Genomic DNA, 59245 nt, shown 5'->3' on the forward strand with positions numbered 1-59245 from the left:
ATTAATTTTAGGTTTAGGTTGTTACAAGTTGTCGGTATGTTTCCTATCTTTTAATTATTTTTCTTTCAAACTTTATATACTTCTATTACTTAATGTATGTAATTAATTTATTGCAGACGAACTACCACTTAGAGGACCTCAACGAGAGTCGATGGCGTACATCAATGACTCTTCTGATAGGTACAAGCAGTGGAAGAGCGACTTGCACCACCATTTTGAGGCGTTTGATGGTCCGCAAGTCGCTCTTCAAGAGGGTTGCCCGGAGGAGCTTGAGAGGCGGGAGGATAGTTGGCGTGGCTTTGCGCTCATTTTCAGGCGCCCGATTATGTGGTATTTTTTTAATAATATTTTTTTTAAAATTATTACATATTTCTTATTAATGTTTATTTTATTTTTTATAAGTCATTATTATTTAATTTATTTATATTTCAACAAATACGTTTTATTTTTTGTATAACAGAATAAAGCCCAAGTGAATAAGGGCAATAAGAAGAAGAAGACTCTTCTCCACCATTCCGGCTCCAGGCCCTTCTCATATAGGATGGATGCACTGCGTCGGGTAAAAACAATATAATTTATATTTAATTTTTAATACGTCATTATTATTAATTTATTTTGTTCATACTAATATTTTCCTTATCTTGTTCAATTTAGGGGGTTCGAAATTCCCAGAGATCGACGTCTTTGGTGACGTTTATGTTCGACCTAGAAATGAGTTGGCCGAGTCCCTTCATGTAAGTATTTTTTAATTTTTTAATTCTTATGTTACGCTTTCAATTTATATGCATGTTTTAATTTATATTTTATGTAATGTTAAACAGACGACGATGGTGGAGAGGATCCAGTTGGTTCTTCAGGAGTCCGCCTCCCAACTTCCTCCCGAGACTCCGATAAAGTCCTGTGGATCCTCCACAAGATGTTGGATTTCAGATTTTAACGCGACCTTGGATCGGACTCTCGGAGGAGGCGGGAACATATTGTAGGGGATGAGGAATGCCCGACAAAGGAACCTCGACCACGGTCATCGCCGCAGCAAACAATGTGACTATTTTTACATTGCGGGTTGCCGAGCTTGAGGGTCGATGTCGGTGATTCTCAGCCTCGCGTTCGGCATTCCAATCTCGAATTTTGGTGCGCCGACCTCCGAGCCCGCTCCACCCGAGCATCCCGACACGACCTGTAGATGCCGGCACTCCGAGTCACATGTGGTAGATGACCAAGTAGATTTTGGAACATTATTTGATTAGTTTTTTATTTTTATAATTACTTTTAAAATATTTCTCTTGTATATATTTATTTTATTTTATATAATAAATGTTTTCTTCACGATTAATCTTTTTATTGCAATTTCATTTTAATTTTAAAAACCAAATTTACTTTTTTTCAAAATAAAAAAATATATATTTATTTTTATTATATATAATATATATTACTTATGCGATTTAAATGTATATCGTAGCGCAAAATCAATTAAAAACGCTGAAAAATATATTTTTAATACACTTCATTTAATCGTATGCGAAGAGTTTCGTTCGCAAAATGTGTATCGCACGAATGGTTTCGTCGCGCAAAAATGTGCGCGCAACGCGTCGCGCAAATTTCACGTATCTCGGCAATGAAGATCTCCGTCGCGCATTATTGGTGCGATGACCAGCCTTTCGTCGTGCAAATGTTTGTGCCTCGGACATTTGGGTCGTCCCAAAACGTTTTTTGTAACGAAGGTGCTACGTCATACTCTTTTGCACGACGAAGGTCATAAATTCGTCGCTCAAAGTCTTTCTTCACGATCTTTGCGCGACGGATTCTGCGCGACGAAACTTTTGTCACGCACAATTATGTGCGACTAAAATCATGTTTGCGCGACGAACATTCCTTCGTCGCACAAAGCCTAAAATGTAGTAGTGAGTCTCAAGTCATTCGTGTAGAGACACTAAAATAGATGTGTAGGTGCTCTATAGAAGACGGAGTCCACTAAACGCGATCAACTCTAAAATTCTTGTATGGAAGTCTTACTCACAAGTGTCAAACAAAGAATTCTAAGTTGTGATAATGTAAATTAATCCTTAGACTTAAGACATCATAGTTGTCTTGTGTATATGTTGTTACTCTTTGAGTGCACTATATGGTCGTATCAAAATGATGTGACATAAAGGTGTTCCCAAGGATTCTCAGCGTGTACGTAAAGATATGTGAATGTACAACAAGGAATCTATGCTCTTAGTAAGAAGAGAGAATACTCTAAAGATATGATATCTTTGGCCAAAGTATTGGATGAAAATTGAAACAAGAACGCTTGCAATTTCATTCAAATTGAATCATATAATCTAGAGATGTCATATTAGGGATTTTGTCACAAGTTTACCATATCTCGAGAATATGACATAGAGTATTGAATCAGAGCAGGATCGAATTGCATTGTAATCACAAACTGACTAGATTCTCTAAATGAAATCTTTTTATCTTGGGAAGCCATGAAATACTGCTAGGTGTCACTCATGGCTTGTGGAAGCCTTGTAAGGACTAATTATAATTAGCCTTCGCCAATAGGGAGAATTGTATGGAGGGATACAATTCACACTTGATTCAGAGTGACTAATTCATACCCGCTGCCTCAATAATTAGAACTTATAAGATCGCACATCGAAAAGGAATCGATTGGGAAATTATGAAGAGAATGAATGATTTTGTGACTTGGTCAAAGTCAATGTGAAAGTCAAAGGTCAAAAGTCAAACGGTTGACCCGACACTTGACATGGTCAACTTTGGATGAGCAGGACCAACACTCGTTAGACAAGTGAGTGATTGAATTAGTCAAGTCACTAGAGTAATTAAATTGATTAGCTTAATTTAATTATTCAATTAAAGTTATGAAACTTTAATTAAAGGTCCCGTATGACTTGGAAATTCAAAAGGGATTTACCATATGGACTTAGGCACATATGTGACACATTATATGATTAATGTGTTGGACCAAAATAGCAAAAGATGACACACAAAGGGGGAAAGGGGGGGTTGAGTGGGCGGGTAAGGGGGAAGCGTGGCTACACTAGGGTTTGGGGTCATTTTTGTCACTCTAGTGACATTTTTATCCTATAAATGTGTAGCTATGGAATCCTATTATCCTAGGGTTTTCAAATTGGTGAAATTGGAAGAGAGAAAACATCAAGCTCTCTCTCCCTAACCCCTTCAATCTATTACATCAAGTGAGGGTGCTAGCACCATTTTTCACTTGTTGTCTACTTATTCTCTCATCTCATTCAATCCTTGGTGAAGAGCTTTGGGGAGGTGCATACCTTTGTACCTATTTGGAGAGCTACAAGATGAAGAATCAACATCAAATGGAGAGCCAACAACAAAGGGACCACTCCCTCTACTTGAACACCATTCTTGGTTTCAAGGTTCACTCCAAGGGTATGAACATCTTATCTTTCTCTCAAATAGGATATAGAGAGTCTTTGGTGCACACTTTCAAAGACTTATAAAGATTGGGACCAAATGAGACTTGCATGAATCCCTAGTTCATTTAATGCTTCCACTCTTACTTTGATTTCATATTAGATATGGCTTGCTAGGTGATTTATACTCTCTAAGTTTGGTTGTAGAGTTTTTAAAAATCTCTACACAACACCATTCCCACAATATTCCCTTCACCAAATGAGACTTGCATGAATCCCTAGTTTATTTAATGCTTCTACTTTTACTTTGATTTCATATTAGATATGGCTTACTAGGTGATTTATACTCTCAATGTTTGCTTGTAGAGTTTTTAGAAATCTCTACACAACACCATTCCCACAATATTCCCTTCACATTAGGCGCGCGATACATTTAGAATAGTCCTCACTTTCATATTGTCGACATAAATACCACATTTAAGCAATTGTCCAATGTGAGTCATGGCGGTTATGCATCAATAAGCGATATAATCCCTTCCATGTACCACAACATTAGTAAATCACCTAAAACAGTCCATAAGTGAGAAGTATCATAAAAGGTCCAATAATGTCTTTGTCAAAGACTACTCTTGTTATCATTCATCCAATCTCATTCATGTATACATCTAAGGGAAAACAGGATATATCAGAAACATATTCAATTATTGAGCTCAGAGTGTCAAAATAACACTACAAGAAAACAGGCCTTCTATGACGAAATTATATGTGACGCTCAAAATTTTGTCACATTTACCAAAGATAAGTGAGGAAATTTTACAAATCGTCACATAAGGGTCTTCCCAGGATGCAAAAATATTTTTGCAGCTTTTTCGTCACATAATTTTTTTGAATTGTCACATATTGATTTGCGCAAAATGTTGGAGCCAAAATGAAAAGATTAAATATGACGAACATGCGGAATGCATCACACAGCATGAATGGCAAGCCCAAAAGAGACGATGTGCAGTGTCCCTTATGCTAAAAAAAAAAAAATTATCCCCAAGACATCTAAAACATAGTTCATCACTTCACACTTCATCTTCCTCGACAGCATCGACGCTCCCATCTACCTCCAACCACCAAGCACCGACAACGACGACCACTGCTCCTCCACCTCCTCTTCTCCGACGACGACGAACACTTCTTCGTCGTCCTCCTCTCTCTCTCTCTCTCTCTCTCTCTCTCTCTCCCCCTTCGCATGACCTGTTCTCCCTCATTTAAATACCAACAAATTCTCTCTCAATCCTATTAGCCCAACGATAACCAGTGTTAATTAAGTTCACGTTCCATTGGTAAACAACCACAGGTAAACATTGTTGTAGTGCTATTCCTGGTTGTTAATAAGATATGTTCATTGGGGTTTTCTTGAATATTTTAGATAAAATTGAATTGGAAAGCTGATAATTTCTTCTGGGTGTTTTGCTCTGGCTCAATTTGATTGATTTTTCTGTTTCCATCTTGTGCTTGAGGTAAGTTTCTTTTAATTTGTGTTGTGTATTAGTGATATATTAATGCTTTGAGGTTTTCTTTTTCTGTATTTAGTTGTTGAGAAAATTGAGGATATGGAAGGGAAATAAAGCTAAATCTGTCTATTTTTCTTCTTTGGTTTTTCTGTTAGTTTAATTCCCTCATCATAGTGTTTGAAATTTACAATGGCAACAAGTTCTTGCTAGGATCCAGCATAGTCTGTCAAAACAGATCCGGTGAATGGTCAAAGTTATTGAGGTTCTGCTTTCCCTCGTATATGTGTATCTGCAAGTCCTTGCTATGGTGAGAATGATTAACAATGTTGATTATTAATAGGAATTGCCGATTGCGATTAAAATCCAACTCTATTGGTGAAGAAAGTTTCTTATATTTTACTTGTCAACTAGAACATGCAAATTGGGTTTTGTCAATTTCTTGCATTTTTCTCAAGTATAATAGAATCTAAGAACCAAGAAAGATTATAATCCATAGGAATTGCTAGCAAGACCAATTCTGCTGTAGTACAAATACTCATTCTTAGTAAAATTTAAATAAGAAATTATCATAGACAATACTTGTATCTTTGGTTGTTGAGAAGACTTCATAGTAACAAATCTAGGCACATTAGAAGTTCTGGCATTAGTATTTTTAAAATTTTGCTATTTTAGGAATCTGGGAATTTTTTTTTATGTACTTATCTTGTGGCCCTGGGTTTGCATAGTCAATGACAGTGAGGTAATCGATTTTGGTTTATATATGCTAAGTATTCAATTTGATATCTCATAATGTTGTTGTATATTCAATGTTTTATCTAGTGTAATCGATCTTAATGTCGTCTTTGAATTTAAATTGGTGGCCTTAGGAACCCCTTGTACTGTGATCAGGGCTTAATTTTTTAAACAATTGTGGAATTGAAAGTTTTAGCTTTGAACAGGTATTATTCAATGCCAAATTGGTATGCTCTTTCTTCTATTTAAATGAGTTAAATTATGTATATAACCTTTCAAATAATGTTGCCCTGAGAAAGTGATAAGTTGGCATAACTGTCTTTTATGTTGGTCTGTCTTTTATATTACAATCGGCAATACTTTAGAAGAAATAAGATAATAATATGTAGAGCTGAAGGATTTCTCGTCATGTCATTGGGATGTGCCATTGTTGATGACAATGAGAGTCAGTGTTCAGTTTCTTGTGTCCAACTCTTTTATTTGTTGTGTCAGATGAGAAATTTCTCCTAATGGTTTATGAGTGGGTTTAGTTAGGGTTATGCTTTAGGATATAGAATTTGAAGCTTAATCTCGTGAATACATGTGTCACCAAAACTAAGGATCCATTTGGATGGTGTGGTTCCAAATCCAGGGCTTTAGATGACATTATAAGGTCAAATTGTTTGTTTAGGCTACTACAATCCATGTAAGCTTTGACAATTTTACAGGCTGCATTCGTTGTTTAAGCAGGTGTTTGTATGGATATTTTTGCTGTTACAAATGAGTATACTGATTTGGCATCTCTGAAGTTTCTTAGTGTAGAAATTTGAGTTCAAACAATGTATAGAAATGAGTATACGGATTGTATATCAAACAATGTAATTATTTTGATGTAATGGAATGAAATTTGAGTTCAATTTACTTGTGAAACTTTGGGATCTTGAATATGTTATTTTGCTATATTATACATGAAGATAATATATATGAGACATACAAGTGATAATTGAGTTGAATTGAATTGAATGCTGGTCGGATTATATGTGAGATATACAGTGTCACAATTTTCATAAATATGTGAGGATACAACTCCTCACGAATGCTTATGAAATGTGACCAATGCGGTTTGTCACGATCGATACAATAAGTGACAAGAGATGCCTCGCGCAAAGGCTCTGTATGTGAGAAACATTCGTCACATATAGAACCAATATGTGACGAGTTGCAAAGTTGTCACATCAAACAATCTGTGACGGGGTATAGGTGATGACCCGTGTGACGCCGAAAATGCATCACATATGGTCAACTATGAGGAATTTACATGTTTCAATGACGACTACTCGTCTTCAAATAAAGCATGTTTTCTGGTAGTGTAAGTAAACTGTCATTGTGCAAAACACAACATGATAAATACTATCATGGTTTACGACCAAGAATAGTCTTCTCAACATAACTATTAATGTCTTTGGCCAGAACCTTTCACTTGGTTTGCAAGCATAAGTTTTGTCTTTATAGACACTCTTTGTTTCTAAACCTCCTTAATGGCAAGGTATTTAATTCCATTATGTTTAGCACTCTTAGAACACTTGTCATTCTTGGAGAAAAGGGCAATTGCGGTATCAACATAAATTCTTAGCGATATGGCAATAAAACATAAACACCAAGTCCTAAGATCAAAACTACCCTCAACTTCAATTCATCAACTATGGCCTCAAAGCAAACCATATATGCATAATGAATTCTCATTGTACTATTAATGTTCCAGTTCACTCTTATGGGCATTACATAATGCTAAACTTGTCCCCTTTCTGAATTGGAGCAACATTAATGAATAAACATTATTCCATATCATGTCTCTTTGGAACACTTACAATATATGCATAATGGGACAAACTTAACAATTCATGTGATCCATTCTGGAATATTTCAATTCCAATCACAAAAATGGTCTCATCCATATATTTCATTCAAGGTTTTTAGAGAAAAGCTTAATGGTTTTCAACAATGAAAACCAAGACCAATATATAGCAAGCAAAATAGCATAAATATCCAAGTGAGTCATTCTTAGAAATAAGTGAGAATGTCACTTTATAATATATGTGTCACTTTATAATATATGCCTTCTTTCTTAGTAAAATCGTTGGCCAATAGTGTGTCTTTATATCCATCTGTATTCCCATTGGAGTTGTATGTAGTCATGAAGACACCCTTACACACAACTCGTCCTTTACAGGCAAATTGACGAAATCACAAACTTCATTTCGGCAAATTGATTTCAACTCATCATTCATGGCATAAATCTATTTAGTAGAATCAATATATGTTTAACGACATGTGAAAATAAAATCAAAATCTTACTCAACACTCACAGTTAGATTCTTGTAGATATATCAAATAATCACTTAGAGTAGCAGATACCAACACGCTTAATGTCTTGACATCATCTCAATGCTATTCTTTGTGGTTCTCTACTACACTTTCACAAGTGAAGCAGTCATAATGGAGTGATTAGTTATTCATTAATTTGTTGTTAAAACTGTTCGCAACTATAGGAACAACAATTTCATTATGAAGTATGCATGCAAAAATTTGCACACTAACTTCTCATAAAACCAATTTTCTTGGTTATCCACTCCCACTAATTTCACCATTTAAAATGAAACTGACATTATTAATTTCAATAATCTCATGCCCTGGTTAAGATAATAAACTATGTACCATTTGGACTTTTCTAGGTAACCAATAAGGTAGCCAGAAAACATTCTAAACGTCCAATTCCTTCTCATGTGAGCAGTAAATTCTTACTTCCATTATAAGCAACCCAAAACATAATGGTGTAATTCCTTACTTTCTGCCTTTTAAATAATTTCTTATTTGAAACTGCTGTAATAGGAACCCAATTAGCATAATAGTTGTAGTAAGAACATGTATCCATAATGGTATAGGTAACAATAAATTACTTCACATACCCCTAACCAAGAGCATTATAAGGTGAACACATGTTTTATAAATAATTTCAATTAGCTACAAATTTCTTATGGCATCTTTCTTGGTGTATTTAAATTATTTTCCTTAATACAATCCACTTACACACCAATAAGAGATCAATTAAATATAGGTTCAAAAGAACCTCCTTCCTTATTGATCCCCCAGTTCTTTCTCTGAACACATTACCAGTCATTTATGCCATAAGAACATTGAATTTTAATTTATCAAATAGTAGTCACTTCTAATTTAATCATGCGAAGTATAAAAAACATTTAAAGAAAATGTCATTATGCTTTAATTTCGTAAATCATTAATAGAATACCACAATTAACAAAATAGGCATTCTTTTAGAGACTGAAACAGTCATCACCAAACTTTAAAGGATAAAACATTATTGCCAAATTCCAAACAAAATTCCAACTAGATTTGAAACGGTAAGAACATAATATGCTTTCAATAAATCTAAATTATGACCATTAAATTGAATATATAATTCCAAAATGTGGAATCAAGAGCAACTTTGCATTGAGCTATTAGAAACATAAATTTTAGCACATAATTTAATTCATCAAGCATTATACGAAAATTCATCTAAAAATTGATTCGAAACACATAAAAGCGGAAGACTTATCTTTCTTTTTGAATCATATTGTGTAAATGCTTCGCCTTCTTCATAGTGAAATTGATTTATCTTCTTCATGAAAAGGACTTCATTTTGCCGCTAAATTAGTCTGCTCAATAATGCACTCATTCATGCTTCGCATACCATCAAATTTCATGATGGGAAGGTCAACCAATGTTGTCCATGTAATGGACTTCTTAGCAATTCTCAAGAATTATTTAGCATTATTCACATTAATGGAGCATAGCCTTAATGTATATTGCAATGTCTATTTATTCGCATAAACATAAAGCTCAATATGTTTGATCTTTTATTACAGGCTTTATGGGAAGTCTTTAATCCTCAATGCTTTACCATAATAGCAATGAGTTTCTCATTTTGAAATGCCTAATCAAGACCGAGAACACTTTGGTGATACCAGACTTGTTCACAACAAAATGAGAAATTAAACAATATGGATAGAATATTTTTTCAGATTTATTTCATTCTCCGAAAGGAGGTATTTATAATACAAGGTTACAAACCCTAGCAGGGTTATACTAGCAAATAAGAAAAGTCATAATTACATAATAACTATACAAAAAGGAAATAAATAAAATCCTAATAGAATAAGAAAGAAATATCCTAATAAGACTAGGATCTCACTAACACTCCCCTCAAGTTGGGGCAAAGATGTCACGCATGCCCAACTTATCAAGCGAGTTGAGAAAGACCGTAGTAGACACAGCTTTCATAAGAACATCTGCCAGTTGGTACTCGGATGATATAAACGAAAAAGAAATAATTTCAGCATCTAACTTCAAATGTCGATCAACCTCTACGTGCTTTGTACGATCATGTTGCACAGGGTTATGCACAATTGCAATTGCAGCTTTATTATCACAATACAGATCCATGGGTTTCTGGGGTCCAAACCCAAGATCTCTCAACAATCTTCTCAACCATAGTAACTCGCACACACCTTGAGCCATCCCATGGTACTCGGCCTCGGCACTAGATCTATACACCACTTTTTGCTTTTTACTCCTCCAAGTAACAAGATTACCACCAACAAATGTGAAATACCCAGAAGTAGAACATCTATCAGTGACCGAACCAGCCCAATCAGCATCTGTATACCTTTCCACATCTATATGACCATAATTGCAAAACATTAACCCCTTTCCAGGAGTTACTTTCAGATACCTCAAGATGCGCATCACAGCACCCAATGATCTGCACTAGGAAAGTGCATAAACTAACTCACTACACTCACTGCATATGCAATATCAGGACGTATATGAGATAAATAAATCAATTTCCCCACAAGTCGTTGATAACGCTCTTTATCTGTAGGGACTTGATCAGGATACAACCCAACTTATGATTCTGTTCACTAGGTGTATCAATTGGTTTACAATATAACATTCCAGTCTCTACAAGTAAATCCAAAATATATTTTCTTTGAGACATAAAAATACCATGTTTAGATCTATCAACTTTAATCCCAAGAAAGTACTTCAAATCACCCAATGACTTCATCTCAAACTCGGAAGCCAGATACTTCTGAAGATTTTGCATTTCTGCCTGATCATCTCCAATTACAATTATATCATCAACATAAATAATTAAAGCTGTTAATTTACCTTTATGACGCTTTAGAAACAAAGTATGGTCTGAGTTACTCTGTACATACCCAAATTTCTTCATAGATGCTGCAAATCTCCCAACCACGCTCTTGGGGACTGCTTCAATCCATATAAAGACTTCCGCAGCTTACACACAACACCCTCCTTAGAGGTCACAGGAATAACAGGAGGCAGATCCATGTAAATCTCCTCTTTGAGGTCACCATGTAGAAATGCATTTTTGACATCGAATTGTAATAAGCGCGGTTAGCAGCTAAGGACAATAGTACACGCACAGTATTGAGCTTTGCCACTGGAGCAAAGGTCTCCAAATAATCCACTCCATAGGTCTGAGTATAACCCTTTACTACCAATCTAGCCTTGTAACGGTCAATGGAACCATCAGATTTATGCTTCAAAGTAAACACCCATCAGCATCCAACAGCTTTCTTCCCTCGTGGCAAAGGAACTAAATCTCATGTTTTATTTTTGTTCAAGGCATCCATTTCAACATTCATGGCATCCATCCATTTTGGGTTAGATAAAGCATCCTGCAGCTTAGTTGGCACACATACACTAGATAATTGACATAAATATGATGCATATGACTTAGACAAACGATGAGTTGGCACAAAATGGCTAATGGGATACTTAGACTTGGCATGTATATCAGGAAAATATTGTACTTTAGGTTTCCCACAAGTGGTTCATAGGGGTAACTGATAAGTTGACACAGGTAGATCATTAGAAATTACCTCACTTGATTCACTATCACGAGTAGATTGGGGCAATGGCAGGGCAGATGGGGTATTACATCGAACTCATCCATACAAGAATCACTGTCATTATTTTCAGATACAGGCAACTGGTCACTTGCTTTGACACCGATAGCACCTGCTTCATCTCCAGATATGGGCGACTGATCGAGTTCCAAAGGGCGATCAGTAGTTTCTTCATAGGGACCACAAGTTTCATCTTCAGATATGAGTGACCGGTCACTTGCTTCAGTGCGACAAGTCGTTTCCTTCCTAAGAGCAGCATCTTCAAACACATCATTCTCCAATCCAAGACTCTCCAATTCACTCCCCCTCTCCCCCTGAATTGGAGAGGAGGGAGATACATAATAGAGCACTTCTTCATGGAAATTCACGTCCAAAGTAACTTGCACCTTCTGGGTAGGTGGATGATAGCACTTATAACCTTTCTGAGTAGACGAGTAGCCAATAAAAACACATCGTAGAGCACAAGGATCAAGTTTACTCTGTTGATGAGAGTAGACATGAACATAGGCAACACACCCAAAGACTTTAAGGGGCAACTTGGAGACTGAGATAGGGGAAACATGGTCACCAAACACATCATGTGGAGTCTTGAAATCAAGAACCCGACTAGGAGTACGATTAATCAAATAGGCAGCAGATAAAACAGCATACCCCCAAAGATGATGGGGAACAGACATGTCCAACATAAGGGAGCGAGCAACTTCAAGTAACGACGATTCTTGCGCTCAGACACACCATTCTGCTGAGGAGTAAATGGGGTTGTCGTTTGGTGAATAATACCTTGAGCACGGAAGAAAGATGCCAAAGTGGTATTCACATATTCGCCTCCGTTATCAGTCCGGAATACTTTGACCTGAGCATTAAACTGAGTAGACACCATAGTACAGAACTCTGGAAGGATGGAAGTAACATCATGTTTATTTTTCAGCAAGAAAACCCAAGTGAGTCGGGTACAATCATCAATAAATGTGACGAACCAACGAAATTCGTTCGAAGTAACGCGAGCCGGACCCCACATATCATAATGCACTAAATCAAAAGGCTTTGTAGCTTTACTGTCACTCAAAGGAAACATAGTGCGATGACTCTTGGCCAAAATACATGTCTCCCACTTAAAACTTGACTCATCACAAGAGCGGAATAAAGATGGAAATAGATGCTTAAGGTAGCCAAATAATGGGTGTCCCAAGCGACGATGCCATAACCAAATTTGTTGTTTGTCTTTGACAGTGCAACTTTGAACAGTATTAACGACACGATCACAAACTGGTGCAGAAGGCAATGTCAAATAATATAACCCCTATCCGTTTACCATGCCCCAATCGTCTCGTGAGTCTTGAGATCCTAAAAGAGCAATGTGTAGGATAGAAAGTAGCAGAAGCATTAAGTGTATCAAGTAATCGACCAACAGATAACAAGTTACAATGGATATTGGGAACTAGTAACGCACGAGACAAGGACAGAGTAGGAGTGAGAGAGATTGTGCCCTCGCCAGTAATTGGAGAGGGCAAGCCATTAGCACTAGTTATGTATGGGTCACAGGTGTTACTAGACAACTCATCAAAAAATTTAGCATCATAAGTTATATGATCAGAAGCACCAGTGTCAATTATCCAAGTATTGGAGCCAGAACCTGAAATAGAATCAGAGACACACAAATTTGTAGAGGCAGTAGCAATAGCACCAACAATGGAGTTATCACCCATGATTGTAGCAGAAATTCAACAGATTACGGCAGAGTATACGGCAGAACACAGCAGAGGCACAAATACGGCAGATGCACGAAGACAGAAATGACACGAACACAGTAGATGCACGAACACTACAACAAGACACGCAAACCCGAGGAGGGCACACACGGCACATGTAGAGAAGAAAAAAAAATATGGGGATAGAACACGGGTGAGCACAACACACAGGTCACCAGAAAAGGAGGCTCTGATGCCAAGTCAAACAATATGGGTAGAATATTTTTTCAGATTTATTTCATTCTCCGAAATGAGGTATTTATAACACAATGTTACAAACCCTAGCAGGGTTATACTAGAAAATAAGAAAAGTCCTAATTACATAATAACTATACAAAAAGGAAATAAATAAAATCCTAATAGAATAAGAAAGAAATATCCTAATAAGACTAGGATCTCGCTAACAAAAGTGACATTGCAACATAATTTGTAATATGCTCAGAATACTAATGCTTCGAGTGATAAACACATACAAACATATATAAGACTTATGTAGTCTGAACATCAATAGACTATCATCATAACTCTTCTTTGGGATAAATTATGACAATACCAATAATTAACAATTATGATGCATTTATTTTACAGTATTGGTAAATATATATTCCTAGTTAAAAACTTTGATATCTTTGGATATTCAAAACAAATCTAAATAAGACATATACAAGTACTTCATTTATATCACCAATCATATGAATAGTGGATCCACCTTTGGGTGATCCATACGTCTTGTGAATGATGAAAATCAATATACTCAAGATGCCCGAACCTTGAAAACATTATAAGGTTCAACCTCATTTATAAGCATCCTTAAATCACAAGTAATTGATTAATTATTATTTAATTTGATATTCAAAGAACGTTCTAACTTGGCCACTTTGGTGACTAACAAACCATTCATAATATGAATATCAAATTAAATTAACAACTCTTTTAGTTAATTAATTATATAAGATTAACTAATACACTTTAATGGTTAATTGATTATTAGATTAATTAATTTGATATTCAAGGAACGTCCTAGCTCGGCCACTTTGGTGACTAACAAACTATTCATAGTATGAATGTCAAATTAAATTAATAGCTGTAATAGTCAATTGATTACATAAGATTAATTGATACACTTTAATAGTTAATCGATCATTAGATTAACCGATAAATATATGATGTTTGTAACACAGCAGTGAGCAATAGAATTTTAGATTGCCTCGACTCATAAGACAAAGTACAGTGACAATGAAATACAATATGCTTATATTTATTTATTTTAAATAACTTTAATTCACTGTACATGTCTACACCAAGATCTCTATAGCAAGTGTTCGTCGATCATACAAAATAGATCATCTAATTACAAATTTCATTGAATATAATCGCAATTCTTAATTCAGTGCAAAAATTATGCAATTTTCCCAAAATTATTATTGCATAAAAGGGAACATAGGTATCCAAATCATATGAAATTTATAACTACTACACTGAAACCATAGCCCAGCCATCCAAATCAATTATGCAAAACTGACTGATATGTAACCAACAGCACTTACACCGAGACATAATATGCTTTAATGACATCGCATATATAAATATATATTGTATCTCTCCGATGCAATTAAAATACATAATTGTTGGCACATCCATATGATTTCACGTAGAACTTCTTCACCAAAACAAATCTCTATTTTTTATTATTCATTCTATGCATAGAGAAGCATGTTCAAATGACCATGGATACAGCACCAGAACCAAAAGGAAATAATATTCATAAGATTGACCATTCATACCGCCAACTACATGAAAGTAATCCTTCTTGGTTTAATGGTACAATATTTCATATGGCACAACGAATACATACACACACACATATATATATATATATATGATTCGAATAAGTATAAATCAAATTGTAAAATTAATAATGGAAAATCACGAAAGCTCTTTATCATGCTCTGATACCACATGTAAACTTAATGTTAGGTAAAATCATAAGAACCCAATTCATGACCCAAGATCTTGAACTTCATGATTTTCACAATAGCATTAGGTGAAAATTCAATTAGACTTAAATTACATACGTACCTTGAAATGATTAGTCTTCTACCATATCAAGATATTTGTTTTGAGCAATTCGTAGGCGAGCCGTCAGTATGGAGGAAATAGATTTCTTTCTCTGGTTTTTTGCTCGTTTAGAAAACCATAATATGTGTTTTCATCAGCGTACACATAAGATGAGTATGTCCACTATTATAGGCAGAGAGAAGACCTCTTTCCTAGTGAAGCCCATAATCAATTATCGCATATCATGGTAATAAAATAAGAAACTACTTCCCTTTATTTGACCAATATAACAATTCTGAATAATATTTATTAAATCAATTAAACAATTTATTTATCACATAAGTCACTTTATGTGGGTCACACAGAATATCACTACTACAAAAATCGAAATAGACGACGGGAAACCACCGCCGTAAAAGGTTTTCGCCCGGTCGTGAAATCGACTGCCGTCTATTTGAGTTTCAAACTACGACGGCTTTTCACCGTTGTTGTTTATCAGTAAAGATGACGGTTTTTAAAGAAAATCGTCGTTGTTTAGAGGTAAAGATCGTTAATTATAGGAGGAAAGACGACTGTTTTTAATAAAACCGTCGTGTATTGTATGTAAAGATGACGATTTTTTTATGAAAACCGTCGTGGATTGTTTATAAAGACGTCATCTTTACATACAATAGACGACCTTTTTTTATAAAAAGCGTCATCTTTACATACAATAGACGACGATTTTTTATAAAAAGCGTCATCTTTACATACAATAGACGACGGTTTTTTTATAAAAAGCGTCATCTTCACACAATAGACGACGGTTTTTATAAAAGCGCCATCTTTACGATAATAGACACGGTTTTTTATAAAAAGCGCCATCTTTATGTACAATAGACGCTTTTATAAAAAGCGTCCTCTTTACATACAATAGACGACGGTTTTTATAAAAAGCGTCATCTTTACGTATAATAGACTACGATTTTTTTATAACAAGCGTCATCTTTACATACAATAGACGACGGTTTTATAAAAACGCCATCTTTACATACAATAGATGACGATTTTTATAAAAGCGTCATCTTTACATACAATAGACGATGGTTTTTATAAAAAAGCGTCATCTTTACGTACAATAATGCTTTTTGATTTCCTATGATGCTATACAACGATTTTAACTAGAAAACCAACCATAATGCTTTATCAAAATAGTTTCTTTCATAAAACTTGAAGATTCAATAGTTATTACATAGTTAACCAATCTTTATTCTACAACAAACATAATTCCTAACAAGACTGCGTACTCTAATCCAAGCATTCTCATCCAAACATACAAATGATGCACAATCAAGTCTCTCCATCATCCCTGTAAATAAATCAAAATGACAAAGAGAGAAAAAAAGAATCTATGATTATAAACATAAAAAATTAGGTGGAAGAGAAATTTTACCATTGGTCCATATTTCCATAGAAAACTTGTAAAATGAGCATAAAAAAGACCATCGAGAACCTGCAAATTTTCAACAACAAAAAAACATACGACTCACATAGAAAACCTGCAAAAGAAAAAGTTATAAATCTGCAAGCTTCCTCCTCATCTCCTGATAACCAAATCAGAAAATCTAAAAAGAAACCAGAAATAAAAAAAAATATGTAAACAAATCAGACAAATCAAGAGAGACAAAATCTGAAATTAAGGATACAAAGAACATACCAAAAACGCAAAGAGACTAATCCAGAATTCACTAGCAAGATATAGAAGGGTATTAAGAGATTAGGTGACTTTCAAATCGAACCTTTCAACAAGCTTTGATTCTCAAATACAGAACATCCATCTACATCTTATTGATTTGCTAAGACCTCAATCTCTCAACTCCTTCATTGATATCGATCTTTTGATGATTTTGTAGAGAGTTTCATGAGGGTGTTTTAGAGAGTATAGGAGGGTTTCAAGGAGGGAGAGATAAGGTTTTCAGAGACGGGGGAAAATCTAAAAATTTGACAAGCGCGAATGCACTTAAGTAGATTTTTTTTAGCGTGTTTTAAAAGACGACGGTTGTTAATGAGAGATAAGATTTTCAAAGACGGGTGAAAATTTAAAAATTTATCGAGTAATTCACTTAAGCGGCTATTTTTTAGCATGTTTTAAAAGACGACGCTTTTTAAAAAAAATTTGTCATCTTTACATATAATATAACGACGGTTTTTTATAAACATCGTCATCTTTACATATAATAGACGACGGTTTTTATAAAAAGCGTCATCTTTACATACAATAGACTGTTTTTTATAAAAGCATCATCTTTACGTACAATAGACGACGGTTTTTATAAAAAGCGTCATCTTTACGTACAATAGACGACGGTTTTTATAAAAACCATCATCTTTACATACAATAGACGTTTTTTTCCACTACACTCCTTGACCCTATATGAATATAATGACTGAATTTGATCTTCAATTTAAAATATTTACACTAGTGGATACCACAAAATCTTATGTTATATTTAACGAAAGTATAAATAAACTCTTAATTGTTAGTGAATATATTATTTTGATGGCATACGCATTCTAAGAAACTAGTTTCAATGATCCAACCGTCAAACGTGTTTGTTTATACTTCGAGATCATATACGCCAAAAATTGGAAAAAATAAACATTCAGAGATCAAGTAACAAGACAAAAAATTTCGACGGTTATAAATGAAAAATCATGATTTAACGGTTATTTTAACTCCGATTTTGATGATTTTTTACCGCTACACTCCTTGACCCAATATGAATACAATGATTGAATTTGATCTTCAATTTAAAATATTTACACTAGTGGATACCACAAAATCTTATGTCATATTTAATGAAAGTATAAATAAACTCTTCATTGTTAGTGAATATATTGTTTTGATGGCATACGCATTCTAAGAAACTAGTTTCAATGATCCAACCATCAAACGTGTTTGTTTATACTTCGAGATCATATACGCCAAAAATCAGAAAAAATAAACATACAGAGATAAAGTAACGGGACAAAAAATTTCGACGATTATAAATGAAAAATCATGATTTAACGGTTATTTTAACTCCGATTTTGATGATTTTTTACCGCTACACTCCTTGACCCTATATGAATATAATGACTGAATTTGATCTTCAATTTAAAATATTTACACTAGTGGATACCACAAAATCTTATGTTATATTTAACGAAAGTATAAATAAACTCTTAATTGTTAGTGAATATATTGTTTTGATGGCATACGCATTCTAAGAAACTAGTTTCAACGATCCAACCATCAAACTTGTTTGTTTATACTTCGAGATCATCTACACCAAAAATCGAAAAAAATAAACATTCAGAGATAAAGTAACGGGACAAAAAATTTCGACGGTTATAAATGAACAATCATGATTTAACGGTTATTATAACAAACCATCATCTTTACATATAATAGACGATCATTTTTTATAAAAAGCGTCATCTTTATATATAATAGACGACCTTTTTTAAAATCGTCATCTTTACATATAATAGACGACGGTTTTTATAAAAAGCGTCATCTTTACATATAATAGACGATTTATTTTTTATAAAAAGCGTCATCTTTACATATAATAGACGACGGTTTTTTGGTTTTTATAAAAAGCGTCATCTTTATATATAATAGACGACGGTTTTTTCGGTTTTATAAAAAGCGTCATCTTTACACATAATAGACGACGGTTTTTAAAAAATCGTCATCTTTACACATAATAGACGACGGTTTTTATAAAAATCGTCATCTTTATATATAATAGACGACGGTTTTTAATTAAAATTCGTCGTCTTTACATATAATAGACGACGGTTTTTTCGGTTTTTATAAAAAGCGTCATCTTTACATATAATAGACGACGGTTTTTAAAAATCGTCATCTTTACACATAATAGACGACGGTTTTATAAAAATCGTCATCTTTACATATAATAGACGACGGTTTTTATAAAAATCATCATCTTTACACATAATAGACGACGGTTTTTATAAAAATCGTCATCTTTACATATAATAGATGACGTTTTTTTTAATAAAAAGCTTCATCTTTACATATAGTATGACGTATGATAACAAAATCAAAGAAATAAATTGATAAAAAAAATTCGTATTAAGACGACGGTTTAAATATAAGGTATGACGTATAAAGGGAATAAATACGACGTTAAATTTTATAATACGTCGTTAAATGAAAAACAAACGTGGTGAGATTTAAAGATACCGTCGTAGAACTATACAAGAAAGACGTCAATATATTTTTATTTTCCGTCGTTGTACATTAATTTAATACGGCGATATTTTGTATTTTACCGCCGTGAATTTATTTGTAATTATATGGCGCCTTATACGAAAACTTGGTCGTGTTATTTTCTGCGTAAAAACGGCGGCTTTTTTGAAAATCGCCGCCTTTACTTTCTACGTCGGTCGATTCATAACTTCTGCCGTTCTTTATTTGCTTTGATTTTACATCGCGGAAATCCTGTTTCAAATAGACGTCGGTTTTTTAATTAGATACGTCGTTGTTTATGAACAACCATTTGAATCTCCATTTTTTAGGTGTCTAAGTGTTATTACACGGCAGTTTTATAGAACCGTCGTCTTTTAAAAAACGACGACGGTTTTCACTTAGACCGTCGGTTTTTTCTGGTCGTCTTTGTCACTTTTTGTAGTAGTGTATTTATAAAAATATTCTTACACACATATATGAATGACCCCAGAAAGAAATCTGGAAAATAAACAGCTTCAATCATTGTATTACTGTTCAGAAATAGAATGTGTCTTTACTGTTTTTGTTTTTGTTTTTTTTTTTTTTTTTGTTTTGTCTTCGCCCGTTATATGATATAATGTGTATAAATTGGCACACCGCGGAAAGAAAAAGTGAGAGAATAGCAACAATGTTTGATACAAGTAGGGGTGGGCACGGTGCGGTACGATACCGAAATTTGAATCGGTATGGTACGGTACGGTATTATGGTTTGCCAAAATTAGTATCAGATCGCATCGTGCCAAATCGGTATCGGTACGGTATCGGTACCATTTCGGTACCAAAATGATACAACTAAAAAATGAACTAATTCAATATTCAACACCAAAATAAGTGATGCCTAAGTTACAAATTCAAAGATTCAACATATTCAATATCCATCAACATTTTCAATATTCAATATCTATTAACATATTCAATATCCAAATCCTAATCAACATATTCAATATCCAAATCAACCAAATCAATATTTATCCATCAACATATTCATCAAATCCAAATGGTTAAAACTCATGCATTATGGCTTACAAACAAAAGAGTTAAACTTATGCCTTATGACTTACAAAAATACAAACACAATCCAAACATAAATGACAAAAGCGTTTGAGAAATTGAAAGGCAAGCGAGAGACAGAGAGCGAGAGAATGAAAAAAAAATTATATTTCAATAGAGTACTATTCGCTACGGTACGGTATTGACCGGTATCAAAATCTTGATACCGCTACCATACCATACTCGATTGAGACGGTACGATCGAATATCTATCGGTACCAAATGAAACGGTATGAAATCGGTACGGTACGGTGTGGTTAGGGTACGGTTTCGGCATTTCGGTTTAAGATGCCCACCCCTAGATACAAGTAGGGGACATCATTATTCCATGATTAAAAACTTTGCATTTGTTGATGGGTCAAATTTAAATAAGTGCCTGAACTACACGAAAATATCATATAAGGTCAAGAAACAAAAAGTTATATCATGGGCTTGAGTGACTCTGAGTCTTAAAGATTTTCTTGGTGTGCTTTTCTGCCATACACGTTTTTAGGTAAACAAAAGGTAACAAGACATAAGAAAACAACAAGGAGGGGTTGCAAAAATAAATAAATAAAAAGTTGGGTGGGTTAGCAGGTGATAGATAAAATGTAGGCGTTAACTTTAAATGATCAAAGACAGAAGATCAATGTCAATTCACACGGCATGCCCACAAGCAAACCCATTTTCTTCATGTCTTCATTGAACATCAGAGCCATATACAGGTGATTAAATTAGGAGTCTAGCACTTTCGAGGAAAAATCTCACACTTTGATGCGTCTCAAAAGAAAAGATCTTTGGCTGATTAAATTAGGCATTAACAATTGATAGTTTGTGCTGGGTGGTTTAAACAAACGTTTGGTATTAAGTAATTTTAATATATATTTGTAGAGACAATTTATGAAAAAAGACTTAGGTCGGATTACTAAAGTACAATAATGAATGTCTCTTAAATAAACTTATTTTATGAATTTATATATATATATATGTGTGTGTATGTGCGCGCGCGCACATGAATGAAGTGACAAATATTCTACATATACTTTTACAAAGCTCTTATGATTTTTAAGCTAATTACATATATAGTTGGTATGAGTTTTGTCGAATTGGCTAGAGTAGATGTGCTCCCGGCTCTGCACCCAAGGCTATAAGTTATATTTAAAAACAAAAAAACAAAAAAAACATATGTCATTAAATCAGGTGACAATGACTTGCTAATAAAATAAACCTTTTTTTTCAGACACAAAATAAACTTCAATTTAAAAATGAAAACTCTAGAGAAAAAGAAGCCGATGGGGCCACTCCTTTTTATCTGCTGTCATCTATAATGAAAAGGAAGCCTCTCGTAACAGATTATTATTACTATTATTTTTTGTGTAATAAAAGTAGGTAAACTTTCCTTCTATAAGTACTCTGAATCCAAGAGAACTGATATCTCTACTCAACCTAGACATTTTCCCTCTAGCTTTACACAATGGAGCTGGAGAGCATACTAGGATATCTTCAAAACAAGACCATCTTAGTAACTGGAGCCACTGGCTTCCTTGGAATGGGTACCATTTCATCTCTCTCTCTCTCTCTCTCTCTCATAGTAACTTAATTTACAAATGCATGCAGTATTTGTGGAGAAAATTCTAAGGGTTCAACCAGATGTGAAAAGGCTTTATCTTCTGTTAAGAGCTTCGGATACCAAGTCAGCCACAGATCGCATGCATGATCAGGTTTATATATAAATACGTATATAACAATGACCAAGTAATTTTATTTTATTCTATAATGACTTTCGTGTATATAAATTCAGATAATTGGGAAGGAGTTGTTCACGGTTCTCAAAGACAAATGGGGCACAAATTTTGATTCTTTCATAGCAGAAAAAGTTGTGGCTGTTCCAGGAGACGTAACTTTTGATGACCTCGGAGTGAAAGAGATTCAAGTTGAGAGAAGAAATGTGCAATGGAATTGAAATCATACTTAATTCTGCAGGAACCACCAACTTTGATGAAAGGTAATTATTATATATGCATATAAGTATATAAACAATAACTAAATAAAAATGCAGTTAGAATTTACATGTATATACTATTTGGTTTACAGATATGATATTGCATTGAGCGTCAATGCATTTGGAGTTCAGCACGTACTGAGCTTTGCAAAGAAATGTCTCAAACTAGAGATGCTGCTCCACGTGTCAACTGGTTAGTGTTTGTTTTTCTTCTCTTGGTTCGAATTAAGAATCTTTTCAGAGGATGTAAAATTGAAAAATGCTAGGCTTACCACATTATCTTTACACGCATTCGATGTCAGGAATGGAGCACACGCATATGTTGTTTTCCCATGGCCTTTTCATATTCTAAACTTTAAGTGTCGAGTTTCATAATAATTTATCATTTCAAATTTTTTTTTTCCCGATCTCCATTTCCTTTTGATTTGCTTCACTGATATGTTGAATGTTTTTCAGCTTATGTATGTGGAGAAAGGGCAGGACTTATACTAGAGGACTCATCTTGCATGGATGAGCTGGAAAAGGAGATCACTAGATTTGATTTCAAAGTGCAAGAGATGAATTTAGTGGAAGAGAAACTGAATGAACTAAAAGCACAGGACGCGACAGAACAAGTTATTACCACCACAATGAAGGATATTGGCATTGAAAGGTTTTTCTGAGCATTGATCTCTGCACAAAGACAATTCTAAGCCACAAATTTTGAATAAAATCAAAAGAAAGAAAGATAATTGTGTTCATAGAAATCTGGAAATTTTATAGCAACAAAAATGTCATTTTTGTCTCACTTATCCTTTAAATGATAGGGCTAAATTGTATGGATGGCCAAACACCTACGTATTTACAAAGGCGGTGGGAGAAATATTTCTAGGCCAATCAAAAGATCATTTTCCCATTGTCATTATACGTCCTAGCGTGATCACCAGCAGTTACAAAGAGCCATTTCCAGGTTGGGTTCAAGGTTTCAGGTATGAAGCTCGCAAACATTTCTTTGGGAAATATAACTCAACTCCAACATTCTGGTCGTGTAAAATTTAATGCCATATGCGTTGAATCTTGGTTGTTACAGAACCATTGACAGCGTAATTGCTGGTTATTGTAAAGGAAAAGTGACATGCCTACTCGTGGACCCTATGTCAGTATTTGATATGGTAAGTTTAGTTAAACTTCTTGGCACCCTAAACATCACAGCGCGACACCCGCCATATGGTATTTACTATAATTTTGAACACAATGATTTTAACTATCCTTTGTTGGGTGTGCCAAAAATGTCTATCTAGAACTAATACAGAGCAATTCAATTTTTTGAAATTATGCAGATTCCTGTTGACATGGTCGTACATTCAATGATTGTAGCAATGGTGGCTAATGCAAATAAATCTTCTAACATCATTTACCATGTGGGAAGCTCTTTGAGAAATCCTATAAATTTCCTTAATATTCACAGTTTTGTCTTCCGATACTGCACCGAAAAACCCTGGATTGGGAAGGATGGAAAGCGTGCCAAGGTTGGCAAGCTTAGATTCTTCAAGACTACGGCTACTTTTCGCATGTATATGCAAATTCGCTTCATGCTACCTTTGGAGGTTTGTAATTTCACCGTTAATAGTAATGTTATACAGTAATTACATATTATATTTATATGCATAATATTACCTTTAATTCTTGTTTGAAGGGTTTAAAGTTCGTGAACAAAGCATTTGGAGGATATTTCCAAGATCTATATGTTAACTATAATCAGAAACTCAAATTGGTGATGCGCTTGGTAGAGCTATACGAACCTTATATGCTATTCAAGGGCATGTACGTATATGCTAGCTCCAGTTTGGTTATTAATTAAACATGTGTTCTTATCACTGAAGTTAATTTGATTTAAATGCAGCTTTGATGACAACAATGCTGAGGAATTGCGAAGGATAACAAGGGAGAGGTTCGTTGATGCGGAAGCTTTCAATTTTGATGCAAGATGCATTGATTGGGAAGACTACATTATGCACACTCACATTCCTGGTCTCCAGAAATATGTTATGATGAAACGATAATCGAGAGGTGCCTGCATTGTCCTATAGAAAATAAATAAATGCAATGATCCATCAATATATTTTGTATCATTGACGGTATATTTACTACTAGAAAAGCTCCAAATAAAGCCACGGATATACCATGGCAAAGATCTTTTTAATGTACCTCTATATATTTGCAATGTACCCATTCCAAGGATATCTAATTTTATTTTGGAAGTACTTAATGTATTCAAAATAATGCATGTCCATCTTAACAATTCACACGCTATAAAATAAAAAAAGATACTGTTAAGATAGACTTCTAGAAAAATCCTGGCAGTAAAGGAAAATTTTTAAAACGGCGATTTGTAACATGCGTGCGATTAAAATATGAAACGGTTGACATGGACATCTATATAAATACAATTGCAAAAAAATATTTACGAAACTTTGTAAGTCGTATGCGTAGCACGCTGATTAAAGTTCTCGACACGCATAAGCGTGTGCAGAGAAGCTAGTCTAATGAGCTTTAGGAGCTAGGGGGATTCTTTGTGTTTTTTTTTTTTTTTTTTGAATTTTCTGTTTGGTGCAATTGAATATTTTCCTCCTTTTTCCCCTTAATTTGAAATACCTTTTATTAGCTTGGGTAAAACACTTTTTCCTATTTTTAATTTTTTGTTTGAATTGTCGTTAAAAGTTCTTTTTTTCAATAATTTGGTAACATATGTTGTATTGTGTTCATTGATAACCTTTACAAAAATAAATCAATTATCATAGATGATAAATGTTTAAACCAACAAGAATGAATGAGAAAAGTTTTTTTTTCCTTTTCTTATTAAGTTTTATTGTATATTGATAAAGGGGCATCATTTAATTTATCGCCTAGGGTCGGCCCTGGCTACAATTTTGTGAAAAGTGATAATTTGATGTATATTGCTTGTGTATTCAGTCATAACCATTACAAAGATATATAGCTGTTAAGGAAAATATCTCCATTAATTAGTCAATATTGTAAATTGATGTTGTACTTATTTGCTTCCTTATTTAGTCTCTGATCAAGCCTTGGTTATAGGTGATAGTTTAGGATACTATTGACTAAATCATTGTATAAAGCTGTAAACCTAGTTGTGGAATGATATATCAAAAATTATAATCCCATTCTATGCTTCTCATCACGGTATCAGAGCAATAGATATCTGGGAAAATAAAAAGCAAACACACAAACACCAAAACAACCTAGCAAAACATAGCCATGGTTGATAGTGCAGACATGAAGTCAACCTCCTCAAGCATGACTTCGCGTTCAAAGTGGGAGAGCCCTAATCATCCACTCTATCTCCATTATTCGGACCAGCCTGGTGCAGTACTTGTGCCACAGCCATTGGTGGAAGACAATTATAGTACATGGGTTCAATCCATGACCATGGCCTTAACGGTCAAAAACAAATTAGGGCTTGTTGATGGGACGGTCAAGAAGCCAAATGAACATGAACATGAAGAATTGCAGCAATGGAATCGATGCAATAACTTGGTTAAGACGTGGCTCTTAGGATTCATGTCAAAAGAAATTGCAGGTAGTGTCATCAACTGCAAGGATGCAAGGCAGATGTGGCTTGATTTGCAAGAAAGGTTTTCTCATGTAAATATCGTTCAATTGTTTCACATGGAAAATGAGATTCATGACTGTGTGCAAGGTAACATGATGGTGAGTTCATATTTCACCAAATTAAAAGGCCTATGGGACGAAAGTGACGTGTAGTGCTCTATCCCTACATGTAGTTGTGATACAAAGAAGGAAATCACTTCTTATGTTGAAACCCATAAAACAATGAAATTTCTCATGGGTTTAAATGACTCATATTCCATTGTTCGTAGTAATACCCTTCTTCTTGAGCCTTTACCCACAATGAATAAGGCCTACTCTCTTGTTCTTTGCCATGAGAGACAGGCAGAAATCTCAAGTGGAAAGCATACTTCCCTTTCTGAAGCAGCAGCTTTTGCTGTGAAGAATGGTGGCCGAGAAACTGAACCAGAGGATGGTGGTCTTCGATGTGGAAAATGTAACGAGACAAATCACAGCACCAAAAACTGCCGTGCTCATCTCAAGTGCACCTTTTGTGGGTGGAAAGGTCATTCCTTAGAATATTGCTGCAAACCCAAAGCGGCTGCTGAAGCTGAACAAAGCCGCTCATCCACTTCCAAGGGTAACCAAGTTGCCGTGCACAACAAAAAGGATGGGATGCCAAACTTTCCTTTTTTTCCAAGAAGATTGCAAGTAGATGCTCGCAATGTTGAGCAAAAACATATCCTCCTTTGCAAATCAAGTTGGTAATTCTTTGAATAATGAAGAACTTTCAGGTAAAGCTTTTTCCTTCATGTCTAATGGCATAAAAAATGTTTGGATCTTGGATAGCGGTGCAATGGACCACATTGTTTGCAGCCCTCATTGTCTCACGTCGTCAAGGTCTATTACAAACCATACCATAGAACTGCCCACTAGTTCCCTTGCCACGGTCACCCACATTGGACAATTTGTCTTCTCTCCCAACCTTGTGCTTGATATGTGTGTACTATTTTTCAAATTAAATTTGATATCCATTAGCAAGCTCGCATATGATTCCTTCTATATTAATATCTTCCTAAAAAAAGTTTGTGTCATACAAGACCTACACTCGGGGAAGATGATTGGGACGGGAATTGAACGGGAAGGACTATACTATCTCGATCCACCAAAGAAAGGAACATGCAATGCCATTCAAACACCCAACCATCACCTTTGGCATCAACGCCTAGGACATCCATCACAAATTGTTTCCATGTTATTTCCTTGTTTTCAACATAAATCTTGTGATTCTAATAAGTGTGTCATCTACCCATTAGCCAAACAAACAAGAGCACCATTTTCATTGAGTTCTATATCCACTAAATCATGTTTTGAATTGATACATGTTGATATCTTGGGGGGAGGGGGGTTGTGGGTATCATGTTCCTTCTGTTTCTGGTGCAAAATACTTTCTTACTATTGTTGATGATTACAGTAGGAGCACATGGATTTATTTGATGAAACACAAATCTGACACACAACAACTCCTTGTCCAATTTATCCATTTGGTCGAAACTCAATTCGACACCAAAGTCAAAATGATTCGAAGCGATAATGGTCCCGAATTTAAACTTAATAGTTTTTATGCCACACAAGGTATCATCCATCAAACTAGCTGCGTTCACACACCACAACAAAATGGCGTTGCTGAACGTAAGCATCGCCATTTACTCAATGTTGCCCGAGCCCTACTCTTTCAAGCCAACATGCCAAAACGTTTTTGGGAGGACGCCATCCTTGCTTCAACCTATCTTATTAATCGCACACCCACACCTCTTCTTCAAGGGAAAATACCTTATGAAAAATTGTTCCACAAAGCACCCAATTACTCACCTTTACGAGTCTTTGGTTGTTTGTGTTTTGCTTCCACTCACACACACAAAGCTTCCAAATTTGATCCCCGTGCCCTTCGTGTTTTTCTTGGCTACCCATATGGTACAAAGGGCTATAGCTTATTTGACCTCCAACTCAACAAAGTGTTTGTCTCATGGGACGTGATTTTTTTTTTTAGACCAATTTAATTATCACTACGACACTTCCGCTGCTCACAACCAATCCTCCAATCCAACCACCTCCCTGTCATACTTTGATCTGGACTCTTTTCCTCCCACATCTCCTATGTCACACGACCCCCTCGCACCTTCCTCTCCACTTTCCCCATCGACTCTCCACTTTCACCTTCCCCCTTCACCTTTTCATCCATCCCCTGTGTCTTCTTCCTCTCCAGACACTACACCCTAAATCTATCAACAGCCAACAGTCCTAGCCAACCCCACCCCGCCATAGAACACGACCTACCAAACCCTCTACTTTTTTGCAAGACTTTCATGTCGAGGTCTCTCTCCCGTCCAGGCCTGCTCCCACATCGTCTATGAACGTGGTTCAGTCTTCGTTAAGTACTTCTCATCCTCTCTCCACTTATTTATCTTATGCTCGTCTCTCACCCCACCATAAAGCCTATATGGCTAATCTCACCCTCTTCAAAGAACCTACTAGTTTTTCGCAGGCTGTCCGGGATCCAAACTGGTGCGCTGCCATGCATCATGAAATTGCTGCCCTTCAAGCCAATCATACATGGACACTCGTGCCTTTGTTGTTGCATAAATGTCCCATTGGATGTAAATGGGTTTACAAAATTAAGCTCAAACCTGATGGCACTCTTGAACGATACAAGACACGCCTCGTTGCCAAAGGTTATAGTCAAGTTGAAGGTGTTGATTACCGCGAAACTTTTGCTCCAATGGCTAAGTTAACCACAGTTTGCGTGCTCCTTAGCATGGCTGCTGTGCAAGGTTGGCACCTCCATCAACTGGATGTGAACAACACTTTTTTAAATGATGATCTCGAAGAGGATGTCTACATGACCTTGCCCCTGGTTTTGGACGAAAGGGGGAGACTCGAGTATGCAAGTTAAATAAATCACTTTACGGTTTAAAGTAAGCTTCGAGACAATGGTTCATTAAGTTTTCCAATGCTCTCAAGGCTACTGGATTTCATCAATCATGGTCCGACTATTCTTTATTCGTCCGAAGTTGTCATGGTAACTTCATTGCTTTACTAGTCTATGTTGATGATGTGATACTAGCAGGGAATAATCTACATGAAATTGAAGAAACCAAGCAGGTTCTCTCTCAACATTTCAAATTGAAAGACTTGGGGCAACTCAAATATTTCTTGGGAATAGAAGTTGCATGATCAAATCGTGGAATTACCCTATGTCAACGAAAATATGCACTAGAAATATTGGATGATGCTGGGTTTTTAGGAGTTAAGCCTTCACGGTTTCCTGTGGATCAAAATTTGTCTCTCACACAAATGGAAGGAAAGGTGTTGAATGATCCTTCATCATATAAACGGCTTGTGGGCAGGTTAATATACTTGACAATAACAAGGCATGACTTGGCTTATGTTGTTCACATGCTAAGTCAATTCATGGAGAAACCTCAGCAACCACATCTTAAGGCTGCACACAAGGTCCTCAAGTACATTAAACAAGCACCTGGACAAGGAATTTTTCTCCCTTCCACAAGTTCATTGCAATTACAAGCATTTTGTGATGCCGATTGGGCTAGATGTAGAGATATTAGAAGGTCGATAACAGCGTACTGTGTTTTTCTTGGTCAAGCACCTATTTCTAGGAAAACTAAGAAACAAACAATTATATCTCGTTCTAATGCAGAGGCTGAATACCGTTCTATGGCCACCACATGTTCTGAAATCATATGGTTGAAGAATACTCTGAAGGATTTAGGAGTGAAACATCCACAACCAGCCAAGCTGTTTTGTGACAATCAAGCTGCATTACACATCGCTTCAGATCCTACTTTCCATGAACGAATGAAGCACATAGAGATTAATTGTCATCTAGTACGAGAGAAGATTCAAGAAGGAATGATACGCACGGCTTACATAAGGACAAGTGATCAACAAGCTGATATATTCACCAAGCCGTTGAGTTCAATGCAGTTTGAAGTTTTATTTAGCAAGTTGGGTGTCATTAACATACACTCCAACTTGAGGGGGAGTATTAAGGAAAATATCTCCATTAATTAGTCAATATTGTAAATTGATATTGTAGTTATTTGCTTCCTTATTTAGTCTCTGATCAAGCCTTGGTTATAGGTGATAGTTTAGGATACTATTGACTGAATCATTGTATAAAGCTGTAAACCTAGTTGTGGAATGATATATCGAAAATTATAGTCCCATTCTATGCTTCTTATAAGAAGTAATAACTACTGCCTAAACTACAAGGATTGCTGGACTAGAGAAGGGAACAAGATCAGTTCAAGGTCTGCGGCAATCTACTCCTTTGATTGAGATTTGATATCGTAACACTCCCCCTCAAGTTGGAGAGTGAAGGTTCAGAACTCTCAACTTGCGAATAATCATATTGAAGGAATCTCTTCCAAGTGGTTTTGTGAAGATGTTTGCCAACTTGTGGGAAGAAGGCGTGTATGCAGCAATAATCATCCCGGATTGAATTTTCTCCAGTACCAAGATATGTTTTGTACGCTTGTGAAAAACTAGATTGGCTGCTATGTGTAGTGCAGCTTGATTGTCACAATGCAAAACATGGGGCTCTTGGATATTGACTTGAAAATCTTGTAACAAGTATCTCAACCAAATTATCTCACAAGTTGCATGCGCCATGGCTCAATATTCGGCTTTGGCTGAAGAGCATGAGACAACATTCTAGTTCTTTGTTTTCCATGATATTAGTGCATCGCCTAGAAAGGTACAATACTCGATTGTAGATCTTCTTGTAGTTGGGCAGCTTGCCCAGTCAGAGTCACAAAAGGCTGTCAGCTTTAGGTTGTTTTCTGAAGGAAACAAAAGTCCTTGGCCTAGTGAACCCTTTAGATATCGCAAAACTCGAAGTACTGCCTTAAGATGTGGCTTGCATGGCTAGTGTATGAATTGGCTAAGTATATGTATTGAGTAAACAATGTCTGACCTGGTTACAGTAAGGTATATGAGCTACCCAACAAGTCTCCTATAGTGAGCAAGGTCATGTAACAGATCACCATCAGTTGGAGTTAGCTTTAGCTTTTGCTCCATGGGAAAATCATATGGGCATGGTCCGAGAAGACCAGCATCTTTTAGAATATCCAAGGTGTATTTTTGTTGAGAGATGACAATTCCACACTTGGATCTTGACACTTCAATGCCCAAAAAGTATTTGAGATCACCTAGGTCTTTGATATGAAATTTTTCATGAAAGACTCCTACGAGAGATTTAATGGATGTTGGATCATTGCATGTAATTATAATGTTGTCAACATAAATCAATAAAGTAGTGCAATATGAGTCATGTGACCTGCTGAATAGAGAGTAGTCTGCCTTGGACTGATTAAATCCCTCCATTTTTATAGCATTGGAAAATTTGGAAAACCAGTTTCGTGATGCTTGTTTAAGTCCATATAGTGACTTGTTGAGTCAACACACAAGATTCTCCCCAGTAGACGAAAGCCCGGTGGAGGAAGCATATATACTTCCTCATCAAGATGTCCATGGAGGAACGCATTTTGGATGTTGAGTTGGTGGAGAGGCCAATGCTGAGCGGCAGCAATTGCAAGCAAGCATCGAACAGTGACAAGTTTAGCGGTAGGGGAGAAGGTCTCATGATAGTCAAGGCCTTCTTGTTGAGTGTAGCTTTTAGACACTAAGCGAGCTTTGTAACGCTCAATGGTGCTGTCCGAATGATGTTTGATTTTATACACCTATTTGTAACCAATGGGCTTATGACCATGAGGTAGGGACGTGAGCGTCCATATGTTATTTTGCTCCAAAGCAGTAATCTTAGCGGTCATGGCTTGTTGCCAATTGGGGTCATGTGCAGCTTGATCATAATAAGTCGGCTCTAATTGACCTGAAATAACAACTAAGAAAGAAAGATATGCAGGTGATAGACGTGCATAAGAAACAAAATTTGTTAGAGGAATAATGAGTACCTATCATAGAACTTGGCATAGAGTCAGACAATGGAACCTGGGTATGCAACATAACATAAGACACTTTATAATCACGACGCCAAATAGGAGGTCGTGTAGGACGAGTGGAGTGACGAGTTGGTTCCAGATAAGGTGAGCTGTCACCGAGGAATCCAGTTTTGTGGAGGCAGAAGCGATGGGCAGAGTTGGAGGAAAAGAAACTGGCTATGGCAAGGCAAGAAGAGTGGAGTTATGATGGTCCACATGAATGGTGGAAAAATTGTTAGATTCATCCACAAGAATAACAGAAGGTGACTCCTCCACTAAAGGATGAGATTAGTCAAGATGCTGTGAAACATCAGGTTGATGGCGAAGTGTGAAGGATGGATTCATACATGGCTCATGAGAAGTGTCTATGCATGGCAAAACAACTGGGTTTGGCCATATGTTACATTCAGAATTTGAATAAGGAAAAACATTCTAATAAAAAATGACGTCACAACTAGAAAAAAAAATTGTTTCGTTGTGAGATCATGAAGGTAATATGCCTTTTGCCCTACAGGGTAGCTAGTGAAGATACAACAACCGGCACATGAGTCAAATTTCTGGACAGGATGGACATTTGTGGCATAGCAAAGACACCCAAAGACTCGCAAGTGATCCAATGAGGGTGCACGATCATAGAGTAGTTCATAAGGGGACTTTCTTGACAACAAAGGAGTGGGCATGCGATTAATTAGATAGGTAGCAATAAGGACACATTCACCCCAAAAGATTAAAGGAACATTTGAATGAAATCGTAAAGCACGAGCAACATTTAAAATGTGGCGATGTTTACGCTCAACCACTCCATTTTGTTGAGGAGTATAGACACATGTAGTTTGATAAAGGATGCCATGCTCCATAAAAAAATGGGTGCATAGAAGCGAACTCACTACCATTGTCAACACGTATTGCTTTTATATCTCGATTAAATTGAGTACGAACAAAAGCTGAAAAGATTTTAATAATGGCTGAGTTTCATATTTGAAGTGCATCAAATATAACCAAGTGCAACGAGTATAGTCATCTACAATGGTTAAAAATAGCATGCACCAGAATGAGAAGTAACTTTATGAGGTCCCCAAATATAACAATGAATTAAAGAAAAAGGTTCAATATAAGAAATTAAACTTCTACCAAAAGGCAATCTAGTTTGCCATGCATAATGACATGCATCACATTGATGAGAAGAGTTAGAAAAAATAGTTGGATTTATTTTAGTAAGTAATTGTAGGCAAGCAGGTGAAGGGTGACCAAGATGTTGATGCCAAAAATTTGATGAAGTAGAGATGTGATTTGAGGATGGGTGAGTAGGAACAAGGTGAATATAATAGAGTCCACCATGTTGTTTACCCAAGCCAATTGTCTTCTTCATTGCCAAATCCTGCAAAAGACAAAAATCATGAAAAAAGGGGACACAACAATTCAGAGATTTGGTAAGCTTGCTAATAGACATTCAATGAATCCTAAAAGAAGGGACACAAAGAACATTGTGTAAAGAAATATTGGAATCAAAAGATATGGACCCAATGGAATGTATTGGAGCGTTAGCACCAGTAGGTAATTTAACAAATGAAGGAGTCGATGAAGACGACAATTGAGAAAAAATTGAAGGTCGGGATGTGATGTGATCCGTTGCATCACTATCAAGAATCCAAACCTGTGAAAAATTATTGGAAGAAACTGAATTTTGAAAATTAGAAAAATAAGAACTTGTCAGACTTGTAATGTTTGTTTCCACGTGATTGGCAAAGGTGGAACAAAACTTATCCATGATAAAGAGTAGAATTTTGAGATACAGAGAGCTCTCAAACAAAATAATAAAAAACGACCATAAGGCTAAGAAGAAATCAAATCGTGGTGAAGGTCCCAGAGCTTATTGCTCTGATACCATGTGAAAAGTGATAATCTAATGTATGTTGCTTGTGTATTCAATCATAACCATTACAAAGATATATAGCAAATTATATAGAAACATATATGGAAAGAAGTAATAACTACTGCCTAAACTACGGGGACTACTGGACTAGAGAAGGAAACAAGATTAGTCAAAGGTCTGCAGCAATCTACTCCTATGATTGTGATTTGATATCATAACAAATTTCTTGCAAAGGGAGGACCATGTAATCCTTCTGTGAAAACATTTGCAAGTTGTTCATTTGTATGTATGTACTGCACAATAGGATCTTTGCGCTAACCACACTTCCCTTCAAAGTGAAAATCAATATCAAGATGCTTGATCCTAGAATGATAAACATAATTTGAACTTAGAGCCAAGGCAAACAAATTGTCACAATGCATTAAAGGAGGCTCTGGCAAGAACTCATGTAAATCAGCAAACCTGTCGAATCCATACAACGTCAGTAGCAATATTAGCTAAGGCACTATACTCTTCTTTTGAAGAACTTTAAGCTACTAGTCCTTGTTTCTTTGACTGCCAAGTGACTGGATTATGACCAAGAAACACAATGAAACATATTGTTGATATTCGAATAAACGGATCTCCAACCCAATCAACATTGCTATAAGCTGTCAACTACATTGGACCAGAAGAAAATAAGATGCCATATTGAAGTTTGACTTGAATATATAGTAAAATTCTTTTCACAACATAGAAATGAGACTCTATAGGATTTGTCATGTATTGGCACATAGTGTTTATTGCATAAACAATATTAGGCGTTCTGAATGTCAAATACTGTAAAGCTCCTACCAGGCTGCAAAACAAAGTTGATCTTTCAAAGGTTCACCATTTGTTGTCAGAATTTGAGAATGGGGTTTGCAGGTGTTAAGCATGCCTTGCAACTACTCATGCCTGCTTTAGCTAACAATTCTTTCACATATTTATACTGGTTAACAAAGATAGTTCTAGTGGATGTATAGGAGAATTTGAGTCCAAGAAAGTAAGTTATCCCATATCTTTAAGTTCAAATAATGAGGCCAAATTCTCAATAGTTTCTTGAACAAGAACTATATTTGAGCATGTCAAAATAATGTCATCCATATAGAGCGATAAAACAATGACATCTGAACCTATATGCTTAATGAACAAACTAGGATCAGAAGTGAGGTGCTCTATATAAACATGAGAAACAACTCCTTACAAGGCGGACGAAAGATTGGAGAAATTAGAGAGCACCAAAAGAGTCCTACAACTTGCTAGGGTTTTATTATTTCTACCTTATGTTTTTGCTTATTGCAAATTTAATGACTATGTGTAACTAAGTTTCTTTTGCTAGGGCATGATGCAACCCTAGTATGATAATCTTGTTTTCTTATTTTGCATATCTTTTGATTGTCGTTTGATGTTGGATTCTTAATCACTGTCATTAATAACTTGATTAATTTTCTTAATGCTTGATCTGTTGAGTTGTATTCTACTTAGTATTCTTTTAGCTTTCCTTGCCAACTTTGTAAGGTATTTCTCAAGCTCAAGGTTATTAGACAAGGTTAAATTTGTATCTAGTTATTTTCCTTTGACTGTGTTCATCAATGGCTCAACATAATCAAGGAATGCCAAAGGTAAACTTAGCATTACATTCATTAGAATGCATTAGGTTATGACTAGTCAACTTGTATATGTTTGACTAGTATCTTTTGTTCATCACGAGGTCTGCCAACTCATTTCATTTTCCAGCTGAATCCTAACAAATTTTGTCTTATTCTCTTATATTCTTATGCTGCCATCTGTCTGTTTTAGACTTAGGAATTTTGGGTAAATGGTCCCTTCATTCCTTTTGGAGCCGTCACTTCAGTAAAGGGATTTTTGAGAGGTTGTGAGTTTCTCCTCCTTTGCTCTCCTCTTCTTTGGAGTGATTTCTCCATCTTTTCATAAATGAGTTTTTCAATTTGATTTTGAAAACTACTTTGAAATTTATCTAGCTAAATCAAACACATTCTCATATAGATCTAAGTTGGATTCTATATTGATTTCTTCAAGAGTATGGTTTCTTGAAGAAATTGATAATTTCATTTTGAATATAAATCTCTCGTTCTTGTTTGGAGTTGAGTTGTGTGAGTTGGTGCCATGGGATGAACGAGCTGAGGAGGAAGCTTCCATTGCCATGAAGAACTAGCTGCAAGCTTTGCTAAGTTTGGAAAAGAAGATTGCATATAGGAGGTATAGCTCATTTCCTACATAGATCTAGGTTTCCTTGAGCTTGCTTATGATTTCTCTGTAAGAATCTTCTTTGGTTAGTAGATTGCTTGGTTGGATGATGACTCCCAGTTTTTCTCAATGATGTCTGTTGTTCATGTTTTTCTGCTGTTGTATTCTTGCTGTTGACTAGTCATCATTTGAATGTTGCTATATATATACATGATCTTGATGTATACACTACTCACCTTAGTTGTTGCTAGCATAGGGGATGCCTAGATTGACGGGTCCTTCTAAGTGCCAAAATTGTCACTAGTGATCTTATAAGTTCGCAAGTATTGGCAGTTTCTTCTGTATGTGTGATTATTGCTAGTTTATGACTAATAGTTGACTAGTCATATTGATCTCAGGTTAAGTTAAGGTTTGTGTAGTTGGCAAGTCTTTAAAGTAACCTTTAATTTACCCATCTTCACCTTAGTACCAATCTCATGATCACCATCTAGATTTTTAATTGAGTTTATCTTATGAAAATTAGAGTAAATACCATACTTAATTTGAGGCTTGCTTCTTATGATTAAGATTTGTAATTCTTCTAGGGTAATTATCATTCTCCTAAGGATTACATGCTCGTTAGAGTTTTTCACTGATCTTAATTAATGAGTTTCTATATGTTCATATTTGACTTAAATACCATAGGCGAAATTTATCCTTGAGTTCTGCTTTTGCATCATCAAAACCATCGATGCAAGTTTGCTGCATGTAGAAATATTTGAGTTTCCCTAAATACTGTGAGAGCGATTTTCGTCCCACAGAATATTAAATCTAAGATTCCGTCTTCCCCTTCGTCGTCTCTTTCTCCCTGCAAAATAAATTGGAATGAGAGGACCACACTCAGGGGTGTTGGCTAAAGGCCCTCCGATGCCTTAGTTAGTTCAATTGATTCGTAGAGAAACAATAGCTAAAAAGGGTACGGAGATGTATGTATGGTGTGAACCCGGCGGCCAGAGCCTTGTGTGGTGGCTGGAGCCTTGTGTAAGAGAGAGAGAGAGAGAGAGAAAGAGAGAGAGTATGGCGGCTAGGGTTTGTGAAAGATAATTTCTGCAGAGTTTCAGAGAGGAATTTAGACGTACCTCAACCCTTGTGTGTAGCCATCTATTTATAGGGGTCTCGGAGACTAGGATTCTAGAAGAATAATTCCACATATGGAAAGGAATTATTCTTCCCTAATTTGGCGAGATTTGTGTAATTAGGGATTTGATTTAAATCAAATCCCTAATTAAGGTAAGAATCAAATAAATCCCCAATTAAATCAGGTAACTCCCAATTAAATCGAGTAATTCTCAATTAGGTCAAATAATTCCCAAATTGATTGGCTTAATTATTTGACCTAGGACCTGAGATATTTTGTTCCCACAAACACCATAGGTAATTCATGAAAAAGGAAAACTAAGCGGCAGCATCAATTGAATTAATTAATAGATACGTAAATAAGATTACTAGTGGTAAATTCATTATCACGTGCTTTCATCAATTTGAATTTCTCATCTTTGTGTGCTTTGACTTTTTATTTTTATTTTGTTTTTTAATTTTTGGTTGTTTTAGTTAATTGAATCACTCATTCAAAAACCCCCTTTGTGCTTATGTGAATAAGCTACATGTTTAATTTCCTGTATATATTAATTAGAGCAGTTAAAGTTTTTTGTAAAATAAATTAGGTTAAACTCAATCCTCGTGGGAATGACCTCGTGCTTGCCTTGCTAAATTGTGATTGACCTTCTGCACTTGTGAAGTATAAGTTGTGTTTGAAAAAATCTTTGTTTTCAGGTTATTTAAAATTCACAACAGAATCTTCAGATGCAAGATATGTGTATATACACCAACTTGAAATGGAGTGTTGGTGTGAGTCATTACTTTCTTTTTCTTGTAAGTTTTCATGTTGTTTGGTAGATTGATATTGGCGAAGCATAGCGGCAATGGCACGACAGCGAGGGCGACATTAGGAAGTTTGGTTCAATGGATATGATGACCGTGGGAACGACTCTTGAACTGTTGGGCTTTTTTTCCATTTTTCAAATCGAAGTTATAATTTTACGTGCAGACAGAAGTAAGACATGTCAAAGAAAATTAAGATAAGATCTAAATAAGGATAGGAAAAGTTTAGTCCTCCTTGAAATGGCAAATAAATTAAGAATAGAAGGAGGTGGGCCTTTTACCCAAAATAAAAAAAGGACGTAGGCATGCGACCTTTCACATTGTAACGACCTCTCATGGTGTCTAGTGGAGATTGTGGGGTAAGCCAAAGGTGGAGTCTATTAAACCCCTTTTTTTTTTTCTTTTTTTTAATTTTTATGTTAGAGTAGAGAGAAAAATAAGGAAAATGAGAGTCGTAATGAGAGTAAAGATGAGATTGAGAGAGAGAGGATGTGAGGCTAGGATGGAAGGAATGAGTAACAAAAGTGAAAACAAAAACTTGATATTGAAAACAATTTCAAATAGATTTTAGTTTTTGGTTTTTGTTTTCACTTTTGTTACTCCTCCCTCCCATCTTCACTCATTCTCGTTCCCCCTCTTTTTCCTCTATACTTTAGCACAAAAAATAAAAAAACTAAAAACTAAAATTAAAATAGTTATCAAACTGGTCCTAATGTGTCATAAATTTTTTGTGGGGATTTTATCTTCAATACCCATCTAATCAAATTTCCGAAGCCCTCCCTTTCGTGTTTAATATTTTTCTTTTATAATAAGTTTTAAAATTATTGTTGCATATTTTCTGGCCCATAGTTTAGATCTTATAAAATACACAGGTCTCTCAAATAAAGTGATGTGCAAGTTTCTTAATTATCAAATAAATGGAGGTTGTTATGACCATATAGCTAAAGTTTAAAAAACATTGTACAAATAGTTGTACAAGTACACATTTCCAGTGGCATTATCAATCCGCATCATCATTGACGGAGTGATTAGGGCCTTAATCAGATATTTACATTTGTTGGTAAAGAACAAATGTGAGATCAGAAGCTTTAAAAAAAACATTAATTTAGCTTGAGTGACTTATGTCTTAAACATTTCGTGGCCGGGCTTCCTTAGAAACATGTGATGAATATATTATTCTTTTTTCCTTTGATTTTTTTATGCGTACATATTTAATCAAGAAAAGCCAACAACGAGGGAAGAAAAAATATACTTCAAAAGGGAGAGTGGGTTGAGAGTGATGATGACAAAAAATAATAAATTAATTGTTGGGTTGATTGGCAGGTGATGGATAAAACCTAGGGGTTAAACTAAGTTGAAGACAAGATGTGAGAGTACACACCTTCGTAGAACATTTCCAACTATGTGAAGTAAACCTTTTGTCTACAGGTAACCTTTATGTATTGAAAAGGGCTATCTTTTAAATAATAAAAGTCAGACAGTACTATTCACACTCTACATATTGTTAGCCATTAAGTAATTTATACGTATATGTTAGGGTTTCCTTATTATTGAGGGAATTTTTGAATAATTTTATTCATTAGACATCTTGTGGGATTCGCTACAAATGTTATTTCAATGATCCGAACTAACGTTTATTTTCCAAGTCTTTATGTATAGATCATTCTTGCAAAAAAATTAGACAAATTATAGAGTATTGAGATATCTAGTTGTGACCAACAAAAATAAACAAATACGGTGCTTACTATTAATTGAGTGGTTAAATAGTTTCGAATTTGAGTGATTTTTTGCAAAGGTTATTTTGTAAGGAAAACCTAACAACTAGATAGTTCTGACTGTCGAAATACAAGACGAAGTAGATCCTACAAGAGTGTCTTAGTTCACACGAAAAACTAGCAACGCACCTAACCTTTCTGTTTGTCCAAGGTATCTATTTTCAAAAGCATTCGTTTGTTTTGGATGACGTAGTTGATGCAGTAAAAAATGCATTATTACATAGTTACAAACCTAGTTTAGCAAAAGAATTTTTAATTTTTACCGAATTACAGAAAAGGTTTGATTTCATCGAAATGATAGTGTTCGGACAATTGTGATTTGCTTATATTTTCTTTAATATAAACCAAACTCTTGAACTTATCCCAGACAAAGCATCAAAACTATAGTTAACTACACTCCACCAAGTGTTCCCACCATCATTCTCAACGCTGGGAAGCCTCCTAAATTTTAGTTTAAAGTACCGATCAACCCCGACTTCCTTCTCAACTTTTCAAAATACTTCTCTCTCTCTCTCTCTCTCTCTCTCTCTCTCTCTCTCTCCAATGGAGTTGAAAAGCATACTAGCATATCTTCAGAACAAGACCATTTTGGTTACTGGAGCCACTGGCTTCCTTGCAATGGGTATACCATCTCTCTCTCCCTATCCCTCTCTATCTACCGTGACGTGGTGTTATTAATCGTAACTTTATTTTATAATTATTCATGCAGTATTTGTGGAGAAAATACTAAGGGTTCAACCAGATGTGAAAAAGATCTATCTTCTTTTAAGAGCTTCCAATACCAACTCAGCCACGAATCGCATGCACAATGAGGTTTATATTTCACTACCATTATTATTACAAAAAAATGCTATTGCATTTTCATATACTTTGAATTACCGGTCAAATAATTTTATTAATATATTTTCATAAAACTTAAGATCCTCGGAAAGGAGTTGTTCAGAGTTCTCAGGGACAAACATGGTGCGGATTTTGATTCCTTTGTATCGCACAAAGTTGCGGCTGTGGCGGGAGATGTAACTTCTGAAAACCTTGGAGTGAAAGACTTCAAATTGACGGAAGAAATGTGCAATGAAACAGAAATCATACTTAATTCTGCTGCAACGACCAACTTTGATGAAAGGTAATATATGCAATATTTGTAACATATAATTCTCTTCAATTAATCAAAATTAACCTGTTCATATATTTGTGTGCAGATATGATATTGCGCTGGACGTCAATACATTTGGAATTCTGCATGTGGTGAGCTTTGCAAAGAAATGTTTAAAGCTAGAGATGCTTCTCCACGTATCAACTGGTTGGCTTTTGTTAACGTTTTTTTTTACTAAATTTGTCTTTTTTTCTTTTATATATACAGAGAGCTTCCATTGAGATATCCCTCAAATAAGCTTATTTGAGGGACACCCCTTATAGGCCCCACTCCGGATTGTATTTCACTAATCCAAACCATCTATTTTGAAGATCATTTCTACAAAAAATCACTTGAATCCGATATCATTTGACCACTCAATTGAGTTATTGAAATTTTAATACTTTCTTGAAGCACCGTGTTCATTGATTTTGTAAGACATAATTGGATGTCGAAACGGTTTCCGATTTGTCTAATTTTTTATAAGGATGATCTATGAATGAAGACCTAAAAAATAGATGGTTTGGATCATTAGGAAAAAAATTGTAGAGTACCCTAATAGGCGTCCCTCAAATAAAATTATTTGAGGGATCCCTAATAGAAGGGGGTATATATATATATATATATATCAGTCCCCTTCTATTAAATAGATTCTTCAAATAATTTTATTTGAGGGACATCCTTTAGGGTTTCTTATGAATTTGTTTTCAATGATCCAAACATCTATTTTTTAAGACTACATTCATAGATCATCTTTGCAAAAAATTGTGTCCTATAAAATCAATGAACATGATACTTTAAGAAAGTAATAAAATTTCAATAACTCAATTGAGTGGTCAAATGACATTCGGATTGAAATGATTTTTTTGTAGAGATGATCTTTGAATGATTATCTAAAAAATAGATGGTTTGGATTAATGAAACACAATGCCGTGTGGGCCCTACAAGAGTGTCCCTCAACTAAAGCTGTGTGTGTGTGTGTGTGTGTGTACAGGAGCTTCAATTGAGGAATCCTCAAATAAGCTTATTTGAGAGACACCCTTGTATGGCTCACTTCGTATTGTATTTCACTAATCCAAACGTATATATTGTAAATATTCATTCAAAAATCATCTCTACAAAAAATCACTTGAATCCGATATCATTTTACCAATCAATTGGATATTGAAATTTAGTACTTTCTTGGAGCACATTGTTCATTGATTTTGTAGGATACAATTAAATGTCGAAATAGTTTCCAATTTGTCTAATTTTTTGCAAGGATGATCTATGAATATAGACTTAAAAATTAGATGGTTTGGATTGTTAAAAAAAATAAAATCGTAGGGGATCCTAAAGGATGTCCCTCAAATAAAATTATTTGAGGGATCCCTCAATAAAAGGGTACTGTATATATATATATATATGTAACCTAGACTATTCTAGTCTAATTAAACTAGAGCTTGATGAATTACATGTGCAATTACAAAGTTATCAAGGACATTAACTAAACATAACCTAACATATATATATATATAGTTATTCTCTCATCTGGATGTCTGCACGTTATTACCATGCGAATGCCATTGTAATCAGGGAGTAAAGCAGGGAGATGTAGTTGAAAATACATGGCGTCCACACGGTAATAACGTCTAGACGTTGGCATAGGAGAATTTGTGTATATATATATATATATATTGGTTTTGATGTCTTTGGATTTGGTTAACTGATATGTATATTTTCCAGCTTATGTGTGTGGTGAGAGAGTAGGACTCATACCAGAGGACTCACCTTCATTAACGGATGACATAGTAAAGAAAACCATCAAATTTGATTTCAAAGCACAAGAAAAGATCGTCGTGGAGAAGAAATTGACTGAACTAAAAGCACGAGGTGCTTCAGAAGAAGATATTACAAGCACAATGAAGGATTTTGGCATTGAAAGGTATTGATATATCTAATTGTCCACTATGAAAAGATTTTGGCATTCATCTTTCTATTTGGCCTAATTTTCCCGGGCTGAATCAAAAGGGAAAATTAGGCTGACATTATTAACAATATTTCTACAATATTGTGCCTTTGGAATTAAAGTTTTCTCTCATGCTAATTACTATTTGTCTTTCTTTTATACAAAAATAATTAGGGCTAAACATTATGGATGGCCAAACACCTACGTATTTACAAAGGCGATGGGAGAAGTATTTCTAGGGCGCTCAAAAGATGAGCTTCCTGTAGTTATCATTCGCCCAACTGTGGTTACCAGCACTTACAAAGAGCCATTTCCAGGTTGGATTCAAGGTTTTAGGTAATGAGCTCTGCCTGCACCTACAAATTTTACGTTCTGAACTGTCATTAACCCTACAATTTACTACGTAAGAAAATAATATTCTTCTAAATTCCGAATTTGGTCAACTAAGAGTTTGATTTACGTCTAGTTAATAACCCATACCCAGGGATGAATCTATGCCCGCTGTATGAGCTATAGCCCATACCCATTTAAAAACAAATAATAATAACGTCAGAAACAGAGAGCAGCCATAGAGAACCAAAATGGACTGCTGCGAGCGAGGCACACCAATTCAAAATTCTTTGTATCATATGGCCTTTCCTGACTACGTGTATATCATTTTTTGTAATCAATCAGATTCGCTTGTGTCGTGGGGTTTGTTTGTAAAGTAAATTCAGTTCAGTCCATTTTAAAATTCTAGATCCGTCCTTGACTAATACTCTCTATACTTATCTTCATAGTCTTTTTAACGTAAGTAGTATTCTCTTTCCATAAAAATTTTAAAAAAATTTTTAAAAAAATAGTATTCTCTTACCAAACTTATCTTGTCATACAAATTCTTAGGTTGCTACATTTTGAGTATGAACCATAATTGGTGCAAATACCAACTAAATTTGTATATATGTCTTTATTCTTGGTGATTACAGAACCATTGATAGCGTAATTGCCGGTTATTGTAAGGGGAAGCTCACATGCCTACTTGCTGATCCTTCGACAGTATTTGATATGGTGAGTTTACACTCATATCCCTATTTGTTGGTTATATATTTATATGTATAAGACTAAAGAAGGGTTAAATGTTTGAAATAACGCAGATTCCTGTTGACATGGTGGTAAACTCAATAATTTCAGCGATGGCAGTGAACGCAAATCAATCTTCTATTGTCATTTACCATGTGGGGTCCTCATTTAGAAATCCTATAAAAATAAATAGTATTCACGATTTTGTGTTTCGGCATTTCACCAAAGATCCGTGGGTTGACAAAGATGGAAACCTTGTTAAGGTTGGCAAGTGCACAATGTTCAGCACTATGGCTACTTTCCGGATGTACATGCAAATTTGCTTCATGATACCTTTGGAGGTTTGTTCTATCACTATATGTGATCATTTATAATATCAAACTTGCTATAGTTTTTTCTCTGTTCATTAATTTCCTTTGATTTATTCTTATTTGAAGGGATTAAAGTTCGTAAACAAAGCATGTGGCCAAGTATTTCCAAGATGCATACGTTAACTATAGCCGAAAACTCAAATTGGTGATGCGCTTCGTAGAGCTATACAAACCGTATATGTTATTCAAGGGCATGTACGTATTCTCTACTTTTGTGATTAAAGATAGAGTTTTATCATTTAATTGTAATTATACAAAGGACGAAGCCAAAGTCAAGTCTGAAGTGAACTTCGCCCTCATCCCTTTTATAACCCTTCCTAACATTGGGAAAGAAAAAAACATATGATATTATTTCACAATTAAACTAGTGACGGGCCTGATTTAAGATGATAAAGTCGTTTATAGTTAAATTTTAGATTTTGGCACCTCAATTATTAAAAATTCTAGCTCCGTCACTGACAACTAACGTGTTTTGATTGCAGCTTTGATGACACCAATTCGGAGGAGCTGCAAAAGGTGGCAAGTGAGAGTTACATAGATGCAAACATATTTAACTTTGATCCGAATTGCATTGATTGGGAAGACTACATTATGAATACTCACATCCATGGCCTCCGAAAGCATGTTATGGTTAAGTGATAGCCAGAAGAGTCGATAGATTGCCTTTAGATAATAAAATAATGTTTTTGTACGCATGCGTTATAAGTTTGCAATATACATGGAAACTAGCCGAATTCCTCAGCCAATAATACTCTCAGCTAGAACAATTAATATATGGATGATTGTATCTGTAAACCATCATATTGTTCATTTATTTACAGAAACTTAAACCCACCTTTTCTATATATATGTCGTGCTTGGATCTTGTAGCATCCATATGTTGCTGGTGATTGAAAAAATCATTTTCAAATACTTAATTTGATATGACATTTGTCAAAAATTATTTTATGTATCGTAATTAACACTGCTGGCATGTGCATATTGATAATATATTGCACTAAATGTTTAGTGATACTTTTCTTCCCAAACAACGGGAGCATAGGACACTTTGATTGTTTCCACATAGCTAACTTCTCCTATCAAGGTTCAACCCCTCCTGCTTTAGTATTATGACAGCACAAATAGCTCATATAGTTTAGTGATACTCCTCTTCTCAATTTTAGAAAAAGTTATGAATGCCTCGTTTTCCGTTTATATAATAAAAAAATTACAAATTGTTCAATAGTTGAAAATGGAAGTTCAAAATAAAAGCCATTGGGCCAAAATAAGCCAACCCCAACCGAACCCTTTGTTGATTCCTAGTATCAGATAAAAACGGGAGACTATTGGACTTATAATTTGAAGCGGCCTAGGTTTGTGTTGCTTCCTATGTAACCATATCACTCTTGAAAATGATCTTTGATGTAAAATCAATGTTGACTAAAATTGAGAACTTTTTTTTTTTTTTTTTTGTCAATCACAGTTCATTAAGACTCCAAAAATGGGAGGAAAACAAACAGAGAATACAAGGCCGAAAGAGCCAAATGCAGAAACAAAGTACCACAAGCACAAGGAAGATTAAACTAAGAACCAGTAAGTCTAGTATAACAAATCTTCCCCACACAAAATCAAAGCAACCGAACCCTTTGATTCACATCCTCCACACAAGTCAGCATAGCTGCACATAGATCTTACATCAAGAACAAAATTTCCCCAAAAAAAGAAGCACATCAACACAAGAACATTCCTCCAAAAGTCACTTTTTGCTTCACACCCGAGTCCGCTACACCAAGAAGAAACCAGCAACCAATCACAACACTAGCATGGTATATACCAAAGGATCGAAATCAAGGGAGTGGAGAGTATTGGTGCAAGCACCAGAGCTAGAACCATAGCAAGAGCTCTATATACAATCCGATTAAGAAGCGACAAAGCGCTTAGAGAAGTAGTTGCTATATCCCAATGGAGAAACCATATCTGGAAATAGGAGGAAGCAAGGGTAGGAGGGGATGTTGTGTGAGAAGTAAATCTAGTTGAATGGAGTGTTTGGCGAAGAAAGGAGGACACAAAATCGGCTTGAGACATATAATCTCAGCCCAAAGCACAAGGCTTAAGCAGTCACCAAGAGAAGCAAACAACTCTCAAAGACAGCCACCAATTCTCAGAGGAAACTACCAACTCTCAGAGACAGCCATCAACACAACCAAACAGGCTCAAACACAAAATAAGACCAGCCCCACAAAAGAATCCAAGGCAGATGAAGTTGAGAACTAGCAGAAACAAAGGAGAAAAAGGGGGGGAGGAGGAGGGAGAAGAGGGACAGACCTCCTCCTCCCCAATGGAGCCATGTGAGAAGAAAACCGGGGGGTGTTCTAAAATTGAGAACATTGCTATGTTAAATTTCATATTAAAATCGTTCTTAAGTTTCCTACAATTCTTCGTTTTACTCCACATCTGAATATCCGATTTTTCATTTATTATAAAATTTCCTCGTACCGTTAAAAAAAAGAAGATAAATATCTTGTTAAAAAGACAAACTTTATTTAACAACTTAATCCATATTATAACAAATTACATTTGGTGACAAACATTTGTTCATCATCATATGCATATTCATGAAAGCAAATACAATTCATAAACTTGATTGAAATTTATAATGCATCTAGGGAGCCATTGTATACTGCCTTGAGTAAATACAATGGCTAGAGCGCTCCAATTCACCCATTTCAAACCATATATATGAATATATTCAACACCCCAATTTTGGTAATCATTTGAAAACGTATTTGACAACCCCAGGAAGATGGATATTCATGAAGTAATCGTCCCAATTTATGCAGCTGGGATCAAAGTAAAACATATCTGCCTCCGTGGTGTTTTCTCGCACTGCCATTTGTAACTTCAATGTGTTCATATCATCGAAGCTGCAGGCAAGAAATTAGGTCAAGTTATAAATCAAAATTATATTTTCCAGCTTGGTAAAATGACATGAAGGATAAGATAAAGGAATCATATGTACATACACTCCTTTGAAAAACAAGTATGGTCTATAAAGTTCCACCAATCTCATCACAAATTTGATCTTTCGATTGAGATCCACATACGTGCCCTTGAAGTACTGGCAAAATGCTGTATTAACCACCTCCAATCCCTATTTTGGGAAAAAGAAATTGACAAAAAAATACAATATTAAGATAGAATACATAAATTTTAGAGCTATATAGTAAAAGATAATAATGGGCATCTTATTGAGGATACGATTGCGTACGGATACGTGACATGCTCACATGGTATTACAATTCCAACTAAAATATATTATAGCATGTGCATATTTATTTATATCTAAACCCTAAACTCTAAATGGTGAACTTTATACTCGGTATGGATTTTATTTCCATCAACTATAAATGAACTAATAATACATACTAAATCAACATGTCATGTCATGTTACGGGCAAAGTGGCACACATGCCATAATTGAAAAATTATTAGTGTATGTTTGGGCTGGCTAAACCAATTCTATATTATAAACATATTGGCAATGCATGGCTGTCTAAGTTGTGAAGCAAAATCTAGAAAAGAAAAAAAAACTTTACCTTTAGTAATAGTAAGTAACGGATAGTCATGTATCGGTGAAAGGTAGTCATGCTTCCCATAATTGCGACCTTGCCAACTTTCACTGGAGTTCCATCTTTATTAATCCATGGCTTCTTGGTGAAGAAACGGAATCCGTAATCATGAAAATTAGAGTATTTTACAGGATTTCTCATAGAGGACCCCACTTGATAAATTACTTCACCAGGTTGATTTGCATGAGCAGCCATTGCCGCAATTATTGCATTCACCACCATGTCAGCAGGTACCTGCATCAAATAATTCTTTTTTTAAAACAATCCTTAAGAATATAATGAAAGAAATGCATTCATTAATTAGTTGCCTTCTTTCTGCGTGGATGTCAATCTGTGATTTTAATTTTTTTTTTTTTTTTTTTTTTTTTAAGAAGCAAGTATGTATGTTTCCATTTTTATACGACGAGCATGATGCTTACCAAATGCATACTTGGAGATAAAAGGGTATGAATAATAATAATAATAACAATAATAAATTGAAGAACTGTTGGTTAACTCACCACGTCAGCAATTGCATTAATGTCGCAGAGAAAGAATGTTAATTTTCCTTTGCCATAACCAACTGCAAGGCTATCGATGGTTCTGCATGCGGTACAAAAATTAACAGATGAGAGCATTCGCAACAGTTCATTTCAGTTCAGCTCTACAGTTCAATTTATTGAATTTTTTTGGCAACTATTGAACTGAATTGTAGTTTCACTTGCTGTGGTGCAGTTCAATAACTTATAAATTAAAAACTAATGTTGTCTATGTGTCAGTAAGAGAGAGGTTGTAGAGTTATTATAGTGGGAAATGAATTTCATTTCAGAGTTCATTTTATTGACCTCTAAAATGAACTATTGATTCCTAAAATGAAATATTGATCTATGAAATGAACTTAATTTTACCACTGCAAATCAAAAGTTCAATTTATTAAAATAAAATTGAAATGACTCTCATCATTGTGCAGATGATAAAGGACTAATTAATTCATACTAATAAAGAAGGATTTTTCGATTAACGCACCTGATTCCTTCAACCCAACCAGGAAAAGGTTCTTTGTAAGTGCTGGTGATGATGGTTGGCCGTAAAATGACCAGAGGTAGATTTTCTTTTAGGTCTCCTATAAGCATCTCGCCTATTGCCTTCGTAAATACATACGTGTTTGGCCATCCATAGATATTAGCTCTAACAAAATAATTTTAAAAAGAATAGGATTTAGAATTTGTCACATCAACTTTCGGTGAGGGGATTCGAGATTGAAACCTCTTTTGACTTTGAAAAGAGATACTAGGTATCTTGATTGATAGTTTAATTTCCACCAATAGGATAAAGAAAAAATAAATTAAAAATCATGAGTTTATGAGAGGGTACCTCATAAGCAGTGAGAGGTGTAACGCCCAATTAATGAGGGCTCCCAAAACAGATACCCCTAAACATGAACTAGATTAATCATTAAAAAGTTGACCCTCATCATCAGTTACCTTCATGTGGGCCAATTGATGTATTTGTTTTTGGACTTATTTTCGTGTGCAACTTTTTTTTCTTCTTCTGGGTTTCACTCTTGACAGATAAGGTACGCAATCCATTAACAGTAACAGAGCCCTAGATACACTTGTGGTGGACACATATTTTTTGGTGTCATTATCAGGAGGCATATAATTCTCGATCTCTCTTTGTATTTTTTATAAGGAAAGTTAGTTTTTTCTTAGAATATATATATATATATATATATTTTATACATGCGATGTTCAGTAAAAGGGGAATCGAACCTAGAATCTCATATACAAGTAAATACTCTTAACTACTGGATTTATGAACTCCAGTAATTTTTTCTTATAGTTTTATAAATAAACGCTCTTAACTTTAAACTGGTCATGGCCCTTGTGGGTACACTCTTCATCCCTCTGACGCAAAGCACTAAATGTGCTATAAGGTAAGGGTCCTATCACCTAGGGGACCAGTTGTTGTAGGGTAAAACGAAAAAAACGAAAGGGTATGAACCAGTGTGGGGTATGGACCAGTGTTACTATCATTTATTAAGAAAAACAGACTTATGAAAACTACATTTTACTATGCTTTTAATTAGGTTTTTGAGTAGATTAAGATTGGTAAAGATTTATTGGTTCTGTCTTTGCAAATTATCGTTTTTGTCTTAATTGTTTCTTCTTGAACTTTCAAGGGAGAAATTTAAATTCATGGTGAGCTTTATATGTTCGTCATATGCTTAGCATAGACAATAGAAAAAAAAAACATAAAGAAATATGTGTCACCTTTGGAAAGTGAAGCACCAAACTCTGTCAGAAATGTTTTTATACCGGCCAGGACAATTTACTTGGTTGGTTTGTGTTTGTCTGATTAGGTTGAAGTTTTAATGTGTCTTAAGTTCATGTAATCTGTTTGGTTTATGTCTCAATCAAATTGCCGTAGACGCAATTTCTGGTTAAAATCCAACAAACTTCGTTGGTAGAGATTAATGGTCTCAAGTTCGAAAATAATGGCACGTCTTCCAACTCCCTAAAATTTAATAAAAATAAAACAAAATAAATTAAAATATAACCATTTCCTATTCGATGGGACCTTTATGTGTTGAACTACATGAATTGATGCCTATTTGATGAGTAGATGGCTTAGATGTAAATCTCACTTAACATAACTTTTCAACGCCATCTGATGTGCAAATAAAAAAATTATCATACCAGTTAGTCTAATATGTTGGCGTCCACGTCTAACAAATCATAACCAATTAAATGATAAGATATTCTCTCATTACGTCCAATTAGTTGGAAAAACGTTCAAGATCATTTTCCAAAAAATTAAATCAAGACCCTACCCATTCTAATCTTCGACCGTCAATTTAAACAAATAAAATCGAACCAACTCAAGCCGACCTATTGAATCACATGATCATGTTGGACAAAGACTAGTCAGCTATAAGAACATCTTCGTGTATGGTACAAAAACTTTCAGTCTTGCCTATTATTTAAGGATGGCCCACCTAAAAGAATGGAGCTTGCATAAAATCACTCTGACTCATGCTCACTTCGATTTCAAGTTAGTAAACATGTCATAAAGGGTTTGAGGATTTAAGTGCTCAAGAATTAATTATCCAATTATCTATATTTAACCCACTAATAACAGCTGAACTAATTTTAACAGACAGAAGTAACAATTTTTACCAACCTTTTGAGGCCAAAATCTTTGAGGGCCGAAGTGATTGCTTGTTCTGTTAATCCCTCCGCTCGAAGCTCTCTGAGTTTTTCCTGGACCTGCCTGATTTCATTGTCGATATCAAGTCCTGAGGTCCCATTAAGCGTCTCACCCATGTGGTAGGGGTTTTCCAATAAAAGCCCGTCCTTCTCGCCACAAACATAAGCTGAAATCACAGCATGGAAATAAATCTACAATAAATTTCATTGTATTCTTTTAAAAAAACCCTTGTTGTGTTCCCGTATTTACAGAAAGGACATACGAATTAAAACCATATTATAATTAAGGTAAGTGAGCAGTACGTTCAGTGATAAGATCAAATTAAGACTAAAACATGGGAAAAAAAAACAAATAAAATCAAAGTGATTTATATAGAGAGAGATAATGACCTGTGGATACGTGGACCAGCACCTTTAATTTAAAACATTGCTTAGCAAAGTTCAAAACATGCTTTGCTCCCAAAGTATTGATACCAAGTGCAACATCATATCTGCAGAATATATGTTCTATTTTAGTCTATTTCTGATAATTACTTCCCATAACCTAGTTCTCAATGTTCTTGCCATACAGATATTTATTCAATCTGTGAATCTAAACCACACGTTTTGACAAAAATTGACCTCGTCTAAGGGCACCGAATCGCATTTGGACAAGAGTAGTTGCTCTTTATTTCAAATTCAGAAAACTGAGATTTAACAATCAATTACTACCTTTCATCAAAGTTGGTAGTTGCAGCTAAGTTCACAATGACATCTATCTGGCTCAACATCTCTTCTTTCAAGTTTGAATCTTTCAAGCCCAAGTCCTCATGAGAAATGTCTCCAGGCACCACTGTCAGCTTTTCTGAGACAATGGAGTTCATACCTGCTCCCCATTTTTCCCTCAACACTCTAAAAAGGTCCTTCCCAATTATCTATAATTACAAGTAACAAAAAGTGAACAAACTTAGAATAACAAAATCTTGATTTCCATTGCACTTCAAATTCATATTCCTTACTTTTTTTAGTATAGTATTAAGGTGGCCATAAATGGCTAAATGTTGTGCCACTCTTGCCTATTTGGTATATGGAAAAAGGATATATATACATGTTGAAGCTCACACTTATCCCTACATATATACCTCATTATGCAAACGCTGTGTGGCTGATTTTGTATCTGCAGCTCTTAATAGAAGATAGAGCTTCTTCACATTTGGTTGAACCCTCAGTATCTTCTCCACAAAAACTGCATCCATTTAAGCACAAACATAGCTGACACTTACTACAACAACAACAACAACAAACAAAAAAAAAAACAAAAAAACAAAAAACCACAGAGAGAGAGAGAGAGAGAGAGAGAGAGAGAGAGAGAGAGGGTTTAATTTGAGTAGTACTCTTTGCTAGAAAGCCAGTGGCACCAGTGACCAAAATGTTCTTGTTCTGAATGAACTGGAGTATGCTTTCCAACTCCATTGGAGAAAACTTAAATAATATCAGAGAGAAGGAAGGACAGGAACAACGAACTAAAGAGAGATGAACAATGGAAAAGTGTATATGCTCTCAGCTAGCTGATCAGCTGAAGCCTAGTGAGGCAATGGTCTTTGGGCACATTGTAGTATATACTGTAACATATGGGGCAACTATGTGGTAGAGTGCACTCAAGTAGTTGACAGTTGTTTTGCTTGGTAGACTCATTTAAAACGAGGTTTAATTGCTTGACTTATTTTATTTTTCTACAAAATTAAAAACAAATACCAAAAATCCCACATCACCTTTTATTTTTTCTTGTGTTTTTTTTTTTGCCCCCTCCAATAATGGCTACATACATACGTACACTCCCATTATTTGGTCAACTTTGCTTAGTATTTTGAAAGGGCAGATCATCTACTACACTATAACTCAATAAAAAAAGGAAAATTGTGGGTCACATATTGGGATTAGCAACACTTCTGGTGGTGTAACAGTCAGATATATCCAATACCCCCCAACGAACTCTCTTCTGCAAATATTAAAGCTTCGGTGCTAGATTTGTCCTCGTCGCCATGACATATGCCTAGCTAACATTTTTTTATTGTTTTCTTTGTTAGATCACTAATTAAAGACTCACGAGGCCAGAGCTTGAAGACTTGAGTACTGTTTGTAGGACCATATACCAACCCAACTGTCACGCTTGGACGTCTAATGTATAGATGGCACTTGTTATATCAACTATTGGTTTATAAACTTTATATAAGGAATATGCTAGGTTTACTATATTTTTATATCAAGAATTATTCTATAATTAAGGCCTTATCTATGACCCTTATGTGAGGTCTTATCTTTTAATCGTTAGATCAGGTTAATCAATTTAATCCAACGATTAAAAGATAAAGTCTCACCTAAGGGCCATATATAAAGCCCTCACTAATAGAGGTGGGCCTTATTATATTGGTGGACTCCATCTTTATTAAAGAGCTGGTACACAATGTAGTATAAAAAAGTGGTAAGTTTAGCATTTGGTATCTTCTTTTTCAACATACTCAAATTGATCTTAAGTTTGAATCTCCATTTTTCTTATTGATTAAAAAGAAAATATGTGTACTTCTATATATAATGGGTTGTTGGTCTTAGGGTTTCCCATACTGATTTTATATGCTATCATAGCAGGGGAAAACCCTAGCTCTCAGTTTAAGTCGTCCACCACCAAAATCTTCTTCCGCTGCCAAAACCTGCCACTGGACTATGGGCAAAGACGACCAAGAATCAAACTCGTCTGGAGCAAGCACAATGCTTCCGACCCCTTCTTTATCCACCATTCCAATCACCCAAGAATGGTCCTTGCTTCCAAGCCACTCAATGGAAACAACTACGCGATGTGATGTCGCTCCATGCACATCTCCCTAAATGCGAAAAATAAATTAGGATTTGTATTTGGTACTGCCATATCTCCCTTAGTAGCCACTAATCTTGATGGTTTTCAGCTTTGGGAACAATGTAACGATATGGTTATATCGGGGCTCCTCAACTCCATTGACTCACACATCGCCGAGAGTGTGCTTTACTCCACTACTGCTCGTGAAGTCTGGGAAGACCTTAAGGTCCATTTTTCTCAAGTTAACGCTCCCCAGATTTTTGAATTGCAAAGAGATATTGGCTCCCTCTTGCTAGATCAACTATCTGTATCAGCATATTATATCAAATTAAAGGCTTTGTGGGATGAGATATCTTCTTAGGGCCAGTTTGGCATTGTTGTGCTGTGAGAATAATCGCCGTCAGATTTGCTATGAGAGAAATCAGTTGTGAGAGAAAGCATTTTGGCATTTGGTAAACTTCTTGTTAAAAGTGTTGTTGGTACTAATTCCCATATAATCATAAAATGATTCTTGTATAAACATTACACCTAGCGCTTGTTCAAAACTGATTCTCGTATAATCAGAAAATGAAAGCACCTCATTAGCTGCTTTCCCTTATAGCTTTCTCTTATAGCAATTTTTAAACAATAATTGATTTTCTCATGGTTTACCAAACGGGCTGAGCTTCTCAAAATTTTTAAAAAATCACTTATCACCCTAATTAAGCAATGCCAAAAAGGCACTTACAATGATATATTTTCTTGCTCATGTGGCTCCACGAAGAAGAGTCAAGAACATGATGATAACATCTCTTTAATGCAATTTCTTATGGGTTTCAATGAGTCCTATAGTGTCATTCAAGGTTAGACTCTACTTATGTAGTCGTTACCCACTGTCCTTCAAGCCTACTCCATGATCACGTGAACATTAGGCACAAACTAATCTTCCAATGAACTAGCAGCCATGGCGATTCGTGACAATCGTTCGAGTGCTTCGAACAATTCTGAGAGAAAACTTCTTCATTGTACCCATTGTGATATGGACCATCATAACATTGATATCTACCACAAATTGCACGGCTACCCTCTAGGCACAGATTTCACAAGCCTGGTTCAACTTCCGGTCAGAATTTCGGCAAAGCTTCTTGAAAATGGGGTGGTTGTAGTGCTGCCAAGCATGCTACTTCTAGATGTGGTCCTTCTTTGCAAGATATTCAAGCTGCCATGCCTTACTTGTTCGAAGACCAGTGCAAGAAAATTCACTCAATGGTGAGTGAGAATTCTGACTCATGCCAAGAAGCACCACAAGCCCATGTTGCTGCCTCCAACCGATCTTCAAGTATTTCTAAAGTGTTACCAGATTTATGTTGGATTATTAACAACAGTGCTACCGACCACATCACGTCGAATTCAAATTTATTCGACAAAAAGGTTTCCAATCCTTATATTTTGCCGATCACTTTACCTAGTAGAGAATCGACACCTATTACTTCCACCGAAACACCATCTCTCAACTCTTATCTTTATTTGCGAGATGTGTTGTGTGTGCCTGCATTTCAAGTTAAACTCATGTCTGTCAATTGTCTTACAAGAGGATTACAGTGCTCAGTGACTTCTTTTTTTCCTTCTTGGTGTATTTTGCAGGATTTGAAGACGAGGACGACGATTTGTTTGGGTAACAAACGTGATGGACTTTATTACCTTGGGGCATTAGCGACCGACATAGCACCATCCCACAATCAACCTTCCTATCACCTAATCACCCAATCCCAAAAATATGACACCGTCGCCTTAGGCAAATTTCCTCTTCTCGCTTTCAACTTTTAGATAAGCATTTGGATTGTTTGTTTAGTTTAAATCATGTTTGTGATGCTTGTCATTTTGCAAAATAAACTCATCTTCCTTTTGCCATTAATTCTATTCCAACTGAGAGACCTTTTTACCTTATTCATTGTGATATTTGGGGGGCCTCACAAAGTTAGTTCAGTAAATGGGGCTCGTTTTTTCTTAACCATCGTTGTTATCATTCTTGATTTACTTGGGTTTTTCTTATGCATCATAAACATGAAACACAAGGGATTATAAAGTCTTTCTTTTCTATGGTTCATAAACAATTCAATGCTCGCATTCAATCCATCCGTGTGGACAATGGGGGAGAGTTCTTTTCCTTGCGAGAGTTTTTTAGGGAGCATGGTACCATTTACCAACATACTTGTATTTACACACTGTAACAAAATGGTGTTGTAGAACGCAAGCATCACCATGTCCTTGAGTCTGGGGCTTAAGGTTTCAAGCTCACTTACCACTTTATTTTTAGGGGGAATATGTCCTCACAGTCGGGCTTCTTTCAAAAAGCAATATAGTATCTCAATGCCACTAATGTTCTACTAGAAAATTTGATCCTAGAGCTTTTATTTTTCTTACGTAGATGGTCAAAAGGGTATAAACTTTATAATCTTTCCGGAAGTATGAGGTCCCATCACATGTGTAACTATTAATTTATTAGAGGAAAAGTCTTAGAATAATTTATTGAGGAAAAGATTGACACATTATCAACTAGCTCCCTACCTTGCTTCTTTTCAAAAAGCAATAGCCAGTAATCCACCCTCCTACTCCTATCTCAGGGTCATGTTTTCGGTTGCTTTGCTTATGCCACTAATGTTCACCCTACTAGAAAATTTGATCCTAGAGCTTTTAAAACCATTTTTCTCAGATACGTAGATGGTCAAAAGGCGTATGTTATCTAGACTTTATAATCTTTCCGCCCAAAAATGTTTTACAAGTAACAAAGGAAAGAACTATGTCTTGTTTGAGGAAACCATTTTTCCTTTTTCATCCAATTCCAGTGCATGTCCTATCACCAGTCTAGATTCTAGCCTACCAACCCCTTGTACTACTGATATTGCATATAGGCCTTCTCCTTTTATGGCCCACGAACCAGAACCATCACCGACTTCCAATCTACTTGAGCCTTCCATTCCACTCGAGCGTGCAGAAATACCCTATTGCCCACCTTCACCAGCCCTAATGCCACCTAACCCATCCGAACCTATCACATAACAGGTTCCTTCACCAACTCCAATATCGCCAACCCTCCAATCGGACCGCCCCAAGGTTCCTAATGTGCGCCTCTAAGACTATGTCTGTTCCTAAGTCACGCTGCAGAAATCTCTACACTCGTCGTCTTTGTCTTCAGATCCCATTAAAAGTACTCGTTATCCCTTGCGTGATTGTATTTCATATCACCGGTACACTCCTGCACACTATGCTTTTATTACTAATCTCAGTCGAAGGGTGGAACCCATTACTTATGTTGTGACAACTTCTAATCCTAATTGGCGCTAGGCCATGTCTTCTAAACTTGATGCTTTGGAGTCTAATAATACTTGGACTCTCACTCCTCTTCCTACTAGAAAGCATCCCATTGGTTGTCGTTGGGTCTACAAAATTAAACATAATTGATGGTTCTATTGAGCAGTATAAAGCACGTCTCGTAGTTAAGGGCTATTCTCAGATTGAAGAGGTTGATTTCCATGATACATTTTCTCCCATAGCCAAGATGATCATTGTTCGTTGTCTTCTTGCTATTGCTGATGCCCACTCTTGAACTCTTCACTAGATGGATGTTCACAATGCATTCATTCATGGCGATCTCCATGAAGAAATTTATATGATTCCGCCACCAGGTCTTCAGCGCTAGGGGGAGAACCTAGTATGTTGCCTCAACAAGTCTTTGTATGGTCTTCAAACAAGCTTCTCGACAGTGGTTCGCCAAGTTTGCGAAAGCCATCCAAGTTGCCAGTTTCAAGTCTAAAGCCGACTATTCTTTATTCACCTACAAATGAGGGAAGTCTTTTATTGCTCTCTTGATTTATGTTGATAATATACTGATTACTGGAAATAATTTGGTTGCCATCAATTCCCTTAAACATTTCCTACATACCTGTTTTCACATCAAGGATCTTGAGGACCTTAAGTTCTTTTTGGGTATTGAAGTGTCACGTTCTAAGAAATGAATCAGTCTTTCTAAGAGAAAATACACTCTTGATATTCTTAAAGATGGTGGTCATCTTGTTGTTTGCCCTATTTCTTTTCCCATGGAACAGAATCTCAAATTATCAGATAAAAGTGAATTGGTTAAGGACCCAGTTAAATACAAAAGGTTGGTGGGTCGTTTAATTTATTTAACAATCACGAGACTTGACATTACATATGTAGTGCATGTTCTCAGTCGATTTATGCATGAGCCTCGACAACCCCATATGGAAGTGGCGCTACATATCTTGAAATATACCTTAAAAATACTCCAGGACAAGGTTTATTTTCCCTACTCAGAATAGTTTGAAGCTACAAGCCTACTGTGATTCTGACTAGGTAGGATGTCCAATGACTAGTTGATCCACCACTGGTTATTGTGTTTTTCTTGGGTGCTCTCTAATTTCTTGGAGAACCAAGCGACAGAAGATTGTTTTGCTTTCGTTGGCGGAAGCCGAATACAGAGCTATGACGGGTACTTGTTGTGAATTGAGACTTGGCTACGTTACTATGAGATCTACTCTTTCCGCATCTTTACCCGACCATTCTTCATTGCGATAACAAAGCAACTCTACATATATCAGCCAATCCTATCTTTCATAAACGAACTCGACAGATCGAAATGGACTACCATTTCGTCAAAGACAAAGTCCAAGACGAATCAATTATCACGCAACATGTTTCTTCTTCTCAACAGCTAGCTGATGTTTTCACAAACCTTTGGGCAAAGATGCTTTCATGAGTATAATACGCAAGTTGGGAGTTCTTGAATAGAAATGTTATTTCTATTTATTAGCTGTATATTTTCTTATCTAAATAGGATAGCTTAATTCTTGTATTCTTGTATAAAGTCAGCTTCTATGCTAAATGAAAATCATTCTGGTCCAATATCTTCCCATATCGATTTTACAAAGCTCGGTGAGTTGATGATTCCAGCATAACAGAACCACCGGCCCAGTCTAGTGTTGGAGACGAAGACCATGAATCTGCA

General features: G+C 35.6%; 2 protein-coding genes and 2 pseudogenes across 5 annotated transcripts; 3 read left to right on the forward strand and 1 right to left on the reverse strand.

The window, feature by feature from the left end:
• Positions 1 to 22126: 22126 nt before the first annotated feature.
• LOC103328293 (fatty acyl-CoA reductase 3-like) lies at positions 22127 to 24937 on the forward strand. 2 transcript variants are annotated; one of them, XM_008230684.2, is made up of 10 exons: positions 22127 to 22271; positions 22336 to 22439; positions 22520 to 22723; positions 22813 to 22913; positions 23177 to 23372; positions 23527 to 23688; positions 23790 to 23871; positions 24040 to 24306; positions 24396 to 24523; positions 24603 to 24937. In XM_008230684.2, exons 3-10 carry the CDS (start codon positions 22665 to 22667, stop codon positions 24760 to 24762), a joined length of 1155 nt encoding a protein of 384 aa, XP_008228906.2. In that variant the 5' UTR covers positions 22127 to 22271; positions 22336 to 22439; positions 22520 to 22664; the 3' UTR covers positions 24763 to 24937. The 2 variants fall into 2 exon arrangements, with proteins under 2 accessions (XP_008228906.2, XP_088900320.1); XM_089044194.1 differs by lacking the exons at positions 22127 to 22271; positions 22336 to 22439 and having other exon boundaries at positions 22663 to 22723; positions 24396 to 24485; positions 24603 to 24831.
• Positions 24938 to 25984: 1047 nt separating this feature from the next.
• On the forward strand, positions 25985 to 27210 carry LOC148921578 (uncharacterized; annotated as a pseudogene).
• Positions 27211 to 40505: 13295 nt separating this feature from the next.
• LOC103328774 (fatty acyl-CoA reductase 3-like) lies at positions 40506 to 45461 on the forward strand (annotated as a pseudogene). The gene is made up of 10 exons (XR_016128125.1): positions 40506 to 40726; positions 40814 to 40917; positions 41025 to 41227; positions 41304 to 41404; positions 42962 to 43160; positions 43359 to 43520; positions 44150 to 44231; positions 44318 to 44584; positions 44681 to 44809; positions 45097 to 45461. The product of XR_016128125.1 is annotated as a fatty acyl-CoA reductase 3-like (transcript).
• Positions 45462 to 47112: 1651 nt separating this feature from the next.
• On the reverse strand, positions 47113 to 52987 carry LOC103328301 (fatty acyl-CoA reductase 3-like). 2 transcript variants are annotated; one of them, XM_008230689.2, is made up of 10 exons: positions 52784 to 52986; positions 52532 to 52635; positions 52122 to 52324; positions 51801 to 51901; positions 51385 to 51577; positions 49228 to 49389; positions 48723 to 48804; positions 48190 to 48456; positions 47617 to 47744; positions 47113 to 47517 (listed from the first exon to the last, which is right to left on the reverse strand). In XM_008230689.2, exons 1-10 carry the CDS (start codon positions 52860 to 52862, stop codon positions 47364 to 47366), a joined length of 1473 nt encoding a protein of 490 aa, XP_008228911.2. In that variant the 5' UTR covers positions 52863 to 52986; the 3' UTR covers positions 47113 to 47363. The 2 variants fall into 2 exon arrangements, with proteins under 2 accessions (XP_008228911.2, XP_008228919.2); XM_008230697.3 differs by lacking the exon at positions 49228 to 49389 and having other exon boundaries at positions 52784 to 52987.
• Positions 52988 to 59245: the final 6258 nt, after the last annotated feature.

This window comes from Prunus mume, linkage group LG1 (assembly GCF_029339155.1).
Source record: "Prunus mume cultivar Tortuosa linkage group LG1, ASM2933915v1, whole genome shotgun sequence".
NCBI classification, from domain to species: domain Eukaryota; kingdom Viridiplantae; phylum Streptophyta; class Magnoliopsida; order Rosales; family Rosaceae; genus Prunus; species Prunus mume.

Excerpts from the sequence above, each read along its gene's own strand:
- LOC103328301 (XM_008230689.2), bottom strand. The coding sequence starts at position 52,862 with ATGGAGTTGGAAAGCATACTCCAGTTCATTCAGAACAAGAACATTTTG. Across the intron at positions 52,325-52,531 it reads CACAGCGTTTGCATAATGAG|ATAATTGGGAAGGACCTTTT; the intron begins GTATATATGTAG and ends TTGTAATTATAG. Across the intron at positions 47,518-47,616 it reads TACTTGTTTTTCAAAGGAGT|CTTCGATGATATGAACACAT; the intron begins GTATGTACATAT and ends TCTTGCCTGCAG.
- LOC103328293 (XM_008230684.2), top strand. The coding sequence starts at position 22,665 with ATGTGCAATGGAATTGAAATCATACTTAATTCTGCAGGAACCACCAAC. Across the intron at positions 23,689-23,789 it reads GGTTGGGTTCAAGGTTTCAG|AACCATTGACAGCGTAATTG; the intron begins GTATGAAGCTCG and ends TGGTTGTTACAG. Across the intron at positions 23,872-24,039 it reads CTATGTCAGTATTTGATATG|ATTCCTGTTGACATGGTCGT; the intron begins GTAAGTTTAGTT and ends GAAATTATGCAG.